The 71,366-nt window shown below is 34.7% G+C and overlaps 6 protein-coding genes across 11 annotated transcripts; 3 read left to right on the forward strand and 3 right to left on the reverse strand.

Annotated features, from left to right (window-relative positions):
- Positions 1-3,044: 3,044 nt before the first annotated feature.
- LOC132617321 (DNA repair protein recA homolog 1, chloroplastic) lies at positions 3,045-8,784 on the forward strand. Of its 3 annotated transcripts, none has more exons than XM_060332300.1 (13): positions 3,047-3,355; positions 4,170-4,261; positions 4,590-4,665; positions 5,020-5,082; positions 5,400-5,529; positions 5,655-5,740; positions 5,830-5,955; positions 6,139-6,243; positions 6,334-6,390; positions 6,734-6,796; positions 6,872-6,948; positions 7,674-7,746; positions 8,129-8,784. In XM_060332300.1, exons 1-13 carry the CDS (start codon positions 3,164-3,166, stop codon positions 8,234-8,236), a joined length of 1,248 nt encoding a protein of 415 aa, XP_060188283.1. In that variant the 5' UTR covers positions 3,047-3,163; the 3' UTR covers positions 8,237-8,784. The 3 variants fall into 3 exon arrangements, with proteins under 3 accessions (XP_060188285.1, XP_060188283.1, XP_060188284.1); XM_060332301.1 differs by lacking the exon at positions 3,047-3,355 and adding an exon at positions 3,855-4,091; XM_060332302.1 differs by lacking the exon at positions 7,674-7,746 and having other exon boundaries at positions 3,045-3,355.
- Positions 8,785-9,116: 332 nt separating this feature from the next.
- Positions 9,117-11,379, reverse strand: LOC132617322 (photosystem II 10 kDa polypeptide, chloroplastic). The gene is made up of 5 exons (XM_060332303.1): positions 11,165-11,379; positions 9,877-9,935; positions 9,668-9,723; positions 9,531-9,583; positions 9,117-9,366 (listed from the first exon to the last, which is right to left on the reverse strand). The coding sequence occupies exons 1-5, from the start codon at positions 11,319-11,321 to the stop codon at positions 9,272-9,274; spliced, it is 420 nt and encodes a 139-aa protein (XP_060188286.1). The 5' UTR covers positions 11,322-11,379; the 3' UTR covers positions 9,117-9,271.
- A 1,077-nt stretch (positions 11,380-12,456) lies between these two features.
- On the reverse strand, positions 12,457-31,646 carry LOC132617320 (uncharacterized). Of its 4 annotated transcripts, none has more exons than XM_060332298.1 (11): positions 31,524-31,646; positions 27,333-27,499; positions 25,444-25,969; positions 24,990-25,137; positions 23,298-23,408; positions 20,415-21,447; positions 19,368-19,580; positions 18,552-18,621; positions 14,723-14,904; positions 14,331-14,397; positions 12,457-12,853 (listed from the first exon to the last, which is right to left on the reverse strand). In XM_060332298.1, the coding sequence occupies exons 2-11, from the start codon at positions 27,468-27,470 to the stop codon at positions 12,705-12,707; spliced, it is 2,637 nt and encodes an 878-aa protein (XP_060188281.1). In that variant the 5' UTR covers positions 27,471-27,499; positions 31,524-31,646; the 3' UTR covers positions 12,457-12,704. The 4 variants fall into 4 exon arrangements, with proteins under 4 accessions (XP_060188281.1, XP_060188280.1, XP_060188279.1 ...); XM_060332297.1 differs by lacking the exon at positions 31,524-31,646 and adding an exon at positions 29,593-29,747; XM_060332296.1 differs by lacking the exon at positions 31,524-31,646 and adding an exon at positions 29,550-29,659.
- Positions 31,647-45,061: 13,415 nt separating this feature from the next.
- Positions 45,062-51,854, forward strand: LOC132620455 (uncharacterized). The gene is made up of 9 exons (XM_060335132.1): positions 45,062-46,210; positions 46,984-47,113; positions 47,695-48,194; positions 48,525-48,605; positions 48,725-48,823; positions 49,124-49,237; positions 49,323-49,406; positions 50,202-50,273; positions 51,041-51,854. The coding sequence occupies exons 1-9, from the start codon at positions 45,890-45,892 to the stop codon at positions 51,305-51,307; spliced, it is 1,668 nt and encodes a 555-aa protein (XP_060191115.1). The 5' UTR covers positions 45,062-45,889; the 3' UTR covers positions 51,308-51,854.
- A 121-nt stretch (positions 51,855-51,975) lies between these two features.
- Positions 51,976-55,281, reverse strand: LOC132620457 (uncharacterized). Its single transcript, XM_060335134.1, has 3 exons — positions 54,542-55,281; positions 52,973-53,218; positions 51,976-52,422 (listed from the first exon to the last, which is right to left on the reverse strand). Exons 1-3 carry the CDS (start codon positions 55,190-55,192, stop codon positions 52,288-52,290), a joined length of 1,032 nt encoding a protein of 343 aa, XP_060191117.1. The 5' UTR covers positions 55,193-55,281; the 3' UTR covers positions 51,976-52,287.
- A 6,581-nt stretch (positions 55,282-61,862) lies between these two features.
- On the forward strand, positions 61,863-66,889 carry LOC132620456 (probable protein phosphatase 2C 6). The gene is made up of 5 exons (XM_060335133.1): positions 61,863-62,539; positions 63,600-63,977; positions 65,438-65,555; positions 65,673-65,896; positions 66,036-66,889. Exons 1-5 carry the CDS (start codon positions 62,270-62,272, stop codon positions 66,585-66,587), a joined length of 1,542 nt encoding a protein of 513 aa, XP_060191116.1. The 5' UTR covers positions 61,863-62,269; the 3' UTR covers positions 66,588-66,889.
- Positions 66,890-71,366: the final 4,477 nt, after the last annotated feature.

Genomic DNA, 71,366 nt, shown 5'->3' on the forward strand with positions numbered 1-71,366 from the left:
TTCACAAAAATATAATTATGATTAATTAATATAACTATCACTTTCATCTCATAGCTAATTGATAGGTAATTAAGAAGACGATCAAGAAAATAAAACACTCAAATCCTTCTTAGCTCATCCCTAAGATTCGGTGACTTAATTCTTTCTTTAATTCCCTGTTTGCATCCAGTTTTCACACGAAAACTTACGTACATATATCTCATGTTCACACATAAGTTACTATTGTAAGTGATATAAATTAAGGAAATATCATATTAATCGGCGGTGTTAATAAAAAATATACGTTAAATGTATTTTTGATTTTATGTAAACACCAAATCTGAGTAATTTTTTTCTCGTTTCAACACTCTACGTACAACCTACAGGGACACGTAGCAATGAAATTGGTGGCATAAAGCCAAATTAATTATATTAAAAGACTTCTTAAACTTATTTCATAAAATCCATATCGTAGTTGATAGAAAAGATTCAAAGAACCCGATTTCTGATCGATGGATCAATCAATTCAGCGAAACTGAATTGAAATTAAAATGTGAAATTATGAGAAACGTGAATAAAAAAGAATATATGTTAATTATACTTACCTCCGTCCTTATTTATGTGATACTTTTTGGTTTTCGAGAGTCAATTTGAATAAATTTTAAAGCTAAATTGAATTAGATTAACTCAATATTTTAAAATTACGATTTATATATTTAAAAAATATATGAAAAAGTACTATGAGCTGCAACTTTTCTCATATTAATTTGGTAAATAAATACATCTTAAAATATTAATCAAAATTCATATAGTTTGAATCTCGGAAAGTAAAAAGTACCGCGTAAAGTAGGACAGAGAAAGTAATAATATAATATACTTCAGTATTTTTGCAGCCTTTAATATTTGGGGTGTAAGACAATAGCTTGGTAATCTTACCCTTTAGCCGCCCCTGTACTACCTTTTACTAATATATTTATACATTTTCCGATCAAATTACAGACATATTCAATTGTAGAAAACCAAATTAGTCAGAGCGGTTCTTTCGCTTTCACTTGCACACGAGCTTCAAGTCTTCAACAAATGATAGTTTTCATTTTTATTTTATTTTCATTAGTCACTTATGGATTCATAGAATAAACCCAACCAAGCAATTGCAACATTATTATTATTATTATTATTATTATTATTATTATTATTATTATTATAATATTAGAGAATAATACAATCAACTGTTATTATCATAACAATAATATATGAAATCATAGTACGGATGAAAATGATAGAAAAATGTCATCGGATTAATTAGGTTGGCTTATGGAGCCAAAAGTCCAAATAAGAATCTGAGTTTTTATTATTTTTTCTTTTGGGATGTTATTAATATAATGCCCAGATGAAAGGAACTTTTGACCAAACTCCCATAATAATCGGATGAAAACAACATTTTTTCTTGATATCCTGGTAAGCAACATGCTAATGTTTCAAACTTTTATGACTCTCCTTTAATTTCTCTGAAACCTTCTCAAATTCAACTATTTCTTGTACGACATTTTCTTCCTAAGCAGCTGAGAATATGTTATATGAAGTGATGCTATGGTATTGATATTTGGCATTTTTAGGTAATTCCAACATACTCCTTTGAAAATGTGATTTAGGACAAAAACATCAAGGCATGATGGACGACTCCCTCGTTTGGACATAATAATTATTTCATCATTTCAGTTTGAGTTATTTTTTGCAAATCAGTGTTTGTTTATTATAATTTGGTCAAGTTTTCAACTTTAACGTGAGAATATGTTTTAGAAGTTAATACTTTTACTATACGCCATATGCTTTCTCAGAGTGGCTTAACCTATTAGAGATTTATACGTTTTAGAAAATAAAGAGAACTCCTAATATTTTGTCTTCGTATTTGTATAATATTTGACGTAGGATGAGTTTAAATGGAATAACAAAATCGGTGAATATTGATATAGCCAACTCCAACTTATTTAAGACAAAGCTACAATTATTGTTACATATTTCAATTTTTATTTGAAATAGAAAATTTGAAGTGGGAATACTGGTTTGAGGAGTATTTCAAATGAAATAATAATTTTCACTCATAAATTCAACTTTTTTCAAAGAGAAATTCATCTCCAAATACTTCTATACTCTTTTTTTAGCTTTAACTTCAAATACTCATTTTTTTTCCACTTCAACCAAATAATGTCCAAAGGCCTTAGGATGGGCTTAGCCCAATACATTTCCAATAGAAGAAATTGTACGGTTTGTCTTTCAAATGGGCTGGTCTTTAATTTTCATTTTTTTGTCCGGAGTGCCCTTCAAATGCACTGGTCTTTAATTTTTGTCTCTCAAATTGTTGGTCTTTAATTTATTCCCTTTGCCTAAAACTCCTAGGTTTCAGGTTCGAACTCCTGCTCAATTCAAAATTTAAAAAAAAAAAAAAAACCGAGGTAGAACTCGGATTCCCAAAGCAGAGTTTTGCCTGCGAGACTCTGTCTGAAGGCAGAATTTTGCCTTCAAAACTCTGCCTTAAGGTAGAATCTCGCAGGAAAAAAGGGAGATTTTGAAACTATACCTTAAGCAGGCAAAATCCTGCCTGCAGGCTTAACTTTGGCCCGAATAGGCCTAAGTTTGCTATAAAACTCTGTCTTGTGATTTTTTTTTTTACTAAGCCAGGGTTCTAATCCCAAACCTTATGGTATTAGGCGAACACAAAAACTAAAGACCACCAATTTGAGGGACAAAAATTAAAGACCACCCCAAAATAAGGGCATTCCTGCGAATTGTCCTTTAATTTTTAACCTTCAAAATTGAACTTATTCTTAGTGGGGCATAAGCGCGAGGCATAATTTGTCATGATACGAAATGTTGTTTGCCTTCAGGGACAAATATTAAAGACGATCAAAATAGCGAACAAAAAAATGCAAATGACCCTATGTATTGGGCTTGAAAGCTTACTTGAAAATTCATAAATTTGGGCCTTCAATAGGCCCACATTTATGATTTGGGCTTCAAAACAGAAAAAATATCTAACAACGTAGCTTATGGAGCAATGAAGCTCCAGCGACACCATAGCCTTTGCTGCTAATAACTTCCTTCTTCAACAATGATGTTTAAAAAAAGAACTGAGCTTTAAATAAACTTTAGAGAAAAAAAAAAAAAAAAAAAACAACTTTTATAAATGGAGTTAACTTTGCCAGTAAAAGCTCAGGTATTAGGCTCCAAAATTGGTTACAAATCCCCAAGCTACTTAACTTCAGTAAAAATATGTCGACCTCAATTATCAGTATATGGAGTTAGGGTTCGTTCAGAATTTGAACACAAAGTCAATGGAACTTTTTCTCCTGATTCTGACGCTCGCTTTCTCGACCGTGTAACACTCTTTCTCTTCGATTTTTTGTTGTTGTTGTTATTGTCTTTTATATATGCATTTTCTACTTTACCTATCTGTATTTGCCTCTCTTTCTATATTTAGCAAGTTTATAACCAAAAGACAAAGTGCATTTTAGTACATTTTTATACATGTATTTAATTTAGGACCACAAAGATTCAAATGTATTTCTTTTAGTTCTTGAACTCCGTGCCTAGTCAAACTAAGACACATACAACTCCGTGATTTTTTGGTCGGATAATTCTGAAATAAAGGGAGAGAAGTCATTTTGGCAACTTCCAAAAACAATCCCTGTCCCGTTGCTGTTCACTTTTATGAAAATGAAAATTAGGGAAAGATGGATAATTGTTTTTTGATTTCTATGGAAGCTGGTTAAAAATCATTAATTCTATTTTTTGCATTTCCATGTGACTGACTTTACTAACTCCTTATAATGCTTCAGCAAAAGGCATTGGAAGCTTTGCATATATATATATATATATATACACATGTGTGGGCATTTATTTAGTTTCTTCGAATATTTATGTCTTGTACATATGTATATCTTTTTATGTATTTTCTATTTGCTGTAAGTGTTGACTGGTAATCCTGAAAGAAAGGGAAAGAATCATTTTGGCAATTTCCTAAAACAATCCCTTTCTATTGGCTCTTCACTGTAATGAAAAATGAAAACTTTTGGGAAAAGATAGATAATTGCTTATTCCTAAATTGGAAACTGGTGAGAAGTTATTATTTCTATATGTTCTTCAGTGAAAGATATCCATGTGACTGATTTTAATAATTCCTTCTGCATCAGCAAAAGGCATTGGATGCTGCAATGAATGATATAAACAGCTCGTTTGGCAAAGGAAGCGTTACTAGATTGGGTAGTGCTGGTGGAGCTCTGGTGTATGTAACTTTTCCTCATTGCCTTAACCTGAACAGGATAAAACATATAAGCTTCCTGCACAACACACACATACACAAAAAAATATTGAAATGTATCAAGGGAAAGAAGATACAAAGAAAAGGAAAAAGGAGAATTTGCTCAAAAGTTTTGATCCTTGTTAGACCACAGTGTTTTACGTAAGCTTGATGCATAAAGTTGAAAAGAGTAAAAGATGACTTTTTGGATTTTATAGTTTGTCTTGGAAAAAGTAGTCATAGGCAGCTTTAATAGTCTCTCTGTAGAGAAATATTTGTCTTACAGTGTCTATATATCTGCGTCTTTCTGCAGTGAAACTTTTCCAAGTGGCGTTTTGACGCTAGACTTTGCTTTAGGTGGTGGCCTTCCCAAAGGGAGAATTGTTGAGGTTTTAAATTTTATACTTTTCATCTGTATTTTCAATATGCATTAATTATTACTGTACTGGTTATTAGCCATCTATTTGGTTAAGATTAATTGATCTATCTAGTTTTCTAAAGCCTGGCTGCTTAAGTAGTAATTTTGATTACACCTTGGTGGAGTAATACTACATGAAGATACATAGAACAGTTAAAGTGATCTGTTAATAGAGTGATTTTGGTAGAAAACTATTTCATCAATTGGGTATTAGATTCTGATGTTATCTACATCCTGAATTCCTCAACTGATATTAGCTTGTGGAATATTGACAAGATTGCTGCAATATGTTATCTGATTGCTTTTCTCACATTTTTCTTTACAGATATATGGGCCCGAAAGTAGTGGAAAGACTACCTTAGCTCTCCATGCTATTGCAGAAGTACAGGTGCAGTATGTGTTTGGTTTATTCTACTTATAAACTTAGAGCTTCTATAGGGTTATGGGCATGCACTTGGAAAGGGGGGAGCAATTGATAATTTGGATGAAAATTGAAGTCATATGCTTCTATCTACAGATGAATTGAAAAGAAAATATTGGACATTTTGGTTGGGTTGGAAGCAAGCTTAGAGTCCTTCTAGCATCCCATTGGACATCTTTATTGTTGTGGCCAATCCACTGAAATCACTTATCTTAGGCTTTTTACTGGAAAATATTCTCGTGTAAAATGAGACAGATTATAAGTTGTTAAATCTCATTATGCAGAAGCTAGGAGGCAATGCAATGCTTGTTGATGCTGAGCATGCGTTTGATCCTGCATACTCCAAAGCACTTGGAGTAGATGTAGAGAATTTGATTGTCTGCCAGCCTGATAATGGAGAGATGGCTCTAGAAAGTAATACCTTTCCCTTGTTTACACCATTAGAAACAATTTTGCGTTTTTTGCACTAGCAACCTTTTTAATGATCGTGGTGGTCTTACCAGAGTTTGTACTGTTATCCAAAATTTTGGTTGTCTCAGTCGCAGACCGAATGTGTAGATCGGGTGCTGTAGATCTCATTTGTATTGATTCAGTCTCAGCCCTTACCCCACGAGCTGAAATTGAGGTAAGCCAACATTTTAATTTTCTGAATGTTTAGAAAGCTTTAGATTCTTCCCACCACTTCCTGATTTCATGGTATGTTATTTTGTGCAGGGAGAAATCGGGATGCAGCAAATGGGTTTACAAGCACGCCTGATGAGTCAAGCTTTACGTAAAATGTCGGGCAATGCTTCCAAAGCTGGATGTACTCTTATATTCCTCAATCAGATAAGATACAAGGTATTCTTGACTTAGAAATTGCAGCATGCTCTTTCTAAGTACCGAAGATGATGGATAATCTTGTCAAAGGAAATTGGTCATTCTAGCTTCCATAAGTTTGATTAACTTCATATACTAGCATAATTCTCATCATCACTTGTGGAGTCACTTGCTGAATGAAAATTATTCATATCATGGAATCAGATTGGTGTTTATTATGGAAATCCTGAGGTCACAAGTGGAGGGATTGCCTTAAAGTTTTTCGCCTCAGTTCGACTTGAGATCCGTTCTACAGGGAAGATAAAATCTGTGAGTTCAGAACTGCTCAGTTTCCTGATAGATTTTTTATTTTTACTCATTTATTTTTCTAGATGAAAAACCTGTTACGCATTCTTTCAGGCAAAAGGAGATGAGGAAGTGGGCCTTAAGGTCCGGGTAAGAGTTCAAAAGAGTAAGGTAAAATGGCTTCACATCATAATTATTCAATGTGGTGGCATCAGTATTATGTTTGTGGAAGTGTCAGTGCTTAAACTATAAAGCTGACATTTGCATAATAAAGGCTATCATTGTTATTGGATTTCCTGCACTGGAAGCATGGTGATTCCACTGTATGATTATTGTAAATTGGTGGATATTGTCGAAGATTTTAGGTAGCTACTTAGTAGTACACCTTTGCAGAAATCTCTTTTAGCAAATACAATAACATGAAAGAAACTATATATCTGATCTCTTACTGTTTGCATCTTCTTGCTGATTATGGTGCCAATATGCTAGTTGGTCTTACTCTTTTCCTTCTTAGGTTTCTAGGCCATACAAGCAAGCAGAATTTGAAATTATCTTTGGAGAAGGAGTGAGCAAGCTGGTTTGTGTGGCATTATTATCTTTCTTTTCCTTTGTATTTGGCTCAGATTTCGTTCCTGAAATTGACTTTTTGCAGGGTTGTGTATTAGATTGTGCTGAGCTGATTGACGTAGTGTCTAAGAAGGGGTCATGGTATAACTATGGAGAGCATAGGTTAGTGCATTTAGCAGTTTTTTGCTGAAATATAGGCACTCCCAAGAAGCTTACAAAACTGTTAATTTATGGAACTCCATATCTCGACAGAGATATTTGCATATTTTTGTCATGACCACTCAAGAGTCTGGAAAATTTCTATACGCCATACTAGAAGTGTCAAAGCTTACACTCAAATGAAAAGAAAACGCTTAAGTCAATTTATATTGCTCATACCTCATATGGTTGCTGAAGGATTATGTAGTGATAAGAGTAAGCAAGAAATTGACTTTCAATGTGATTCAAAACTGTCTGAGTAACTGATTATTGGTGCAGAAGCTAAGATTAATCAAAGATTTGTCTTATTACATCAGTGAGCCGAGTCTTGCAATTGGTTCATTACAAATATTATGTGCCTCAGCACTGTTTCTTGATGTTTTACTTTATTACTCCCTCCGGTTCAAAAAGTGTCCACTTAGCCATTTGCATGCCCCTTAAGAAAATACTAACTCCTAGGCAAAAATAAGTAATTTGACTAAAATGTCCCTAATTAAATAGGTGTTGGGATTTGGTCACTTTACACTTACTAAGGGCAAGTCTGGAAAAGTAAGGTTAATTCTTTCTTGATGTGGTAAGTGGACACTCTTTTTGAACCAAAAAATAAAGGCTAAGTGGACACTCTTTTTGAACCGGAGGGAGTAATAATCTTATGTGAGTCATCACTGATTCTTGATGCTTTAATGAAGGCTGGGACAGGGACGAGAGAAAGCATTGCAGTATTTGAGAGAAAATCCTGTTCTCTCTGAAGAAATAGAGAAGGTATCATACTCTCTTTTTTAGGTGAATTCAGAAGAGTTTGACTTGTCATATTGTGTAAGATACAAGTTCAACATCTGAACATAACCTAGGAGGTACTAAGCGAAGACATATCCTGATAATAAAAGAGAATCAGTAAACCGAATGTTATCCGTAGGTTATTTGCATATTAGTTGTGTTCATTAGCTGATCTGTTCTGGTATCTTGAGCTTGTTGGTTATTGTTTTAGATGGAAACTATGCCATTTATGTGGTCATAGTACCCCTTCAGGAAGATATATGTTTATATATGGTAGTTATTAGCTTAACATAACGGGAGGTTACTTGTACATTGTTAATCGATATTATGGATGCAGAGAAATGACATTATCTATCTGCCTGTGCAGATGGTTCGATCATCGGTGTTAGAGGAAACGGGGTTTGTAGGCTCTTCTTCATTGAGGCACCAACTGCCACAGCTTCTAGAGGAAGATGCACTTCAAGAGATGCAATAACATGAATCAGGGTTCTGCTTCGACTGATTATGACAACAGAACATTTCACAACCAACATTGACATCATCTGATTCTACATAAGAAATGAACAAAATTGAAAGACTCGCTGCCAGAATTGCTTTGTATGAGACCATTTCTGTATTCTGTAGATTGTCCAAGAAAGATGTATATTCTTGTATGCTAATACATCTTGGCGGTTACTGGGAGATAGATATGTTCTTTGATGGACTGGTTGGCTGTTGGGAGAACAAGAACATTTGTTTTTGGACGTCTTAATTTTCTAGGCGAGTAGGTGTTAGCTGAGCCAAAAACAGAAGAAATAGAGTTAAGGTAGTGAAAAGGAGTATGTAGTTAGCTCTTTGCTGCATATTTTGTTCTTGTTTTGGTTGTACTGTTAGCCCACTTTTATGATCTTGCTCTCTTGTGTGTAGATTAGCTTCAAGAGCATCAAACCATTTCGTTGGACTTTAGGTAAACGATTTTTGAACACTTCAGAATGTGCCAGTGGCAAATGAAGATTTTTGATTGTATCATAGAATTTCTTGACACATTGCATTGGAACTTGGGAAGTAACATCTTACTGTTGCATTGCTATTATTATCCTAGTAAAGGGTAGCGAATGTATGCAAGGACGGATCTAGAGTGTCGTCCAAGGGTTCGTGTGAACTCAATAGCTTTTGTCCAAACCATTTATATTTATTAAGAAATCTGCTAAATATCTAACTATGAACTCAATTATTATTGTATGTTAATTTGAGATCGTTGTAGAAATTCTTAAACTTCAGTCTTGGATTAGTCTATGATTGAATGGTGTAAGTCATTAGTTCATGGAAGGCAGTAAATCTCGACTAAACGTAAAAGATTAAGATTTACAAGAACCTTAAATAAACAACATTATGTGTAATATTATCCACAGTAAAATCACAGCAATTACAGATTAATCAGGATGCCAGGAAATATTTTGAAGTATTCTTGAACAGATACATCTTGCGAGCTGGAATACAACTTAAAACAGTACAGTACATGGATAACAATCTACTGTGCCAAAGCACTTGTGTTGAAAACAAGGAGAGCACCTCCTGCAAGAATGCCAACCAAGGTAACTGCCCATATGGCTAAGCCAGTGGTACCTGCAATATTTAGCGGAATCAAGATTTAGAGTCAGCAACTCAGAATGAGTATGATCTTATTGTATATATAACTTTTCTTGATATATATACAAAGTTCAAGTTGAAAACAAGGGGTTCAGTTAAATTCTTGGAATCTGCCATAATCAATTTGGAAAGTGTCATACCTCCAACATAGACATCACCACTTGGAGCCCATTCATCTGTGTTGTAGATGGGACTGCGTTTTAAAATCACACATAGTATTAGATTAATTGTTTCATTTTCTATTAGTGGGAATTAATTAAAGAAGTTTATCACTAACCTGTATCCATCAACATTAGCACCATATTTGTCAACGAATTGGTAAACACCCTTTCCCTGAACATAGGCATAGATTTTAAAATTTGGGATAAAATTTACATACTTAGAAACTATGAAAAGAAATTGTTATAAATTAAAATTTCTTTTATTTTGAAATATTATATCACTAATGATATTATATCAAGGGTAGACGTATCAGTAGAAATAAACCTTGGGCTTCCTGCCTGAGGCATCAAGGCCATCTCTCAAGTTCATGCTTCCAGCAATTCCTAATGACAAAGCCAAATGTTAATTACCACTTTATATTTTATAATCAGCAGATATAATTTATTTTGCATTCCGATAATTATCTCTGGCTTTTTTTTAACTACAAATATATAGACATAGTCACATAGCAATCAAAAGGAAAAGAGTACTCCTCAGAAACTTGAGAAAGAGAAGAAACAACATATATATGGGAGAATATATATATAAAATATACAACCAACACACAATTTAGAAAGTGAAAATGAAATACTTCGCGGATATTAATGAAATACTCCTGTGTAATTTTATCTTTTCCTTATACTTTATTGATATTCATAACCTTGTGTTAGCAAATCGTCTCATATTAGCCCTCGACCCTTAACAGAGCCCCAACCCTACAGTGTATTAAAAGGGTAATTGTAGTTGGGTAAAATTGGACCTTTTGACACTACACCAAAAGAGGCTTTTTAGTGGCAATATATTTTTCTTTTAGCGGCAATAGTTATTGCCACAAAAACATTTACCAGCAATTGGTTAATGTCATTAGATCCAAGGTCGGTAAAGCCTTTAGCGGCATTTATTGTTAGGGCTAAAGTTTAGTATTACCAGTAATAATTGATTCTAGAATATAATTTATTGCTACAAATTAATTGCCATCAAAAGCATATTTTGTTGTTGTGTAATTACCCAAGTATTTTGACAAGTGGAGTCCTTCCCGGTCAATGTTGGAGCTCTATTAAGATCAAGGTCAAATACGACACAAATTACTAACAACAAGGGTATGAATCCCCCAAAGTACAACGAATGATAAGATTAAGATACTTCATATAATACATGGGCAAATTATAACCTTTTCCCAGAGTTTGACGAGTACATAATTCGATAACATAAAAATTTTTATACTCTTACAAGGTCACTTAAAAGCTAATCACAAGTAATTTTAATAACAAACGTGGATTGATAACCTGCAAAACATGATAAATGACCTATTGCAACAGATAAAACTACACTAATAATGTAAATTTCTTAACATTATTTGCGTATATATATTAGACTCAGAGTTAAATAGGTGATAAACTATATATATGTCGTCAGACCCTCCGAAAATATTCTCGCATTTGTGTCGGATCCTGCCAAAAATCTTAGCGTTTGGATGATCCGACACACACTCGGCGATAATTTTAAAGAGTCCGAGCATCATAAGTGCCAAGAATAATAGAATAGCTAAAGGAAGACAAGTGTATAGATATACCATAAGGCTTGTCAGTCTTAATCTTCTTGCCACCACTGGCCTGAACTTTGAAGGAAGAAGAAGACCTTGCAAGTGATGGCAAGCCTTTCACTGCTGTTTTCTCCACAGTGAAAGCTGAGGGCTTTAGGCTCAATGAGCTCATTACTGTACTTGCCATTTTCTCCTTTACTTTACTTTTTACTTCTTCTGCTCTCACTTGTATGTATGAATTTTTTGACTTGCATGGTCCCTTGAAGTAGTAATAATATTAGTGATGACTTGCAAGTTGTGATTTACAAGCTTACACGTGGCACTCCTTTTGTGGATTGCTTCTAGATAATAATATTACCAACATTATCAATACAACCCTCCTTTACATATTATTTTCCTTTGCCTGATCTTAATTTGTACACTTGGAGTTTATTCATTGGTTTCCTTTGATTGTTAGAGGGCCCAAGAGATTGACTTGTTTCTTTACATTTTTTTTTTTCCTTTCTATTTACTCAGTCCACTCGAGCAAAGGAAGAAAAGGACAAAATCCTGATTGTTTCCCCTACGTCCAGTCATAGTATGTGTATTGTGTTCAAGCCATATGAACTGAAAGTTACATGTTTTATCACAATTAATAATTTTTGGTTCGTTAGGGACCAGAATAAACTGCAGTCACAATATTTTCATTTTTTTCTCAGATAATAATAGAGTTAGTAATTTGTGAGAGATCACATAAGGAGATTAATTCATTCTCACAACCAATTTGAGACTTAACACTTTCTCACACACAGAGTACTACAAAATGTATTATAGGGACCCAACATTGAAAAACGCAACAGCACAGATTTAATGGATTTAACTGTAATACCATGTGAGGATATTTATCCCTTGAGTCTACCTTAGACTCAAAAGTAAAAGACCACAACTCATTTCCTCAATCAATATGAAACTTAACAACTTTAAACTATATGATAAGTTAATGTTCACCGTCTATAGCATCTCAACTAGCTAGTTAATGAGTTCACCACTCTCACGAGAAAGACAAATCAAATTCCTCCTTATGTCTCTACTTTGGTGTTTAACAGTCTTTACTTTCCGATAAAGTTTATATGATTGGGCTAATATTGGCAGCTTACAGTTTTTTTTTAAACAGGTAACAACTTTGTATTATAGACCAGTACTTAGGTAGTACTGAAAACCCCCTTATTGGCAGCATATAGTTTGCAAACTCCATGTTCGATTCAAATATCTAGGTTAAGCTAGGGCAATATTGGCAGCACATAATTCAATAGACATCAGCATTCAATAGGTATTGGCCTAAGTTGAGGTGTTCAAATGAAAACTAAAGCCAACTTCAAGGGGTCGTCTGTGAATTTGGCCTTAATAAATGTTCAAAGCACCAATATGTGATGCAAACAACTGAAATTCTAAGAAATTTCAGCTCAAAGGCACATATAAATTGCTTCTGGACAACAATGAAATCAATACAGTACTATGGAATTAATAGTATGGTCACCATTAATAGGATTTGAAAATGTTGGGTGTTCATGTTTCCTTGCTATCATGCAATCTAATGGGTGTTGTCCGCTTTTGGCTGTAGATTGGTAATCATCTGAAATGCAGCCGACTCGCGTGCTTCAGAGGTGCTGGGCTGCAGATCACTCTCACAAGAGCAAAGAAATTTAGGCCCCCTTACAGTAACTATAGCATTAAATCCACCTATGAGAAAGTGAACACAAAAGATTAGTTGAATCTGGAATGTTAAGGAATGAATACCATTAAATGTCATAAAAGTAGATTCTATAAGGTTTTAGCAGCCAAAATTGGAAATTTCGGGTTTCCTTTTTGTCACGGGAAACTGTGTTTCAGACAACAAATAGGTATTACTAGCTTGTCCAACAGATGAAACCCCCCTTAAATGCAGTATGTTCAGTAGCACAGCATTGATGGAAAAATAGAACAAAATATTAGGAAGTTCACAGAACCAACAACAACATACCCGGTGTAGTCCCACAAGTGGGGTCTGGGGAGGGTAGGATGTATGTAGACCTTACCTCTACCTTTTCGGGGTAGAGAGGCTGTTTCCGATAGACCCTCGGCTCAAAAGAAACGGAGTCAATGCAGGAAGTTCACAGAACAAAATGAAGAAATTATCATGGGAAGGAAATGTCCAAAGTGGGTTTCATGTTAAAAGATGCTGTTCTTTTGGGGTCAATGAACAATAAAAAGCCAAAAGATTAATCAAAGAAAAAAACTAATATTCTAACAAAGTTGTCTTACCAAATCCAAAAAGGACTCTTTTTTACTATATTTTAACAAAGTTGTCTAACCTATTCCAAATTGACCTGACTTATTAAGTATTTGTACTAAAATGCCTAAATGGGGAATCACATCGTATTTCAAAATCATAACGTGATGTGAAGCAAAGGTCTGGGTAGGTAAGGGCTGTACATGAAAGAATCATCACATGATATGGTTGAAGATGAGGCTTATGTTGTCAAACCGCTCATTGGATGCGGTTGAAAAGAATCTTTGGATGACATAAGGAAACCCAAGACAAGGTCAGCAGAGTAGAAAAGTATGAGTGATGTGCCAAAGTTGCAGGGAAAGTGCCAGTGAGAAAGTCTGAGAGCAAGTATGCATAAACATCCACCAGTACAAGCACGTAAGCCTGGGAGACGAATAAAGTGAGAAAAGTATACACCTATTTACTCCTAGTCTCGTAACAGAATAAACTGATTTGTAACTGCTTGTGCAAATAAAAAATGGTGTGATCTTGTCATTTTTTATGGGAGATAAGTCAGCATCAGGGTCCAACAGGCCAAAAGGAAAATTAAGTTCACGTCTTTTTGTATTCTTTTAAAGGAACATTTACTGCCATCTCTTTATTTCAAGAAACATTTTCTCTCTACGATCAGCAACCAGATGTTCTCAACTGTCGGTCACGGCCCAAGCCCAAAGGCTTTTATGCTTCACGGTTTTTCCTCTTGAGTTTTAACCCAAAAGGTACCTCAACAGTTGAAACTCACCCTTAGCCTTATATGACCCCTAACTTTCCCCTCCAATTCCAATGGATACGTTGCCTAATGCAAATTCACAGTCGAACCCGCTTTCAAGTCCAACCGCCAACAATCCATGGTCAGTCACACCATCTTTATTAGAAAAGAAAAAGTCGCATCAATGTAAAATGTCGTACCATCTGTTGCTGACTGACTATATGATGGAACCATCCAGTTATTCACACAACAAATTTGATACAAGTCCTGCCAAAAGAAAAACCATTGCATTTAGTGGGGGGAAATGACAATAAGGTTTTAAATGCTTCATAAGATGCTGATCAGAAAATGGAAATATGTGAGCGATCATAAAAGAGAACACAGAATATGCTGATAATATTGATAAACACAAGCATTTCCTAAGGATCGACCAACACATTAAGGGGCACAGGGACAAATTATCAGACATGATGCTTGACCAAGAGCACAAGACATCAATAATCTGTATGAAAAGGATCAAGTTATAAAGCATGGAACAAGCACTAATAAAAGAGGAGATAAAATTGAAGAAAGTTCTGATGCCAACACATGCCTGGCATGCACGTCTTGGAGTGCGTACAGCTTTGGACAATTTCCTTTCACTCATAGATTGAAGCAAGCCAAGCTCTTCGTCAGGTTGATGGCCTTCTTGGATAGCAGCTCTATCCTTCAAGCGCATTTCTTCAGAGAAGTCCAATACTGTATCTAGTTTTAGAGGCAAATTGTCTTTGCCACCTACAAGGCATTAAAATAACATGAGAACATTGACCTGCAGAAATTTAGATCAAGTTCATGTCTTCATGATCTAGCGGTTTTGAGTAGTTCACAACTCCAAGAAACTACCAAAACTTGACTAGCAATCAAAACCTCCACAAGGAAACTTGGCCACAAAAGCCTGATAAATAGTTCACAACTATGCTGTCCCCCTTACCTCTCCAACACAGGAAAGAAGAAAAAAAAAAAAAAAAAATGAAACTATTTTAGTCAAAGCTGTAGCGTCCCTGAAAATTTTGGTTTGAGTTTAACACTTTAAGCGGGCTAACGAAAATAGGAAATATTTTATTGTACCAACAACGATGACGGTTTAAGAAAAATATCTTCGGACATGTTAATACTTATATATATGATTAGGAGGTATATGGACAAAGTATAAATTATTAATCATATTCAAATAGGTGATAAAGTTATAAAAAGCAAGGCAAAGAAAGGGGGAATTGGTGCAACACACCAGAGAGTATTAAAAAGGACCAAAATGTTTCAGTGATGCATATAACATTTTAAACCGTTTGGGTCACGAATTGCAGACAACAGATTTTTACCCATTAGGCGGGGTCCCGGCCAAAGGAAAAGAATGAAAACCAGTTCACAATTTGTAAAGGCAACGAATGGAGCTAAGTGTGGTTTTTTCAAGAGCTCTCGGCCAACCTCCTTCTCTAACGGCTTCAGGTAAATTTCTATCAATAACTTGTGTTAGTTGGGATTAGTAAATGCCCATATTAACACCATTACACCTTTGAATTGGGTAGGTTTCAACAAGAACTCTACGGATCTTTAAAAATTCCCAAAAGTTGAATTTTGGGGTTTCTTCAAGAAGGTAGTTTCTACACTTGTACTCCCTGTTTCAATTTGTTTGTCTGACTTTCCGTTTTAGTCCGTTTAAAAAAGAATGCATCTTTCCCTTTTTGGCAACTCTTTAATTCCAACTTTCCAAATGACATGTTTATAACTACATGATTAAAGGGTATTTTGGTACATTCTACATATCTTTAATTTAAGAACACAAGATTCAAAAATCTTCTTTTACTTTCTTAAACTCCATGCAAGTCAAAACCAGGCACACAAATTGAAACGAAGGGAGTAAATGATATATATATGAGTTATTTATGAGTATTTGTGGTTGTGAAAGGTATTATTCGAGTTGATTTGTTGTTGGAGTGACCATAAATGTGTAAGCCTCGCTTGTTATTAATGGTGTTGGTCGTTTGGTGGAGGAGAAGATGGAATAGTGATGTTGAGACTTGAATGTTGAATTTTAACAACTCAAATGAAGATAGCTACACCATTATTACAACAACAACAACATACCCAGTGTAATTCCAATAGTGGGGTCTGGGGAGGGTAGAGTGTATGCAGACCTTACCCCTACCTTGGGAGGTAGGGAGGATATTTCCTAAAGACCCTCGGCTCGAGAAAAAGCATGACAACCATTATTGAGGTCCTTAAAGTTATTGAGAATGATATCACCAACATGGGTTAATTTAGGAAACCTTGAGAATTTAATCTAAGTGTCGGACACTTCGTAGACTAAACTTATATTGTGGGGATACTTTATTAATAATAAATATGAGTTCTTCTATGTAGATTGAAGTTGTAGATATCATTGGGACGACCAACTAGACTTTAGCTAAATTAAAGCGACTTTGGGGTATGTCGAGCTTCTAGCTTCTTGTGTGTTTACAAAGCTAACTCATGACGTCTAATAATAACTTAAATGAGATTCCATGCACGTGCGGGACAAGCGTACATGGTTTACTCTTTGGAAATGTTGGTATGACCAAGTGTTGAATCTTATACCGAGTGTCTATGATTATTGGGCAAATTCTACATCGATTCTACACTACTCACAATTTGTTGGTTATAAACTTATCATATGCTTCGAATAATAGTATTATACCTCTTTCCCCTTGCTTTTCATTTAAAGTAACGAGATGAGTTAAACGAATTAAAGAAAGAGGAGTTCGGCTAACATGCCATGAGTTGAGATAAATTACGTTGAGAAAATTATACGATGCCTATCCAGTCAGGAGAGTAGATTGAAATTTTTGGATCTTTGATGCATTACAAAGAAATGCGATTTGGCTACAAGCCATGGTTTTACAAAATGAGATAAATATATATATTTTTTTGTCAATCCAGTTGGGAGAGTAGATTGGACTTCTTGGATCCTTAATGCATTACATGTAGCCTATCTGCCGGGGAGAGTATGTCAGACTTCGACGATGGTATCCCGATGAATTACATATAGCCTGTCTGGTGAGAGAGTACGTCAGACTTCGAGGATGGTACACCGATGCATTTCTTCACCTGTTTGTGAGACTCTTGAGATACAAATATTGAATTTACGAACTATAATGACGTGTGACACACTTTAATGATCATAATAATGTCATAATAGATTTATGCTCATTTTGGGCATTTGGGATAAATTTAAATGCTTCCATTTAATTTTTTAATAAAATTAATCGCTTATTTATATTATCTTTCATGTGCTCATTATTTTCTTTACATATATATAGTTGTATAACTCTTGCCCCAGCACGAGTGGCGGCTATGCCACATATCTGAGTACTCCAATACTCGGGCATCCTTTGATTAAACGGTGTCAGATTTAGTAGACGATCAGGTGCAGGGCGGTCAACATATGGGCTAGAGTTCCTACAACTTTCTACTTGTGGTGAGCCCACCTTTGCATGGGATCACTCTATTTCAGTTGTATACTTTTGTTTAATATGGGATGGCCCCATAACTTTATTATTTTATTTGTAGCGTCATAGACGCTCCATAGAGGATTTATATTATTTTGGGCAATGGGTACTCATATGGCATCGCAAATGACATTTCTACTTATGTCTAGTTTATGGTTGATGTACTTTGATCATCAAGGGAGTTACTTTATTTCTCTCATTTTGTTATTAAGTTAATAAATTGAGTTACGTGAATATGAGTTGGGTATTTATTATGTTATAATGCTCGGTGCAAGTTGGTAGGCACTAGGTGCCGGCCAAGTCTCCATTTGAGGCGTGACAAAAGCACCATGTCGTCTTTTGTCCATGCGTAACAGTTACAGTATGAACTCTATTATATGTCCATACAACTGGCAATACACTTACGATGTAAGATATAATATTGGTATCTTTCTAGTTGTTGTGGGTGCAGCTTTTATGCACAACTGTATCTGATTGCTTAAGAAAGAAAGAAAACAAACGATTGTAATTGCTGTAGTTTTGACTTCATTCCCAAGCATGTATTAAAGAAGCGATGCGGGTAGGTTGCCAACCATCATGAAAAAAGTCTAACTATGATGAATCTCCTGAAGGTTTCGTTTCCGACCTGCCCACTACACACTCACCATGTCAGCTTGGAACAAAATGGGTCTATAAGGAGATAAGAGGCAACAAATTTTGGGATAGAAACTTAGTTCATTCACATTCCATTTCTTAAAAAAAAAAAAAAAAAAACCAAACAAGAGAGGGAGGAAAAATAAACAACAAACAGAAGATAATAATTTTGAACCACAGTACCAAGCCATGTAAATAGAGTAAAGCTAGCACAAAGAAACTGAAACAAAATGAAGCTACTAAAGCCTGAGATAGAAATCATACCTTCAAAGATTCTTTGAATACTTTTATCACATAATGCCATTTCATCTCCTATTTTAAGTTGTTGATGATACTGCAAAGAAATGAATGCAAATGGATATTAGTGAGAACCAAATAATGTGTAAGCTCCGCTAATCAGATTAAAAAGTTACTCCACGGAATCTCTATTATGGAAATAAGAAAACAAATAGTAAAATAATTCAAAAAGAATAATAGACAGAGAAAGGAAAACCCCACAAGACTTTTGGCCCATTAAGAGTACATAGTTAAGGACCAGAACAAATTACCGACTATATTTTGAAGGTTGAAATTCTTGATACATTGACACAAGTTTTAACTGGTCAGATAAAATATACATCACAATTCATAGTCTTCGTCTTACAACAGTCCAACTTGAGGAATTAATGGGTGAACTTAGTTTCTCAATTGGATTAAATGGAAGTCAGATGAAAAACAATTAAGATAGACTAAAATATACTTAAGAAGATCGAAGGGATAAGGAAAAATAAATGTGGCCATATAAGCAATAATAAATTGAATTATCAACTCGTTAGCATAGATCTGGAAAAAGGCACAAGTATATCGCTAAGAGCAGCAATTGGATTTTAGTTCGGAATCCATTGCTCTGTTGTCTATAAGACCTGACACAAAAAAAGGACATCTCCAAACTTCCTGAACACTGACTTTCAGCTTTAAATAGATCAAGGAATAACTGCAACATTCATATAAAATAAACAAATGACAAGGCTCTTGACCACATACTCTTTTTGAGAACGGCTTGACCACATATACTCTAGGTGATACCAAACATTAAATTACCAGTTTCTCTCGTTTATGAAGAAGAATGTCAAGGGAAATTTGTGTCAAAGCCTTCTCTTTTGAAGCCAAAACAGTTGGTAAATCGCCTATATCCATAGATTCATGCTTGTGAGGAACAAGTGCAGTATGTGCCACAGAAATCCCATTTTGATTGGGTGAGGTAGCGGAAAGGCCACGCTCCTTATCAGCCTTCCCCTCATCAGTTCTTGGTGCCTGCAAATAAGGCTTGGTATCAAATATGACAATAAAATGAAGAATGAAAGACCCCTCTTCCCATCTCCAGGAAAAAATAATGACATCTATCAACTTAAGTTGGCACCCAAGGGTGTCGCCTAGCGGTCAATGAAGTGGGCGGAGAACCGTGAGGTTTCAGGTCAAAATGGCAAAAAAACACTAAGTGATTTCTTCTCATCTGCCCAAGCCTTGGTAGGCAGAGTTACCCAGTACTTGTGCTAGTGGGAGATAACAAGTACCCAGTGGAATAGTCAGGTGTGCGCAAGCTGGCCCAGAAACCACTGTCATCCAAAAGAAAAGGGCAGCAGTTGTATGTCCTTCCCGAAGAATAAAACTATAACCTCCACCACAGATTCCCCTCCAATTTAGTCCACCCAATTCTTTTGACTTCTTTTTTCCAAAAAGGCAAAGTTTGTTATTTGGTAAGGGTAAGGTCTGGGTACACTCTACCCTCCCCAGACCCCACCTGCTGGGATTATACTGGGTATGTTGTTGTTGTACTACTAATACTATCACTAAGAAATGCAGCTGAATGTACTACAGATTTATAAAGGAATGGATTAATGTCTGCTGTGGGACCCGCAAAGAATACACAACTGTAAAAACTTTAGCAAAAGAAGAAAAGAGGTGTATTATAATAAAATTCTGCAACATCTACATGAAATTTCCTTTGCTTAAAATATGATCGCTAACTCATCCCCAGTGGAAAATTTCATGAATGCTCTTGAAAAGAGAAAGGGAGGATTAATAAGAACAAATAAGAGTCAGCATCATAAATCCAAGACTTTTACTATATTAACTGAAATTGTCTACCTTGCAAATTACGCCACTTCCAATGATTTCTCCACCACTCTCCCTCATCCTCTTGTTCTGGTGCTGATAAACTTCTGTGGTAAGCTTACAATCCTTACTGTTATTTCCATTTTTGGAGAAGGGAATACATGCATCAATATCCATCCTCTGAGGCCTGGTAGGAGAACTAGAATAACCATCATTCATTTGCACCTCCAAAGGTTTACGACGAGCACCAGCTAACTCTTTATCATTAAAATCATTGATTTCACAGCTTTTAGTGGATTTCACCAGCTCCTCAGCTTTCTCTTCTAGTGTCCTTGGGCGGTTGATGTTAGCACACGGTTCTTTCGCAGTTGAATCTTCATTGTCTCGGATATTTTCATGGTGTACCTTGTTACTTGTTTCATTTAAACATTCCAAGTTGACACCAGTTAGCTTATCACCACTGAAATCTACAATTTCTTTATTTCTAGTTGAACCATCTCTTCCAGCTTCTTCACTTTTCCTTATCCTATGGGAGCCATCTACTGCAGTTGCTTCTTGACCAACTGCAGGATGACTAACTTTTTCAAGGGGACCATCACCGTCTTTTGCCTCTGAAATTTCTAGGTTTATACAGTCTGACTTGGTTCCAACTAAGCTTTCATTAGGTGTCTTTGTTTCCATCTTTTCTATCTTTTCCCCTATGCTCTGCCATCCTTTACTAGCACTTGCCTCTTTGGCTTCACCACTAAAACTCCCATAGGCACTCACTCTTTCATGGTGCACATCATTTTCCTTCACAAAATCTTTCTGGTACCCTGTATTCTTTGCACAACTGTTATTGGCAACAACCTCTGCACTAAAAGAGTCTGCAGGGTTGGCATTTCTGTCATTATTGTCATTGACCAAAATACTGCAAGCACTGTGTGAACCTTTAGCACTCATGATGCTTACGTTGCCCACGTTTTGATCAAACAATGAGATTCTGCTCTCAGAAACTTCTTTTTCACAATTGTCCGCTATATCCTCACGGCTTCTGGTATTTGAGCCCTCCACACGAGAAACTTCTCTGCATCATTTTGGTAGCTTGTCAATAAAGTGCTAACCTCATACAGAATATAAGTGTGAAAGACATGTTAGATCTGGGTTATTTGCTATCTTGTTTATAACAAACAAATGTAGCATATTAGTACATGTGATTTAACATAATTCAATCAACTCCCTTGACATTCACAACACGACTCAAGAGAATCTGCATTTTAGAACTAGCTTGTAAATTACTAAAATTGGAGAATGTGTTACCTGTTAAGAGAATTGGAATATAAATAAACTTATGTGTGTAACGTATATAAAGGCATGAGAATGATTACTGCAAATATTTTGTAGGGAATGGGGTTTAGGTTCTCAACAAAATGGGTTTATATCGAATAAACTTCTGAAATAAAACTCAAATACAGTTTACAGATATTCAAAGTGCACCAACAAAACTCGGAAATGAAGCTAACATATTCCAAAAGTAACAAAACTGACACGGATTAAATCTCAGGAGCTTTGATTTATACCTATCAAAATATTAATCCGGAAAAAAGGAGAAGGCATAAAAACAGTACCCCTTTTGCAGAAGGGTGAAAGCATGGCAGAACTAGCTGCCTAGTACTTGCAAGAAAAGGTCAAGCTCATAAAGAAGTCTAGATACCTTCCATACAGCTAGCCACGTAACATAAGCAAATACATGACAAGACCAAGGCTTTCACTTATTGCTACTTCAAGAACCACCACCCGATTTATTTTCTTTGTCACAAATAAATTAAAGGGAAAGAAACTTAAGAGAACTTGAACAGATGACCAACATAATACCCTAAATTCCAGTCCCATAACCTCTTATAACACAAACCAACAGTTGGAACACACAAGAACCTGCAGTACAGTAAAATATACATATGCATACATCTTACCTGGCTCCCAACTTTCTCCCTATCCCTCGCACTACTCCCCCACTTTAGCTCAAGGGACGTATATATTTTGATCAGGTCAATTAACATACATATATTATATACAGTGTAGGCTCCGATCAGACATAGAGCTGAAGAGGACTAAATCTTTCGCTATAACACATCATTCAACTGAAAATAGCTCAATCTTACAAGTTAGTACCAAGTTACCTAAATAAATCACTTGTTTCTGATTCCCATAATCAATATAGTTCTCTACATCCCCCGGGGCTTTCATCTAGTGGTAACATTGCAGCTTGCGATGTGTGGATTAGGCGCATAACATGGGTTCAAATGCTGCCGCATACGGTATTTAAGTGGAGAAGGGTAGAACGGGGCTATATCTGCCGAGTTTCAAACCAAGTGCCACTAGCCGGGGTTTTCTCGGTTATCAGAAGAAAAAATATCTTTAAATAAAGGTAGGATTAATTTATTTCGTATGATGTTCGTTTAGCTCTCCCTTATTCAGGACTAATTTCCTTATCCTTTCCTTACTTTACTAGTCTTGTTCAATTGCATGTTAGGCCTAAAGGAATCAAGCAAAATTACAAAATATAAGTTATGCATATGTTGGCCTTCGTCAATTTGATCGCACAAAGTTGCTAAGTAGGCATGTAGACTGCTGCAAGACCGACTAGGCCCAAGCATCAAGGTTCAATTTCAGTGGACATGTAACAACTTGAAGAACCAAAACCTAAAATATGAAGAGTACCATAAAGGTTGATTCAGTAGTATCTAAAGGTACTCAAGCTTCAGAAGGAATTTATGATGTGGCTGAAAGTCTTTTATTTATAAGGAACTAAATAAATATGGCTGAGACAGACAGAGACATTAAGTTATAACCCAATTAAGTCAGGCACCAAATGACTATAAAGCAAGATATACTGAAAGCTCACCACAAACAAAGGCCAAATGAAAATGAAGATACCTCGGAAAAAAGGCTGACATGATACTGGCATAGGGAAGCAGATGAAAGTGCTCAACTACTTCTGTAGTGGACCAACCACCAGAACTCCTTTTCACCAGTGGGCCCTGTAAACTACAGAGATAAAACAGTTATCACTTTACTTTTTCTAGTAGCAACAGTACCAGAATATACGAATCAATGCTATTCAAAAATTATATAAGCAATTATGCCTTTTGACTTTACGTAGTTGATAAGTATGGGATCACAGATGGGGGTTGGAGAATTAGAGATATCGACTTGCTTTTTGGGTGTGGTTTGTGGAGGGATATCATGAAGGGATGGGATTATTCCGCGGAAAATATATCATTCAAGGTAGGAGAAGAGAGTAGAGTATACTTTTGAGGACATAATTGGTGTGGGAATATTTTCTTGAAGGATGAATTCCACAGTGGTATAGAATATCTTCCCAAAGAGACTTGACAATTCAACAAATTAGGGGGACACAAGGTGGAGAGACTTTTTGGTATTTGACCTTTAGAAGAGATTTTCAAGATTGGGAAGTGAGTGAGTTTATAGATTGATAGACTTACTTCATAGGCAAGTCAATCCGACGGTTAATCCCGATTTGTGGTGGTGGGGCTTGGGAAACAATGGAGTGTTCTCTGTGAAGTCTTTTTATGAGAAACTTTTGGTTAGTTGATTTCACATGTAATGCAATATGGGTTCCAAGTGTGCCGAGAAAGGTTTTTTTTTTTTTTCACTTGACTAGCCTCTAGAGGGGTGATTTTGACAGCGGCAAATCTTAAAAGGCGGAAGGTTGTCTGCGTCAGTTGGTTTTACATGTGCAAGGAGACATGTGAGGATGTCGATCACCTTCTTCTACATTGTGGGCTTAGTATGAGATTATGGTGGGATATGTTCAGGTAGTTTCACACACATTAGGTAATGCCAAGAACTGTGAAAGATTTGATGTTCAGTTGGAAGAGGCGGAGGAGGAGAAGACGAAGGGCTTGGAACGTGGTACCACTTGCGTTCATGTGGGTAGTGTGGAGAGAGAGAAATAGGAGAGCTTTTGAAGGAGTAGAGTCGAGTTCCTCTCAGTTGAGGAGAGGCCTCCATTCTCTTAGTTACTTTTGGTGTAAACAGAAAGTTCCTAGTTGTATAGAGGATTGGGGGGAGTTTGTAGAGAATCATATTTTGTAAATTCTTGATCTTTTGGTATACCCTTTGTATACAGCCGTTGTGGCAATGATTATGAATGAAAATATTTTTACCTGATCAAAAAAAATTAGGGTTTGTTCTTTGACTGTAAGTTCATCAATGTTAGACTCATAAAAACACAAAATGAAATTACAATCTTCAAACTCGAGATAGTGCCATAAACCTACTTTGAGTTGCTCTTCAGCTAACAAGAGTGTACACAAATGAATCATTCTACTGATTCACATGATTCTATCAAAGAAAGTAAATCTTGATGAACTTGGGGAACCATCACATCATTTCTTCACAAGAAAGTAGCAGTATCATCTTATAGTACCAGTTTCAAAAAAAAAAAAAATGTAGCAGTATCATCAAACAAATGAGCTATTCTAAGACTGGAGATACAAGAGTTCTTGTCGAAAAAATCCCATCTTTACAATACCATTGATAAAAAATTGGAAAAAAAAAAACAATTATTCTCTAAGACAAAGCAGTTAAATGGCAAGAACTAACCTCTTGAGAGTCTCCTTGACAGGATTTTGATTGTCCTGATTGGTTGATTGGGTACATTGCATGATGTAAAAGCAAGACGCTGTCTTCTCTTTAGTTAGTGAATACACCACATGCTCCTCCAAAACCATAAGGTCAGACCGAGAAATACCTGTTCCATGTCAAGCAAAGTATCAGACATGACACAACGCTCCCTAAATCAGGACAAACCTGTAACTCAAGCAGTTCATTTTTATAAAACGGAACAGAAAGATCGCACTGCCTAGGTCAATGCTCTGTCGACCAATTCTTTCTCTGCTCAGGCATGAGAAAACTCTACTGAAGAGACTTGTCCAAGCAAAGGCATTCTAAGAACTTACGAAATCAACTTTTGATTGTCTGGTTAACCTAGAACAGTCGAGGACAATACTTTTGCCAATCTAGAAATATATTACAAATAATTATGAAATTCACGTACCTGTCGCATCCTTGACAGCTATAAATGCAAGCTGCTGAAAGCCAGAGTCATCGTCTTTTTGCTCTACTGTCACTGGTCTTATGTTGGTTCGCTTCTTTTTGTGTAGATGTTTTGTCTCCACCTCACCTTCTATTTCAGCAGTGGGAAGGTCAAGGCATTTTTCGAGGAGAGACCAGACCCCTTCAGTAACAGAACCAAAAAGCAGCCAACAATTTTCTTTCTTAGAGTCTAGTAGTAGGACAGATACTTTTGCAATTAGCCATTTGTTCATAGACGGAACATCTTTTGATGCATCCAAAGCCCAAGATATGTTGCAAGCATCTTGGATTGCTTTTTCAGTCACCGAGAGATCATTGTCCATGTCCTTGGAGCCAGTTGTATTGGATTGATTCGTAAACTTCATATATGACACCAACACTGGCCTCAGAGCCATGGCCAACTTGCAAAATGACTCAAAATCTAAAAATTGTGCCTGTGGATTTTGCTTCCTCTGGTAGTAGTTGTAAAGCAACACAACAGCATGCAACTGAAGAAGGAAAAGAATTCAAAAGTCAACTGAAAATCTTATTGGACAACTTACATTTTATATAAAGTTGCCAAAGCTGATCCATTACTCCAATATAAAAAAAAAAAAAATATATATATATATATATAGAGAGAGAGAGAGAGAGAAGTCAGGTGGACTATGCCAAGGACTACAGGAGGGCTACTAGAATGTTGGAACAGTACTGGAGGATTTGCTAGACAGAAAAAGTGGTGGCAAATAGTGCGTACGTGTGTGGTGGCTGTGTAGGAGAGAAACTGAAGAGGCTTTGAAGATAACTACAACCCAATACAGAAGATCAAGATGAATTGTTTGTTTTTGTTTCACTTCTGGTGGCGTAAAGAAGAATTACTGAATGATGCTAAATGCTTGAAAGGTACTATAGGATCCTTGTAAGGAGGAGTTTTTTTCTTTTTTGAAATTGTACATATGGTTTCTGCACAATCTTTGAGCTGATGATCAATTATATTATTACCTTTCTCAAAAAACTTACATTCTGTACATATACAAAAACAGTGGAGAGGATAAAAGCCACATGAAGCAGCAAACTGATTAACGAACAGCAATAACAACTATGCCTCAATCTTAAACCAGTTGTGTCCAAACTGATAATAAAAAATCTTAAATACTGCCTCAAATTTGATACAGGAAGAAATTATAGGTAGCAAAGGGATACCAACAAAAGATTCGAGATCATCAGTAGGCTATACGCATTTGTAATGCTGCTGGACATCAAGTGAACAAGGAAATCAACCTAAATAAATTTGCTAACCGGTTTACTGTAGAAACAATTCAACCTCTGTCTCTTTCTTTTATATATTCCCCCTTTTCTGCTATCTATCACAAATTAGTATCCTTCAACATTTAAAGAGTAGGACATGGAACATCAGTACCTTCATCTAAAACAAGAGATATATAGTTTATTACTTATTTCCATTCTCTGCTTACGGTTTCTTTCAGGTGTGTGTTGGTGACAGTGAAAGACATTCAAGGCATACAAATTAATCTTCTCCATTCCAAGAATGTTTCTAAATTGCCTTCAACTGAACTAACTTTATAACAGGTTGATGAGAACTGAGAAACAAGATGGAAGTCCAATCTCGTTATTCAAACACACTGTTACTGTAACATAGCCTCAAAAGTCTTAAATAAAAGGTACGTTAAAAAGGAATACTAAGTTATTTTTATGTTATCATTGTCAAAAAAAAAAATGATATCACGCATGCTTCCTTTTTCAAATGTCAACGGTCAAAAATCATGCGAAAAAGAATACCATGCAATGAGTATACAAGGTAAAGAGAGAACCCGCATCCTTAGGAAAGGGTGAGAGGAAACCAAAGAAGACCTGTTTGGCTACAGATTGCTGCTGAGAAAGAGAGGGAGCTTCCTTAACGGCGGATGTTCTCAAAGGCAACAGAGGACCAACTAAGTTTTCCAGCAATGTATTCACCACTTCCTCTGTAGAAATCAACTCTGATGCCATTCTTATCCTTTGCTCAGCAAGAAAACAAGCTAATAAAAATAAAGAACCAAAATCAGATAGTCCGATGTGAGTTGCTTCGTGGTTTTACTATTCTACAGTTGTAAAAAGGAATGTCAAAACAGAGATTTCCACACAAAATGCAGAATCATGTAGGAGGGATAGAAAGATCAGCGAAAGTAAATACGCAAACACTACAACAAGCCCAGTTCCAATCAAATACAGCGTAAAATATTACACTAATTAGCTAGAGGGAAGTCTCTACAAAAGAGCAGCTTGTTGGGACCACCAAAACGCTAGCGCAATCATTACAATACACCCATTGCCGATCAACTAGATATAAAATATTACTCTCTCCGTTTCAATTTGTTTGTCTTAGTTACTATTTGGACAGTGAAAGGATCTTTTCTCTGAACATACAACAACAACATACCCAGTGAAATCCCATAAAGTGGGGTCTGGGGAGGTTAGAGTATACGCAAACCTTACCCCTACCTTGGGAGGTAGAGAATTGTTAACTATTGTGACTTATAGTATTTTTTATGTGGTTTCTAAATATGTAAATTTTATTTCAAAAACATTGAATATTATATGTCCGAATTCACACCGACACCGAACATTAGTTAGTTTGACCCTCGTACTCCAAATCAAGCCAAACAAATTGAAACAGGGGGGAGTATAGCAATTAGCTAGAGGAAAGGCTCTTTAAGCAGCAGCTTGTTAGGACCACCAGAACACTAAAGTCATGAACTTCTCCCCTTAAACCTATATGGGCAGGTTCAATGTGGCCCTTTTTGGGAGGATTTTGGGTACAAAATAACTTTCTCCTTCTCGCTAAAGAGCGAACAGGACAGAGCGCTTCAGGATTTTATAATTCTGAATCTACTTAATGAAAAAACTACAAATACAAAATAAAAGCAAATAAAACTAGTAGCGGTATAAAAGTAGAAAATGAAACACTAGAGTCATGAACTTTTCCCCTTTAACCTATATGAGCGGGTTCCATGTGGCCCTTTTTGGGAGGACTCTGGGTACAATATAACTCTCTTTCTCGCTAAAGAGCAAGGAGGACAAAGTGCTTCAGGGTTATACAATTCTGTATCTACTAACAAAAATCCAGAAAAACAAAGTTCTCCACACAAATGCCACAATACCACTAGATAATCATGCAACCAAAGCAAATAAAACTAAAACGAGAATAAAAATAGAAAACGAAACACTACAAATAACCATTCCCATACAAAATTCAAGGTACAAAAACCTCTCGCTGAAGAGAAGAACAACAATAAACACCATTCTCCACACAAATGTCACAGACCCAGCAAAGAATCATGCAACAAATGCAAATAAAACTAGTACTAACAAAAAGTAGAAAATGAAACACTAGAAATATCCATTTCCATACAAAATTCAAGGTACAAACAGGGACGGAGCTAGGTGGTGGATAGGGGTTCATCCGAACCCTTCCGGCGAAAAATTACACTGTATATACAAGGTTAAAATAATTTATATGTAAATATAATAGATTTTAAACCTCTTGGCTTCTTCGTTTATTAACTCTTTTATATTCTTTAACCCCTTAGTGAAAATCATAACTCCGCCACTGGGTACAAACACCTTTCACTGAAGAGAGTAACAACAATCAACAAAATTCTCCACATAAATGTAACAGACCCAGTAAAGAATCATGCAACAAAAGCAAATAAAACTAGAAACAAAAAGTAGAAAAATGAAACACTTATAAGAATCCATCTCCATACAAAATTCAAAGGTACACAAACCAACCTTTCGTTGAAGAGAGGAACAGCAATAAACAAAATTCTCCACATAAATGGCACAAACTCAGTAAAGAATCATGCAACAAAAACAAATGATACTAGTACTAACGAAAAGTAGAAAATGAAACACTTACAAGAATCCATCTCCATACAAAATTCAAAGGTACACAAACCAACCTTTCGTTGAAGAGAGGAACAGCAATAAACAAAATTCTCCACATAAATGTCACAAACTCAGTAAAGAATCATGCAACAAAAACAAATAAAACAAGTACTAACGAAAAGTAGAAAATGAAACACTTACAAGAATCCATTTCCATACAAAATTCAAAGGTACAGAAACCAACCTTTAGACTGAAAAGAAGAACAACAATTGCAGAGGAAAACTAGAGAGAATTTATAAGTGAAGTGATGAAATGAAACCCTTGTGTTTGCTTATACTATACAAGTACAGAATTGTCAGATATTACACAAAGTTGGTAGTGCATGTAAAACATTTATTTTAAGACAGCAGTCAACAGCTGTGATAAGGTCAAATGAAGAAAGAAATAAATTGTCCCTTAACTATGCAGTTAACAGTTTTAGCCCTTTAAATTTACCGTAAGTTGATAAAATTGATCCCTTAACTATGAGAGTAGGTTAAACATAGTCTCTTAAGTATGCATTTAATAGTTTGGTCCTTTAAATTAGTCAAATGTTAACACTTTTAGTCTCCAACAAAATATTCATCGAACTATTTAACGAGAAATGGAAAAGGGAAATTAACGAAAATTCACATTTAGAGGTACACATTGCAAAAAAAAAAAGCCAAATATATCGAGAAAAAACCCTTTTAAAAAAAGTTCCATTTTTGCCCGAAAATAACCAACAAACGTCCGTCAGTTTTAATAAATTAAAAAAATTAAAAATTTAGAAAAATAATTGTCTTTCTGATAGTGTCCCTCAATTTTATTCGTCGATTTTCATCCATCGAGGGACATTTTTCAATTTTAAATTTAAATATTTTTTTTATGAAAATCAACTGAAGTCCGTCGGTTATTTCGGCCAAAAATGAGCAGAAACTATTTTTTTTTTAAATCATTATAATGGAAATATTATAAAAATTGAGTCTAGTATATTTTACCCATTTTTTGCGCGGATTACCCTTCTTTTGGTGTGGTCTTTAAATTTTGTCCCTCATACTTGTGGTCTTTAAATTTTGCCCCTCATATTTGTGGTCTTTAAGTTTTGCCCTTCGCTTGAAAAGGTGGGCGAATACTTAGAGGTTCTGGGTTCGAACCCCGCTCAAGCATAAATAAAAATATAATTTCGCAAGACAAGGCTAGAGGACGTGTATGCCGGATCCGGCATACACTCCTCAAGGAAAAACTAAAGTTATGCCTCCGGCATAACCAAAAGTCTGCCTCATAAGGCAGAACTTTTCCTTAAGGCATTGTTTAGTTATGTCTTATGGGTCAGACTTTTAATTAAGGCTTAACCAAAAGTATGCCCCATAAGGCGGAACTTTTCCTTAAGGCATAGACTTTGCCTTATAAGGCAGACTTTAGTTATACCTTAAGAAAAAGTTCCGCCTTAAAGTTCTGCCTTATGGGATATACTTTTAGTTATGTCTTATAGGCACACTTTTAGTTAAGGCATAACTAAAAGTATGTCTCATAAGGCGAAAATTTTCCTTAAGGCATAACTAAAAGTTTGCCTTGAAAAGTAAAATAAAATAAAATATATGTCTCAAGGCAAAGTCTGCCCCCTCCGGCAGACTTTTAGTTAAGCATAACTAAAATTCTGCCAGAGGGGGCAAAGCGAAATTCAAACTCTGCCTTGCGATTTTTTTAAAAAATTTTGACTGAGCGAGGATTCGAACCCGGAACTCATGAGTTTTAGGCGAAAAGCAAAACTTAAAAATAAGCAATTTGAGGGGCAAAATTTAAAGACCACCCCAAAAGAAGAATTGCCCCATTTTACCTAGCCAATGGATCCGCTAACGAAAACCCACGAAAAACAAAGCTCTCCACACAAATGTCACAGACCTAGTAAAAAATCATGGGACAAAAACAATAAATCAAGTACTAGTATAAACATAAAAAAATGAAACACCAGACATATATATCCATTGCCATGCAAATTCAAGGTACAAAAACCTTTCACTGAAGAGAGTAACAACAATCAACAAAATCCTACATCCAAATGTAACAGACCCATTGAAGAATCATGCAACAAAAGCAAATAAAACTAGTATTAACAAAAAGTGGAAAATGAAACACTTAGAAAAATCCATTACCATATAAAATTCAAAGGTACATAAACCAACATTTAGACTGAAAAGAGGAACAACAATTGGAGAGGGAAACTATAGAGAATGTGCGTGACTTTAGTATAAGTGAAGTGATGAAATGAAACTCTTATGTTTGCTTAAACAGTTACAGAATTGTCAGATTTTGTGAATCCTGTGTGTGTAATCAAAGTTGGCATTGCATGTAAACCATTTAATGTAATTTAAGACAGCAGTCAACATAAGTAGAGTTTTTTTAACAAAAATCATCCCTCTTTTTTCATCCCAACTTCCACTTCATCCTTATAATATTTCACTTAACCAAAAACATCCTCTATGTTTCCCAAAGTTAACCAAAAACATCCCTCTATTAATATTTCCATTATAGGTGTCAAATATGGCCTAGCTTTTGGTGGCCCGCCCAAAATGTTATGGGCTTTGCTCAAAATAATTTTGTATTGGGCTGATTTAGTCCAACCCAACATAAATTATTTTAAAGTAAATAATCTCCAATTCAATCCAAATCTAGCCCGTTTTTAAGATTTACTTTACTTTGTGTGTATTGCTTGATATTTACTTTATTTTTTGTATGTATTCACTTTTCTTGTATCACGTATCTTATAAGTTTTGGGTGTATTTGATACGAAGGAAAATGTTTTTCTCGAAGCACCAAAAATGTATTTCTAGAAAATTGACCCTTAAAAAAAATTGGATATAGTTGGCCGGATTATGACCCAGCCGAATTTTAGCCCGTTTCGGTCCAACTCATTATTGCCCAAATAACTTTTGGGTCAATCTAAGCCCAACCAATTTATTAACTTAGTCATAGGAATAATTACTTGACATAGTTACTTCTAAGAGGTAACTATTGATAATAACTAACTTTCAATTTATTTATATTTAGTAGCTACAGTGATTTTGTAAATTACCATTCGCAGCTATATCAAAATACATCAAGCTTTTGTGGTTGTAGTGGTTATTAGGTGTGGCTTTGCCCTTGCCCGCCCAGGTTCGAACTCAACCAACCACGTTACTTTTCCAAATACATTCAGATACAAGACAAGAAGCGCAAATACATATGAGATACAAGACATATGAGATACATTCAAATACACGTGACATCAGCTACAACATGTACACTCAAATACAGCGAAAATGTACACTCAAATACAATGAAAATGTACACTCAAATATAGCGAAAACACTGTCAAATACACGCGAATACACAAAAGGTAGCTACGAATGGTAATTTCAAAAAGATAGCTACGAGTGGTAAGAAGGGACAATAAGCTAGTTATTTATCTAAGTTTATCATCATTTTAACTTGCTCAATCTCAGCCAAATCCGCCCATTTGACACCATTAATTTCCATCCATATTTAACGGATTCTTTATGGATTGAAATCAATTCAAAAAATCACATTCAGCAAAACAAAAAAAATGTGCAGGAAAAAGAAATGAGAAATTTTGATTGATCAGTAATAATTTGAAAATTTGAAACAGGAAAAGGATAGAGAAATAGAAAAATTAGAGAAAGAACTTATTTTTATGATTTTGCAAGAAAGAGATCGGAAAAAATTAAAGACCCCAAAAGATGCAACATTCTTTTGTTAATAATGGAGAGCTCATTGAAGTTGAAGGTTCTCCCTTCTAAGAAAAAAAAATCACGTGAGAATGAAAAAAATGTTAAATTTGGATGGAAATATTAACAAAGGGATGTTTTTAACTAATTTTGTGAAACTTAAAAGATGTTTTCGGTTAATTGAAACACTACAAGGATGTAGTGGAAGTTGAGGGGAAACAAAAGGGATGATTTTGATTAAAAACTCATAGTAGTAAAAGGGTCAAATGCGTTTTTTTTTTTCTTCTTTTTTCAAACTGCTATACTATTTTCTTTTTAAATATTCTTTAAAAAAGGAAACATACAAAATATTGTAAAGGGGTTTAAAATGAAATTAAGAGCAAGCTCATTTGTCTAGGTGGTGAATTTAAATTCCATCAATAGGTGGTATTCCTGACTCTTTTCCTCCTCTTTCCCCTAATATAATAAAAATAAAAATAAAAGTGTGAAAATTACTTGAAAAGTTTGTACTAGTTAAAAGAAAGAATTGTTCTACTCTTTGTGAGAACCTCACCGTAGAATCTTGTGATCCCGACAAAATTAACATGTAAAACTTGTTTCACATTAGTATGCACGTCTGTTTTATTTAAGTTTTAAGTTCAATTTCATGTATCACCTTGATTGGGAGGTACGCCAATCATCTTGAATATTTTATATATACATTGTCTAGTTGTTCAGGTGTATGGCAGTCGTCGTGGCCTTGATGATTGAAAAAAGAAAATGTGATTTCATAGAAATGTTGAAATGACAACATTTTTGCATAATGGCTTATCACTCTTGCCTCGTTGTGAGGTGGTTTGTCTATGATGCTTTGAGTATATATCCATTATATGACAGAGTTGGGGTTGTTCGAATGATAAGCACCATTCTCCTCCAATCTGGGAGAGGAGTAAAAAAAATCGTTAGACTCATACTTTATTTTTATTATGCCACTTGACTTATGCAAGTGTAGAGGTTGGGGATGTGGGATCTAGGAACTCTATTTCTTCCATCCATTTGATAAGCCTCATTTTATGTTCGGTGGAGATTGAATACACTTCTTCATATTGCTAAGTGGAAGTATGTTCCGAGCCTTATTATTTCATCCAAATAGTCACAGAAGATCTATAGATATATTGCTTAAGTTTTATTTTGGCACGAGCATTTTCATGATATAATTGTCTGAACTGAAAGATGTACATTTTGACATACTTGTCTTTAGGCTCATATCCAACTCATCTGCTTTTTCAACGCGGGTGAGGATAAAGAAAAAATGGAGTTGTAGTTTTAGATTGGAGGGTATCTTGGTTAGAAAAGATTCACCAAAAGAAAGGAAGGGGAAAAAGTTAAAAAGAAAAATATATATAGATATGAGGGGCAATAATTAAAGACTCGTCCATTTTAAGGCTAATTTATGCAAAAAAATTCTAAAATATGAGTTAAATGGGTTGATTTTATAAATATGGACTAAAATTGTCATGTCTAGTATGCTGAATTGCTACATACATTTTATCAAGTTTGACTATTATTAAAGTTTTCATCTCTGCTCATACATATGCTACATCTTTTGATCAGCTGCTCAATATTGAACTCCATAATATTAAAAAAAAAAAAAAAACATAAAAAAGCTGTAAAGGTGTTTAGAAATACTTTAAAAAACTATACAGCTAAAGAAATAATTGTTTTGTAATAAGAGTGGACTAATAATTGTTCGACTCTTTGTTTCCATCACTAAATAAAGTTTATTTATAAATATAATTTTTAGTATTCGATAATTATGTTATTACGGTTCGCTCGATGTGAATTTATGAAATTGAGTGCCGGTCATGCTGTCACGACCCAGCTAGGGGCCGCGACGGGTACCCAGGGCTAACCACCGAACACCGCTCGTTCTACTACTCATCATGCTCATTAACTACTCTTTTATCGATTTTTTATGCTCAAGTCATAAGAAAGTCGTGTTTCATTTGTAAACATAAATAGTTTCATATACATAAGCCCATTAGGCTATCAAAATAATATATACAAATATACCATAGTGACCTTGTCAGACCACATAACCCACACTGTGTATCTACGAGCCTCTATTGGAGTACAAAACACATAGACGGGACAGGACCCCGTCAAGCCCATAGACGGGACAGGACCCCGTCAAGCTCAACATATACAAATATACACAAAAGAATAATCAAGCACCTCCGAAACAAAGGAGTGCTTTCAATCAACTAGCAGCTCCTGCGAGTCTGGCTCAAGCTCGCCTCCCTGTCTACTTGTGGGCATGAACACAGCGTCCAAAGAAAACGGACGTCAATACGAACATTGTACTGAGTATGTAAGGCAAGAGTGAAATAAATATAATAGAAGGATCATGAGTCATAAGAGAAGGATATAACCTGCATAAGTGTCATAGGCAATTACATTCCTTACATATATCATATTTTACATACTCGTGTTACATATGTCATCACATCTAATACATCATCACATCGTAATCCTCATCGTTAACCCGCGTCCGGGTAACTAACATATGCCGCCTTAGCGGTGATCATGCCCGGCCGTCTAGGCACGGTGGAACCACATGCAGCCCGCCTTAGTGGTGACATGCCCGGCCGTCTAGGCACGGTGGAACCACATGCAGCCCGCCTTAGCGGTGGCATGCCTGGCCATTCTGGCGCGGTGGAATCTTATCATTACATAATCAATCCTAACCCATCACTATTGCACATTTCATGAACGTATCATAATCTTATCATAGCTTGGCATTTTCATACATAACATAGGCATATTATAAGCTAGCATTATTGATCATCTTATAAACATGTCATGACTTAGCATCATTTCACATGTAGCGTTAGGAGAATGCATTACACTTTGAAGGCAACTATAGCTATGTCGGGGTGACGTAAGGTCGTAAACCCCCGATTATATTATGAACATTTATAAGTATCCTGCCTCACCTCGAAGGAAATAGTGCATACGGTGAGTGTTGACAATAATGACATCATTAGCGTTGTATCATGAACCATCGGATCTCTATACTCTAGCTCATCATCATCATTATCATGCTCGAATGTAGTTTAGTAAATTTAAGGACTCATAAGTTCCATCATATAGGAGGATCATGGAAAGCTTGAAAGATTCATGCCTTTGAAGGAAGGGATAAGTCTTACATACCTTTGACGTTTAACTAATCTATCGCTTGCTTGTTCTTCTTTAATGCCCACGCTCTACCTTCAAGAGAATTCATATCGTCATTAGCTAAGCAATTATAAGAACGGGCTTTCTAAAGCTAGGGAAAATTGGGTAGCATTTCCTTTGTTCATACTACTTTTCCCATGTTATATTTCAACTTCCAAACGTTCACAACAACACTCACAATATTGAAGTCAACAATCATCATTTATATACATTTGGCATAATCCACCATTTCTCTCCAATTCTTTCACATTTATGGTTGTAGCTCATTATCGCGTTTCCTCATATAAAATACTTGTTTCATGGTCTAAACATCATTTATAACGCATCCATAATCACAACATACCAACATTCATAATCCAATCCAACTATTGTTCAACAATGACACTATTCACTCATTTATGACCCATTTCTATGTCTTTCTACAATTCGAGTATCTTAGCTTTCCAATACCTTAAACAATATGGTATAGTCATGAAACTTACCTTAGGTGATGGTTGAACGAGTCTTGAGTGGAGTTTCTCCTCTAGCACCAAAACCCTACTTCACCTCCCTTAGATTTTCTTGATTTGGATGAACTTTAGTGTGATTCTTACACTTGATTTCGTGGGTTTCATGTAGTTGTACTAATTTCCTTTGAATTCTTGAAGTTGAAGAGTAGAGAGGGTTCTAGATGTTTCTTGAAGTGTGGAGTGAGAATGGAATGAAAATGAAATGAAAAAGGGTCTTTATACTTAAACTTGAAATTTGGCCCGACCATGTTATACGGACCAACATACGGTCCGTACTATTTATACGGCCGTATGTTTGGTCCAGAATGTCATCCTCCTCTTGGCCAATTATACGGTCCAACATACGACCAATATAATTTATACGGACCATATGTTTGGCCGTATAATGCCAACTGAAGCGATTTCGTTTTTGTCGGCTCGTTTGATCTCCGATCCTTATGGAACCTTCTTAACACCTGTTTAGCACCTCAATACCAATATAAGGGACGTTATCACACGTCTCCAAGACATAATTATGCTATCATTAACTCGTCGCTCGAAATTCTTATCCGACACACAATATGTGACTCGCTTCCCTTAACATCTTTCTTTCCTTACCTTATATGCTTTTGAATTCTCGTTTAGGGTCATCAAATACTATTTCTTACTCATCAAAATATCGTATACGTCATACTCTTCGTTGGCCTATTCGCTGTATACTAACGGGGAATTTCCAAGGTGTAACACACGCCACCTATTACCTGCCTAAATTGGGGATAACTACTTCCTCATGTCCAGGATTGATAGAAACTTTAACTACACTCGTAGACCTAGACCGCCGGAGATAAAGAATGTCATGAAAAATATGAGGATTAAAAAATATGCGGTTTATATATAATTAACTATTGAGATTTGAAAGTGTCTTGCAAAGACTTGAATAAAATGACTTGTCAAGTTATTTAATCTATATCTATATCTATATATATAATATAAAGCTAGACATAGACAAGGTGATGTGGCACCTCTCTTTAGCCACCATTCACAATTATCTTTTTTCTCAATTTTTTGACATTTTTTTTACTTTTCCCTGCTAAAAAAAAAATATTCATGTAATTACATTAATATTAATGTTTACCTACAGTTAGGTCAGTCCACGAATTGTTGTTATACCCTTTCACATTCAATTGTGTTGTTCTGAGAATGACCGTTACTGTATTTCATTTTAATATGCGTTATTTATGATGCTATTTACAAACCTATTTGCTATTTACGGAGAACACCATTTGTGGACGCCATGCACTTTTCTACATGTAACTCTCCTCTCTATTTGACAAGTTGACTTTTCTGGAGGAAGGTGTTGCCTTCCTTTTTGTCTATATGGTTATGACGCTTGTAAGTAAAACTTCTTTCTAGGATTAGGTATGAAGTGTGTTTCGGTAAACTTCTAGAGGTTTTTTATTTACCTGTCAGCTTTGGATTATGTTCACTAATTATATTATCCTCTCACTATCTTTAACTTTTATTTTTCACTCATGATTCATGTAGATGTTGAAAAGCTCCTTGACTAATTAAGGTAAATATTACTCCTTGTATCCCAAATTATGAGGTAGTACTATTCATTTTTCGAGATTCAAATTATGTAAAGTTTGATCAACATTTCAACATGTATTTTTTCATCATATTGACATGAGAATAATTACAATTTATTATATTTTCATATAGTTTTTGAATATACAAATTTTAATTCTAAAATGTTTACTTGATTTAATTCAAGTTAGCTTTAAAAGATTAGCCAAATTGCCTTTTTGGGAGCTAAAAGTGCCTCATAAGTTCTAAGGAAGTAGATAGTAGATTCATTCGATATGAATAATCGAGCCAATGTAATCCATGAGAGATAGTAGTGTACGTTATGAATGTGCAACTGGAAATGGTTGATGCGTCAACTTCATTACAAAAGTTATTTCTCTCTGGAGAGGCTAATTGTGTGAACTTTAGTGAAGTAGGCAATGTAATATCTGATATGCAATTTCAACCTTATATTTGACCATCTTATTTTGAGTTTCATGCTGATAAGGTTCATACTACTAGGAAGAGAAAAAAATTTCGGATAAAGATATTGTGAAATGAGAAAAAGAAATCTTATGGTAAACACAAAGACACTAAAGGAAATGTAGTGAAAGGCGTTAACTGGCGTAAAAAATTAAAATGCTAAGCGGTGGGTTAACTCGTGTGTTTGCAGAGAATTCTTTTGTTAAGTAAAAATTGAAGGAAATGGGAATAGAGAAAATGATAACAAGAAAGTGGAATGGAGAAGTGCCTTCATATGAAATGAATACATCTGTTCATATATGAGCGGTATAATATGCATATTTTTCAAATATTGCTTTAAAGGCTGATCAAGAGGAGAAAAAGAGATTTTAATTTGGTGAAAGGATGTGACGGTTTAGGGGTAGACAGTGAAGAAAAGGAGTAAAAATAAAAATAGGAAAGAGAAAGAGAGAGAAAATAGAATGTTGTTTTTTCTTTCACCCAACCTGTTGGAATTTTGAGTTTGCATCTTCTTCTATTTCTTTCTCCCTCCTCTCCTTTTTCCCTCTTTTTTTTTGTTTTTTTTTTTGTTTTGTCTTATAGAACAGTTGGAAAGCTTTAACAAATATGTAATAACTTAATGCTAATTGAAAGTCCTATCTACGTACATCACTTGAGTTTGAAATTTTTGTCACATTAATTTTTTCTAATTTTAATTCAATTATTGCATATATGAGGTGTTAAGGTCATTTTATTTAATTATGTTTGGATGTTTCCACTATTTTTAATAATGGGAAGTTTGCAAGAACCTACTTTTTATTATTTTCAATATTGAATAATTAAAAGAGATTTTTTTATAAACTTCATGAATTCTTTTATGACCGTGCGAAAGCGCGGCCATATTCACTAGTGTTATACTAAGAAATGGTAATATATGTGATGTGTAGAGAAAGAATACCCTCGTTCTAATCTATAAGAACACATGAGATGTCAAAGTTGTGTGGACTATCGCGGAATTAAACTCACTAGTCATGTGATGAAATCTTAGAAAAAAGTAATATAATAGAGCTTAAATTAGGAACACGACAAAAATTAATAGCGAATCAGTTCGGATTTATGTTTGGTATATCTACAACACAAGTTATATTTATTCCTTGCTTAGAAGATTGATGTAAATTTATTGCGAATAAAAGAAAATCTAGACATGATTTTTATTGACCTAGAGAAAGCATATGATAAAGTACCGAGAAAGGTCATTTGGTGGGTGATGGAGGAAAAAAGAAATTCATATTTTGATATATAGATGTCTGTGAGCATGTGTGAATGATTTGTCAATAGCGTGAGAACAATAATACCAGATACAAATGAGTTTTCATAATAGTGAGTTTACACAAGGGATCAACAATGAGCCCTTGTTTACTCTAATTATGGATGAGTTAACCAACACAATTCAAGGTAAGATCCTACGGTATGTGTTATTTGTTGACGATATCTGTGTTAATTGACGAAACTAGTGAGGGGTGTCAGTCAAAAGTTTGAATGTGGAGAAGCACTTTAGAAAGTAAAGATTTTAGGATAAGTAAAAGTAAGGCTAAGTATACGCACTACAAGTTATGTCAACATGAGAAGAACGAATTTGAGGTAAGACTAGACGAGATTGCGATATCTAAATGCAAGCAATTCAGATATTTATGCATGTGGTTCTAGGAGAATATTAATAGATGAAGATGTTACTCACAATATTAAAATTAGATGGTTGAGATTGAGAAGTGTTATGTTGGGGTGTTATGTGATAGAAGAATGCTTATAAAAGTGAAAGGTAAATTATACCGAACAAATAAGATTAAGAGTATTATATGGTCGTGAATGTTTGGCAGCTAAATTGCAACATATCCAAAAGATGAGTGTTGTTGAGATGCGAATTCTAAGATGGGCGTGTGTGATCATGTAAGATTAAAAATGATCACGTTCGCCAGGAAATGCAAGTGGCACATTGAGGATAAAATGAGACAAGGTATCTTGAGATGATTTGTGAATATCTTGCGGCAATCTCCAATGCGCCGAATACAATGTGAAATCATCGTTAGTGAGGATGTTAAAATGGGACAAGACCTAAAATCACATGAAATGATATTGTCTCGAAAGATCTACAATTTATTTGAATTCATAGAACAATGAACGAAACGGATCTAAATAGGTGATATCAATTAGGCATTTTTGTGCTAGTGAGATCAGTATGTGCGAGCCCAATTTTTTTTTTCCTAGCTCTTTACAAGCCTAATAAAGAATAACTCATTATAAAGTGGAAAAAAATAACTCTTTTTAATCCGTGAGAGTTTTTTTTTTTTGTTTTGAGATACCCTTTATTATTCCTAACAAGGGGAGTACAACTTTATTGAAGCATTGAAGGACAACATTGCAATGTGATAATGCCGTGGAGTACGTATTTGCTTATATTGATTGTAGAGTAGCTTTGTATGGTGTGTGTATTTAATGTTGCAACTAACCGTTTAGGTTGAATACATTCTGCAAATAAATTTTAGCTGGGTTTCTTATTGAGGATGCTCTTAAAGATAATGTCAGATTTTGCTTTCATATAGGTATATATTAATGTCATGGATAAGCAAAAGGAATCTGCCCATGTAAATGCAGTCTCAAGGATAATGAAAAGTATTACTACTAGGGTGTGTTCGGTATGAAAGTAACATGTTTTTCTGGAAAATAAGTGAATTTCTACTTATTTTTTCATATTTGTTTGGGTAGCGAAAAATAAGTGCATTTCTTACTTATTTTCTTATGTTCGTTTGGTTAGTAGAAAACATTTTCAGGAAAATACTCACCCAAGCACCACAACTCCACCCCCACCCCTATTTTTTTTCTGAATTTTCTAAACCACCACATCCCCCCTCCCCCCTGGTGTGGACCCATACCACACCACCCCCCACCCTCAATTGTTTTGGAGGGGGTGGTGGGGTGTCGGGAAAGGGGGGGTGGGGTGGGGAAAAAACCAAAAAAAAAAATTCAAAACTTTTTTTTCAAAACAAAATTATTTTTTTTGGGGTGGGGGTGGGGGGTGAGGCAGGGAAAAAATTCAAAACTTTTTTTTCAAAGCAAAATTAATTTTTTTTTGGGAGGTGCTTGGGGTGGTGCAAAAAAAAAATAATTCAAAACTTTTTTTTCAAAACAAAATTAATTAAGGTGGGGTGATTTTTTTTTTCAAAACAAAATTAATTTTTTTTGGGAGGGGGTTGGGGTGGGGCAGGGGTGGGTGGGGTGAGGATGGGGTGGGGGTGGGTGAGGGTGGGGGCGGGGGTGGGGTTTGATTGCCGGTGGGCATGGGGTGGGGTGGTGCAAAAAACAAAAAAAAAATTCAAAACTTTTTTTTTCAAAACAAAATTAATTTTTTTTTGCCAGGGGGTGGGGCAGGAATGGGTGGAGTGGGGTAGGTGTGGGGGTGGGGGAAGGGGTGGGGTGGTGGGAGTGGTTGGGGGGTGGGTTGGGTGGTCGTTGGAATGCACTTATAGACATGTTTTCCTACTTTTATTGGGGAAGTCATTTTCCCTATTTTTGAGGAACTTGTTTTTCTAAAGAAAATATTTTCTAAAATTTTTGACCAAACGAACATAAGAAAATTGGAAAACATTTTCCGGAAAATGTTTTCCTTCCTACCGAACACACCCTACGTAGCACTTTATTATTTGACGAATTTCCTCACGATTTAAAGGACCACTGACTCGAGAAATATTTTGGCTTCTTGAACTATTACTAGTGTTAGTGAAATAATAAGCAATCTGAAGTCCAATGTACCTAAGCTAGGTCATAAATTTTTGTTCACTCACTTAGCTTATTTGCAAGAATACTAGGAGTATGATGGAAACGTCTAAACCCATGAAGCAATAAGGAATCATGCATTCCTCTCAGATCGGACTCTCTTGTGTTCAGGATCCGATCAAATTTGTCGTCGACTATTTACGAAACAAGGAGTTAAGCAAGAGTTGAAAGATTATTGATAAAAATATAAATATCTACTGATCAACAATGCAGAGATAGCAAATTAAGTATGAATAGTTCCATGTCTTTAGCTATAAGAAGTATTTGGCTAAGCTTATAAACTGATCAAATTAGTTTATAATCACTTTTTGATATCTACACATGTGGTAATTAATAAAAGTTCTTCAAATATAAGTCAAAATTGCCCAAAAGTCATAAGTTGGTTACCCCGACTTGTGATTTTACAGCTTATAAGCATTTTTATGTTGACCAAACTTTTTAATAATTTTATTTCTATCATCTTTTATAATCTCCAAATTACTCTTTCTAAAACGCATCGGATCTTTCAGAAACAACCTCTCTTCCTTCTCGAGGTAGATGTAAGATTTGCGTACACTTTACCCTCCTCAGACCCCATATGTGAGATTACACTGGGTATGTTGTCGTTGTACTCTTTCTAAAACATGGTTTTTAGTCATCTCTCTATTATATTCTTGTCATTTCTCATGTAAATACTTAATTTTTTTTTTTTGTAATTAACTTTAAGGATATTTCAGTCATTTTAACGGAAAAAATATTTATCAACATCATTCTATCAAATACACTAACTGCTTATTATCAATTTCAATATCTCTATCCACACACTTAACTGCTTGTTTATAACTGCTTACTTATATAAAAAAATTAGATTCGACACCTAAAAATGTTTCTCAACAAAATCAAAAGGCTCTATATATACAATTAGATCTTTGACTACGAATAGATTAATCATAATTAAAGACTTGAAGCATCTAGCTTAGTTTGACATTTCGAAATGTCACTGAAGAAATCATGACATAGCAACTATAAAGAAAATGGGGACAAACACGAAGAAGTAATGCCAGCTGCATATGTAGTACACACTAATGAAGAAGACAAATAATCATAACCTGCTGAGCTTTGTTTGCTTGCATAATAATTGTCCTAGTGAAGGAATCTAGTAATTTCTTATCCATCACTGTATAATTTATTGACCCTAATGCCTCTTTGTTTGTTCTGAATGTTACCAAAACTTTACCAAATCTTATTACATTACACCACAATAGAACTGAAGCAGATTAAATAAACATCAAGAATTTATGATTGGTTTTCTAACATTTGTCCAGAAGCATGGAGTAGAAATAAATATTCGACCTTTATATAGTATAATTAGGAGTTGTTTGGTTTAAATTAAGATTATCATATGATTATAACTAAGATTATAATGTTAGTTTTCTTTATGAGATAGGCATAAATTTTATTCACGAGTTTGAATAATTAATAAATCTTCAATTAAACACAAAATAAATTTAGTCCTAAATTTTATATCGAAATAATTCACGCAGGGATCATTTGGTAGCTGGTTTGGAGGTGAGATATAAAGGTTTTAAATCCTGCATAAATAATACCACATTTGGTAGTTGATCAGAGTAAGTTATTCATGAATAAATTAATACGATGATTGGTTTGCAATTTAGAAATCCGCAAAATTAATACATTTATAAGTTACGAGGATTTAGATATGAATTATTTTTTATAGGATGAAAGATGGAATAATTAATACATAAATACTAAAACTTATATAACTAATTTCTGCATAAAATAATACATAAAATCCCTCAAAACTGATTCTTATATTACTAACATAACTCTAACCAATACCAAACAACCTCTTAATCCCTTAAGCCAAACAGCCCCAAAGTCATTACCTTCTAGTGTCACATTGTGACTGGATAAAGTAAGTAAAGCAAAATAAAATAAAAAGAAGAAGACTACAAAACAGTGGAAATGGGGTCCAATCTTCATGATTATTTATATCCACTGTTACTTGGTAGCCTAAATTTACAAGTAAATGCCATGTATATCCTTAATAAACTTCATTTCTCTCTTTCGCACACTCTTAAAAAACAATTACTTGTCAATCTCAGATTCAAGCCTCGAATTTAAACAATAAAAATAAAAAATATTTTTTTCTTAAATGAATACAAATTTGAATTAATGAAAACACCAATGACCATACCAGATGCCAAATGGGAAACAAAAAGTTAAGAGTTCATTTTGACTAAACACCTTAAAAACCAGAAATTGTGACTGGATAAAGGGAAAAAGCAAATAAAATAAAATGAAAAAAAGAAAAAGAAAAGATAAACAGTGGAAATAGGGTCCCATTTTCATGAAAATGATTATTATCCTATGTTATATTTGTTAAGCTTAAACTAAACTTTACACTATCTCTCTCACACACAATCTAAAACAAAAATTCAACACATTCTCTCTATCATCATCACTCTTGTCTCTCTCTTTCTCTCTCACACATACACACACTGTCTCTCTCTCTCTTTGGGTTTCTTTTCTTTTTCAAAAAACTTTTTAACCTTATGTTTGTTTTAGCACCTTTTTCACAAGGATTCCCTGAAAAAGCCTAGGGTTTCTTCACAAAAAATAAGAAAAAAAAAATCACACTTTGTTAGTCAAAAGTTGAAGAAGAACAATCAAGATTCATGTACAATACATTTTGGTGGTTGTGTCTTAACTGATATAAACTTGGGTGGTTATTTTCTTGGCTTCAGAGAGACTTAAGTCATTGTAAACTAGTTAAAGATGGAAACTTTATGATTGTTCAAGTCAAAAAAGTGTGAAACTTGTGCCTATATTTAATGGGGGTTGCTTTTTTGGAAACGTACATGTGAAGCAAATTAGTGTTTTTTTTGTTTGTTTTTGTCTTTTTGGTTTTTTCATCTCATCTATCAACTGCCACTGTCCATCTAATACTACCCTTTTACTGTGTGAAGATGGAATCTTTTGGATCTTGTCTTTACTTGTTTTTGCTACATGGGTGTTTGGATTTGATAAATTTATGATCTGGGGTTGTTTTATATGGCTTAAATGAGGGCTCTTTAAGTGAGATTAGCAGATAATATGACTGTTATTCTTGCTATGATGATTTCACAAGTTTGGTCATATGAGTTGTTCTCATATCAGAATGATGGGTACCAATAATTTGAGGTTTTGGGTATTGTAGTTTTTTAGTTAGTTGTGTATATTAGTTTAGTAATGGAGGACATTGGGTTATTTTCTCAAGCTTGGATGTGGTTGCAATCAAAGAAAGATTGTTACTTTGTTGTAAGGACAGCTGCTGGCTGTTTTAGGGACAAAATTGGGATTTTTAATGAGAGGATTTGGCCAATTGTTTGCTGTGGATGTGCAAAACTGGGAAAGTTTCTATTTATCTTGTTTAGATACTGGAAGGATTGTTTAGTAAGGGGATGTCGATCGTTCGTTGGGCTTGGATCCGCCGCGTTGCTCCTTATTATGTGGAGCTGTTTTCTAAGTTTAACATCAATGTCATGTCTGGTTTATGTGCTCCTTAGTATGGTATGGTTCTATTCCCATTTCTGTTTTAATTTCCTATCTGATTTGTGTGAGTTAGCAAGATCTGCTTCCTCTTCATTAATTGGCGCTTGATCCTGGATTATTGCATATGCATTGTACTGGTAAACCATGTAATGACATACCAAATTGGGCATATAATCACAAGTATCTTTAGCAGGAGATGCTGTGAGCAAGTACTACAGTTTTTGGTTCTTGTAATGATCTTTCGTAGTTTTCATTAAAAAACAAATAAGTTCATTTTGTCGTATTGTCACATAGCAATTATATGTTGCTTGGCGATGTTCAAGATTATTATGTTGGGGTTTTACCTACTTAGATATCCAACTCATTGAAGGTTTATTAGACATAAAACAAAGTACTACCACTCTTTTCCCTGTGTTTAGGCCATATGAATGTCCATGCGGATATCTGAAGTACATGTTGAAATTCAAAGTTTTCCGAATTCTTAGGGATCTATAATTTGTAGCTCAATTAGAGTGCTTGAACTTCAAGTTCATCTCTAGTTATTGAATGAGAAAGGAATGACAGAGATGGTTACTGTAAAGTCTCTTCTAGCTTCTTGTTAGTCTTGTGCCACTAGGCCTCAGGCTTTCCCCTTTAGTGAAGAAATACAGTATGCTATTCTACTTGTTTCATTTCCCTTTTCAGATGGTCTCTTGAGACTAGACTGTCCAGTGCTCTTTTGCAGAATCACTTTCTTTTCAAATTTTCAATAGTGAGGTGCTGATGATATTTTATGTTGATTTGCCTTTCAGGGTGCTGCAGGGGCTGCCGTTCAGTATTTGGGTTGCACTCCTGGGCTTTTCATTGTTGGGCTCTTTGGTATTTTAGTTTTGTGGATGTATGCCAACTTTTGGATTACTGGTGTATTGTTTATAGTTGGAGGTAGGTTTGTTCCATCTCATACGACTAGTTCAACCAAATTGCCTAACTTCTTGTGCATGTATTCTTTTCATTCATAGATGAAACCTTTCCTATTTAGTAAAAAGTGGACGAGTGACTAGATAGCTTGACACCATTATAAGGGTGACAGTATTGCTAACTTGGATCTCTTCATTACCCGAGATCATATTAAGTCTTATATGCAACCAAAAGTAAATATAGCATTATATTATTGTTCTACAACATTCCCCATGAGGACGAAAACTTGGCAAGACATTTGTTTATTTTAAGCTTGGGTTAGGCTAGACATTGCATGAAACTCGTGCATAATTTTGAACTGAATTGATGTTGTTAGTTTGAAATTTCCCTGTTCTGGAAACACGTGTAACTTTAAAAGTTTAAATCAGGACAGAGAGATGATATTATGGAGTTGATCCTACTTGTTTTTGAACTTCTTTTTAACACCTTTATGGTATTACTTCTATCTGCTAAATTTCTTAAGTTTACTTTTCCAGTTCAATATTTTTATGTATGTATATTCAGTAGTTATGCAACCTTTGATTCTCGTCTTTGTGGCTTTGTAGGTTATCTATTTTCCTTAAACCATGCAAGACTTGTGGTATTAATGGCTACCATATATGCTATGTATTGTGTTAAAGTTCGAGTTGGATGGCTCGGAGTTTGTCTCTCAATAAATCTTGCGTTCCTCTCAAATGACTTGGTGAACTACTTACTCCAGTGGTGTGACAATTTGAGTGAAACCACACATGTTGAAGATTATAAAGAGTCTGAACCGTTTACTGAGGATGACTTCTCCACCGATTATGAGTCATCAGTTCCGGTGGATGAACCTGAAAAGGTTGAAAAGGTTCATGCTTGCAAAACATTCAGCAACACTGCTTCTACTTCATCAGTTGTAATCCAACAGAAAGAACCCCCAGCTAGGTCAGTAGTTAGAGAAGATGCATATTCAATTATTGAGATGAAGCGAATACTAGATAGTGCAGATCATTATGAAGCACTAGGGGTTGCTCGACACAAGAAAATTGACGTTGTACTGTTGAAAAAAGAATATCGGAAAAAGGTGTGCTACTTGTCTTCATGCCTATGTATTATCTTTCTGTTTGTTCCTTCACATCTAAATCTTAGCTGCCTCTACGTTCTTTTTGATCTCTTTACATGTCAGATTTATACAACTAGCTTGGGGGTTCTGGAAATAGTGTATACGAAGAGATAAACTGAAAGATTTTAAACTTTTTGATTAGTTTGATGGATTTGAGTTCGGCATTAATATGCCCATGACATTTCTTTGGCGCAAAATAACAAAATTTCATGTTTGATCCAATGATATTATTTACCTTCTGTCAAGAAGAAGTTCAGATTGATGTTAATTTCATATACATGTAATGTGCAGGCAATGCTTGTGCACCCAGACAAAAACATGGGAAGTTCACTTGCCAGTGAATCATTTAAGAAACTTCAATGTGCATATGAGGTGATTATTATGTTAAAGTTAATTTATCTGTAATTGTTATTATCATACTATTGTTGCTTCCTATTTGTTGAGATGCAAACAGACCGCTATGGTATTCTGATACTTTCATTTGTTTTCAGGTTCTTTCTGATGCTGTCAAGAAGCGAGACTATGATGAGCAACTCAGAAAGGAAGAATCTAAGAGTGTATTGCAAAGATCACCTAGCACTTCTAACCCGGTAATCTACATTCAGAAGAAAGAAATTTTATTGGAATAAGAAGTTTTATGGTACGAGTCTAAGACTGATAGACGATACTTGGATGTTTAAAAAAGAGCCTGTTCAGCTTTATAATCGTTACTAAGGGAACTCGTGCAAGTAGTTGTTGAATATTTTTTTTAAAAAGTAAAGGAGGCCTTTCTTGCAAGCCACCAGTTCCATGTCACATTCCTTTGAGGTCATAAATAAGCTGGCAAAGTTTCTCTTCTGATCCTTCAAGAAGACTTAATATTTACAAATGACTTATCTGGTATGTTGCAGGAATCTTCCAATTACTGTTCAGAAGAGTCGAGGCGTATCCACTGTACAAAATGTGGCAACTCGCACATTTGGATCTGCACCAATAGGACAAAGGTCAAGGCAAGATGGTGTCAGGTTGGGCAATCATTAAATTGTCTGTTATGGTTGCGGTTCCTCTCTTTCACTTGTTCAAATTTTAATGAATGCTATTGGTATGTAGGATTGTTGTCAGTATCACCAAGCCAAAGATGGGGATGGATGGGTAGAGTACAAAGGATCATTGGTTTTCAATCGACCACAAAAGGTATCTAAATTTCACAGTAATTTATATTCTCTTGAAAGTATCATGCAAAGTAATACTCTATTTGGTTCATTTTCTAGTTCAATAGATAAAAGTGTCATTTAAGAAGAAATTATCATTTCCTGGAAACCTTGGAATTACAGTTTCTTTCTTTTTTATTTTTTTTAATTATGATTTTTAAATCAAGATGAAAATGAGCCCTGCATCATTGGCCCATGACGGATTGGTCATGGAAAAGGGGGCACGTTATACTTGATCAATAGTTCAATACTGTCTAGTTCGATTTTCAATAGATATTGTAAGGAGCAATTTATCAAAAAAATGATTAGACCATTCAAAATTCTTGGGAACTCATGTACTTAATTGTCACCTTGACTTTATTACAAAGTTGCAAATTGTTAATGGTGCAAAGAAGCAAGTCCATCTTTCTCTCTAGAATTTTCCTCTGGTTTGGTCATATCTTCACATATTTTATGTGATCAAGCTATGGTATATAGGGTGGTTTTCCACTTGGCCTTTTTAATTGTTAATTGATGTGTTTTTGTGCTTAGACGATACAATCAAATTATTATCACACTGGCCAATTTAGTGTGCCAGTAGTAGTGAAAGACCAACTCCAAAGAATTAAAGGCGTCTAGCAGCATGTAAATAGTGGTTGCTCTTCCTTTCATCTGTAATTTTGTTGATCATCGCAACAATTTCCAGTCATGCTATTATCTTTGCACATGTTCCTTCTCTCTATGTTTATCCATAAGATGCTCGCTCTTCTTAAAGCTTCTTAATTTACTTGTCATGCAGGCGGAGATACCTCGTGCTTTCGTATGTGCTGAGGGCAAGATATTTGATGTGTCAGAATGGGCCATATGTCAGGTTAGTGTTCTCTGTCATTACCCTTGTATCAAACCATGATAAAGTGTACCCTCATCTTTAATATGCTTCAATTGGTTCTTTTTTCTTTTTACATCACTGCAGACATGACTTCTTTACTCTAAACATCTTTGTCATCGTTTTCTATGTACGTTGATAAATCACTTTTTTGTTTGATAAATCAACCTATTGTAAACATGTGATGACCAATGACTAAATGCTGATTGGTGGATGCTTTGATGAGTTAAGTGACAGAAGCTGGTGGATAAGAGATTGATTGTTCAACCTATTGACAAAAAATATATCGATTATGCAATGGGCATTTATGTTTGACTTTCATGTTGTGGTTTCTGTGCACCTTATTTCGCAAGGACTTTTAGTCACTGCCCCTGTGTAAGTAGTTGAGTAATCCCAGGATGAAAGCTGTTACTCCCTCCGTTTCAATTGTTTGTCTTCCTTTCCTTTTTAATTTTAAAAAGAACTTCTCATCATCTTTAAAAAAAAAAAAGAGAATGTCTTTTTCCTAGTTTGACAACTCTTTAATTTCAACATCCCACCTGGCATGTTTAAGACCATAAGATTAAAGGGCATTTTGATACACTGCATATATCTTTAGTCTAAAAGCACTAGATTTAGAAGCCTTTTTACTTTCTTAAACTGTGTGCCAAGTCAAACTAAAACGAACAAATTGAAACGGAGGGAGTATTACAAAAAAGACAGGAAGATGACTTTACTACTAGTATTTGTGTTTAACAATCTGCTCTGTGCAGGGTATGGCATGTAGACCCAATACCCATAGGCCAAGTTTCCATGTAAACATGGTTGGATTAGAGAAATCAACCCAGAGATCCAATTCAAGTAGGTATCCGTGGGATTTCGATGCTGAGATGACAGATGAAGATGAAGAATTCGAGCTGTGGCTCCAGCAAGCATTAGCATCTGGACTTTTTTGTGAGACGCCAAAGCGAAGAAAGACTTGGAGTCCTTTCAAGTTGAATCAGATGAAAGGAAAGAAGCAATGGAGAAGGTCTTCATGAGTTACATGCATCAAAATTGGCTACAATGGTCGGATGCCATTTTTGTGATGATTCAACACCCACTGCTAAAATCAGGACAAAACGAAAAATGAGGATAAAAAGACATGATGCCATATGTTAAGTTTTCATATGCATCAACACGAAGATGACCGAGCTTCTCATCAAGGAAGAAGCCATCTATTGGCTTGGCTAAACAAGTATAAATGTGCTGGTTAGCAGATCCATCTGTATATACCATCTTAATTATCTGGCAGCATTTATCTATTGCAACACTCAGTTTTGAGCTAGATCCTTTGGGTTTAGGAGGAACAAAACTGAGTAAATCTTTGTACATCTAATGATCCTGCCTGGACTTGTACTATTTGAGGCACAATAAATTTCAGAGTAGTTGTACTCTCTGTGCAATTGGACATTTCATACTATTGATCCCACTGCATTATCCACTTATTTAACCGCGAGATCTACATTTTGTTTTCCCTCTGATACATTTATGGTAAGTTGATAGATTTGGATCTGCCAGGTGCAAATGTAATCCAACTTTTAGATCCTTGTTTGAGCAAATACGCATTAACCATTCTTGTTTTTTTTCTTTGAGGGGTAGGGTGGGGGATGATAATTAAGATTTAAGTTAGCTCATGATCATGTTCTAACCAAAATGAAACATTAGATCATGTTAAATCTGATCCTAATTTCAATAAATTGCAGAGGGAGTTTAATAAATTTTTCTGTTTCAGTATTAAAGCTTTGCACCAGCCTTTGTGACATTGTTCAAACTATATTCTAGTACTGAAGTGTGCTGAGTACCTAAAAGAGTAGTTAAAAGATTCTTTGCACAAGATCAGAGAGAATATATCATTCTGTAAAATCCAAAGAGCAAATATGAATTGTTCAAGCCCCAAGAGAACAGAATCTGTAATCCCCAAACCCCTGGCTCTTCCACATCCCTTCCCTCGTATAATTTCTTTGGCTACTGTTACAGATTATCTTCCTCTAAATCCTGTTATAAATCTCTTGATGCCAGCAAAATCTGGTACCATCTTCACTTTAGAGAAGCTACCTTGCTTCTTATTCTCAATGTAGTGGACTAGGAATTTGCTCTGTTCATCACCATTTGTCTGCAGCAACATGATGAAGGACATGTTAGTAAGCAAATACATAAACAGGGGGGTATTTTTGCAATGTAAGTACCAAAAAAACATGCTCAATATCATGGTTACTCATATATCACCTTGTAACAACTAACAAGAGGCCATCTGCTTCAGAGTAAAAAGTTCTCAATCAGAAACTTTCACTTTTTATATCATATTCTGTTTAATATACCTCCTTTTTTTAAATGTTTCTTTTACAGTCGATAAGCAATGAGCATTCCTTTTTGGAGAAAGAACATAGCATTCTGTACTCTATTAATATTTGGAGATACTCTTACAAACCTGTACTATCTTTTAGTCCAGATTATACGTTCTTGCAATATTTAAGTGACTTAAACCCTTGCATAACTAGTGGAGAATCCTAGAAAGGCATTATGATTGAGAAATTCATCTTCATCTTGTAAGATTAGTCATTGTGAGTCAATAAGGTGCCATAGCTTGCCATTATGGTATGACAAGTTAAACGGGAAAGAGAAATAATCAGTCCAGAAGCTTGATCAAGAACATGGATAGTTACCTCAAATGAAAAGAAACCGCCAGGTTTCAACATCGAAACAGCTCCATCACAGAGATGGATGAGGTCATTCATACCACTTGCTCCACCGTCTAACGCCAGTCTAGGTTCATGTCTACCAACTTCAGCTTGTAGTCCACCAATATCTTTGCTTGGAATATATGGTGGATTACTGACCAGCCCCACAAATTCTCCTTCATTATCTCTCAAAGGCTCAAACCAAGATCCTTGCTTTACCAACACTTTATCCTGGCATACACATACAAGACAATGCTCAATTCAAAATGTGCATATCCCTAAAAAATCTAATCAGTGATAGATTTCACTAATTCTATAAGTATGTATGGGAATCTGATTTCTGATAGAGAAAGCCCAATACCATTTTTCTCCAGCCACAGAGATTTAAGAATCACAACAGCTTTCCCTAAACTTACCAATTTTACAACTATATCAGCTAGCTTTAAAGATCAATCAGCATGGAGATTCAACTAAGAAAATACAGTAATATAGGAAGAAAGTCTCAAAGAGGAATCATCCACCAAAGGGGTCGTTTGGTTGATGGTTAGGAAGTGCATCATTCATGTATTAAAACCAACATAGCTAGTGCCATCTTTGGTAGCATTTTAGTTGTTATGTACAAAATACTAACCTCCAAATCATACTTCTGAACATTATAAGATGCAACTGCAGCAGCAACAGGACTCAAATCAGTAGCAATAACTCTACCGTCACTACCCAAAAATCCTTGCAATCCCAATAGCTAGTGCACCACTTCCAGTCCCAAAATCAGCCCACAAACCTTCCCTTAACCCCTCATTATCCTTAATAACATCATCCACTAAGTCCACAATTAGCTCAGTCTCAACTCTCACGCCTTGGTATCAAAACCCCTTCTTCAACACTCAAAATCAAATCCCTCCAATGCTCACAACCAACCACATACTGAAACGGCCTTCTTTTTTCTACCCTTTGTTTCCATAACATCTATAGTTCTTCCAAAGATGTCCTGATTGAAACTGCGATATTATCATTGTAATTCCTTCTCCTTCACTTCAACATTGAAATATTACTTCAATTTCCTAATACCCCTTTTCAATCACTTCAAACGCTACTTCTCTTCAAATATGAACAAATTCATGTCCAAACTTCTACTTAAGAGTAAAACTTCTGCTAAACTAACAAATTCTACAACTATATCAGTTAGCTTAAAGATCAACCAGCTTGAGCAATTCAATTATGAAAATGCCGTAATAGATGAAGTAAAATCTCAAAAAGGAACCATACACTAAGAGGTCGTTTGATTGCTGGTTAGGAAGTGAATTATTCATGTATTAAATTCAACATAACTAGTACCATGCTTGGTAGCATCTTAGTTGTTTTGTACAAAATTCAGTACACCAAGCACAGTAAAATCCGGCATAACTAATGCATTTATAAGTTATGAGAGAATCTAAGTATTATTTTATACAGGGTATAAGATAGAATAACACTGCATTATTAATACCTGCATAACTCTAACTAGCAACCAAACGACCCCTAAGAGCAACAAGCAAAATTGCACAAAATACTAACCTCCAAATCATACCTCTGCACATTATAAGATGCAACGGCAGTAGCAACATGACTCAAATCAGTAGCAATAACTCTACCTTCACAGCCCAAAATCCTTGCAATCCCAATAGCAAGTGCACCACTTCCAGTCCCCAAATCACCCCACAAACCTTCCCTTAACACCTCATTATCCTTAACAACATCATTAACCAAATCCACAATTAGCTCAGTTTCAGGTCTTGGAATCAAAACCCCTTCTTGAACACTCAAAACCAAATCCCTCCAATGCTCACAACCAACCACATACTGAAAAGGCCTTCTTTTTTCTACCCTTTGTTTCCATAAATCATAAAGTTCATCCAAACACACCCTTAGTGAAACTGTGTTATGGGATTCTTGTAATAGTGATTTGGGTGTTTCAATTGCATCTTCAATGAGCCAATTTAGTTCTCTGAGTAATAAGTCAGAGTGGGGTCCATTGTCTAGTTTCAAGAAAGTGGAACCCACTGAAGAAGCTAAGGTTTTAGCCCAAAGGTGCCATTTTTTGAGGTCTTTTAAGGTTGTTTTGTAATTGGATGGCTTTAGAAATAGGGGTGTTTGAGGTTTCACTGAGGTTGTTGGATATGATGAAACAGCACAACATGAAATGGGTCGAATAAAGCTCAACCTCATTTCTTCAGACTCTCTCGCAAAACTCAACCTTCTTGCGGAAACTCTCTCTTGAAAAGGTGACACTGTTTGGATGGTTGTTACATATTATTCAAAACGTGTTTGTATAATATTGTATTGTATTATTTTAATGAATATAATGTTTGGATGAATTATATTATTTCCCGTCGTTATGTCGTGTCACTTATCAACAATTTGAAGGATAACCTATCATAAAAATAAAATAAGATTATCATATAATAAGTAAAATAAAATGAGAAAAAGAATGTAAGGTAACATTGTAATCACACCAAATCAGTCGTTACATAAAATGAGACTTTTTCGTTGTTATATGATGATGAATTTAACAATATCATACAATAAATTTAATAAGTAACAGTAAAAAATATTAAATTAAACCAACAACACAATCAATACAATAAGTAATAACCATCCAAACAAAGCTGTTAATGTCTATTAAAAGTTTCACCAATTCATTAATTATAATCTCATAGTGTTAATTCACATCATTGCAATTTTGAAGAAACCCCTCCTTCCTCTGAGTTGCACTTGTTTAATTTGTTTTTTAAAATTTTATTTAAATTTATCACTAAAAAGAGCAACGATGCATAAAATAATTTATCAATAAAAAGAATAACGGTACGAAAAACAGTTTATCGCTGAACTCACAACACTAAACTTATTATATCACGTGTGTCAATAATTATGCATTTTTTTAAACAATAATAATATTTACGTCTCAATCTCAATTAAGTTAAAGTGGTTATATAAATCTTTACCGATAATGTCGCTTTATTTGAGCTTATTTGGTATCAATTAAATAAATACTAGACAAAATTTATAAATGACAATGCCGCTTCATTTAAGCTTATGTCGTGAAAATATTTGACCTTCACTTGCAAAGTAGTTGACTATTTCATTAAAATTAAAAAGGTGATAATTTTGTTTCGTTCTCAAGAACAACATAGAACTATATTGACCACATTTGAACTTTTTTTCTATTTCTCATTATGCATTTAGTATTCGTTTTTAAACTCAGTTAATTTAAATTCATACCGAAAAGTCTCACTTTGAGGTGTTCAAAACAATTTTATTTCAAGAACTCGAACTCTAAAAGTACTTATCATCCCACGACTTTTAGTGGTGACTCAATTTGAGCTTGATCCGTCTAGATGAGATAAGAGACTTTCAACATGGGCCTTTAATGCTTTCATCATCTATCCTTTCCACATTAAATACTCAACTGAAATGGATAAACTTCGCAGCTAAATTAGGTGTAGTCACTGCCTGACTGCCTCAACCAGTATATGTAGCTATCTGTACCTGGATTGGCTATCAATCTAATTTATGAATCAAAAAATTGCGCAGATTGCCCTTCTTTTGAGGTGATCTTTAAATATTGCCCTCATATTTGTGGTCTTTAAGTTTTGTCCTTCATTTAGAAAATGGCCTTATCTATGAGGTTCTGAGTTCGAATCCCCGCTCAGGCATAAATTAAAAAAAAAAAAAACAATCGCAAGGCAAGACTTGGGTCGCGTGTATGCCGGACCCGGCATACACTTGTTAAGGAATAACTAAAGTTATGCGGGACCCGGCATACTTATGTCTTATGGGCAAACTTTTAGTTAAGCCTTAACTAAAAGTCTACCCATAAGGCAGAACTTTTCCTTAAACATAGTTTAGTTATGCCTTATGGGACAGACTTTTAGTTAAGGCATAACTAAAAGTATGCCCCATAAGGCATAACTTTTCCTTAAGACATAGACTTTTAGTTAAGGCATACCTAAAAGTATGCTCTTAAGGCGGAACTTTTCCTTAAGGCATAAACTTTGTCTTATAAGGCGAAACTTATAGTTATGTCGTGTCCGGCATAACTTTAGTTATTCCTTAAGAAGTGTATGTCAGGTCCGGCATACATGCGACTCAAGCCATGCTTTGCGATTTTTTTTTTAATTTATGCCTGAGCGGGGGTTCGAACCCAGAACCTCATAATTTCTACGCGAAGCTCAAGATTACAACGCGAATGGAAAAAATTAAAAACCAACATTTTGAGGGGCAAAAACTAAAACCATCGAAGGGCAATCCTGCGAATTTTGTTAGTGGGCCGATTGGTAGTCGGTTTAAAAACATTTTTTTGCATGGATTGCCCTTCGTTTGGGGTGGTCTTTAAATTTTGCCCCTCAAATTTGTGGTCTTTAAATTTTGCCTTTCATATTTGTAGTCTTTAAATTTTGCCCTTTGCTTGGAAAGATAAGCGAATACATGAAGTTCTGGGTTCGAACCCCCGCTCAGGCATAAAATAAAAAAATAATTTCGCAAGGCAGGACTGGGGGAGTGTATGCCGGATCCAGCATACAATCTTTAAGAAAAAGTTAAAGTTATGCCGGATCCGGCATAACTAAAAGTCTGCCCCTCAAGGCAAAGTCTGCCCCCTCCGGCAGACTTTTAGTTAAACATAACTAAAAATCTGCCGGAGGGGGCATACAAAATTTAAACTTTGCCTTGTAAGGCAAACTTTTAGTTATGCCTTAAGGAAAACTTACGCCTTATGGGGCATACTTTTAGTTATGTTTTATGGGCACACTTTTATTTAAGGCATTACTAAAGGTTTACCTTGAAAAGTTAAAAAAAAATACATATATATGCTTCAAGGCAAAGTTTACCCATAAGGCATAAGTATGCCCCTATCGGCATAAGTTTGGTAATTCCTGAACAAGTTTATGCCGATGGGGGCATACTTTTAATGGGCAAACTTCAAAATTTAAACTTTGCCTTATAAGGCAAACTTTTAGTTATGCCTTAAGGAAAACTTACGCCTTATGGGGCATACTTTTAGTTATGTTTTATGCGCACACTTTTAGTTAAGGCATTACTAAAGGTTTACATTGAAAAGTTAAAAAAAAAATACATATATATGCTTCAAGGCAAAGTTTGCCCATAAGGCATAAGTATGCCCCCATCGGCATAAGTTTGGTAATTCCTGAACAAGTTTATGCCGATGGGGGCATACTTTTAATGGGCAAACTTTTATGCCGGATCCGGCATAAACTTGTGAAAGAATTATCAAAGTTATGCCGGAACCGGCATACTTATGCCAAGTCTGCCCATAAGGCATAAGTATGCCGGGTCCGGCATAACTTTGCTAATTCCTTCACAAGTGTATGCCGATGGGGGCATAGCGAAATTTAAACTCTGCCTTGCGAATTTTTTTTAAAATTTTGACTGTGTGGGGGTTCGAACCTGAAACCCATAAAATTTAGCGAAGGGCAAAATTTAAAGATTTCAAATATGAGGGGCAAAATTTAAAGACCACCCCAAAAGAAGGCAATTCTGCGAATTGCCCGTTTAAATATGACATTTGACATGATGACAATACTAAAGAAAAGGGGCACGAAGAGACTAGCTGTTTTGAGTGACAATTAAATGCATCCACCAATTGGATTTCTGTCATAAAAGAAACCATGGGTTAGTCACTACTTTAGCTTTAAGCACCGTCCAAAGTTGTACTACATTTATTTCGACACATTTTTGGTTAGTTCGATACTACTTACTAGAGAATATACTAGCGCTTTTTGGTTAATGGTAAATTATGATTTTCCTTATAATATTTGATTATGAACATTTAACTGTCAATTATTTCAAATGTATATCTTTAATCCCTTTGCTTATGGTTATTCACAAATTCTCAAAATCATTAATTTTGGCCCGTCATTTAATTGCATACGTGTTATGTTGAGCTTGTGTTTTTACTCCATATTGAAGCTAATATACTTCTAAAAATAGTTCAAAATTTGAATATAACATATTTCCTACATACAAGAACAAAAAACACACATTTTAATTAATTAAAGCTTAAATATGTTGAGTCATATATTACAAGGATCAAAATAAAATTTATTAATAATTGAGGGACCAAAAGCACTATTATCCCAAAATACTAAATCATATATTTATAGGTAAAAATATTTATGAGTATCATATTTAAAGGGCACAAGAGAATTGTAGAGCATTGGATTCTCTCTTTGTTCAAGATGGGACTTTTAAAAGATTCTATTTGTCAATGTCAAGGCTCTTAGTTGGAGAGGATTTATAATTTTAGCTTTACGCTTTTACGTATAGTTCACCTACTTTATACATTATTCCATCTGCTACAAATTAAAAAGTCAAATCTATTAGCTCTATTGTTATGTTAAAAAGATAACAAATTCTTCAAAAAGCTAGTTGAAAAGTTTAATAAGCCAAATGGATATAAATCCCATCCATTTCGCTAATAAAAGAGCGCGCACACACAAAAAAACGGTTTTTGCAAAGCAACCGTGTAGTTTATGGTCCAAATTAAAATCTAAGAACCCAAATACTTAACGGAAAAGCAAATCAATAACAAAGTTATATTTAAAAATCAAAGGCTTTCTAGGCCAACTAATGCGACATAGTTTGCGTAACAATGTTCCAGCCTGTTTCCTGCTAGTCTGCAAGTTGTATTTAACATAAATAATTCGTGAAGGTACCGTATCAAATTATATCCTTCGTTAGTTTCAAGTCTTCTAAAGAATTGAAATGGCACACGTGTTAGAAGGGTGATTGTGTGTTTACGGTTCGATTTGGATCGGTTTTTGATCAAAATCAAACCAAACTTAGTCGATTTTCTAAATATTAAAATTAAATCAAATATAATATATATTTATCGGTTTGATTGTTATCGATTTTGGTTCGGTTTATTCAGTTTTTAACAATACATAAATATATACTATTTCCTTCTTTTTTCCTACTATATATTTCTTTACATTAAACAAAGTGACAAAATGTTTATTAGGTAAATGTAACATCGTTTTTTTAAAACATACCAACTCAAAACTAGTCAAATATATTTAACTATGCGGTGTTTTATGATATATTCTATCTACGTTAGAATACTCAAAAACTAAAGATTCTTGAAATTTTATCTTTCTAAGGCACAAGAAATATTGGCTAATCCTTATGGACGAAAAAGATGTGATTAAACTTTGTGAATTTCATGGTAATTTCGATCTAACTTAATATATTATTTATATATATAATCATAAAAAATATGTCTATAATTTATCGGTTGGGTTGGGTTCGATTTTTTCTTCGGTTTTATTTTAATAAAACCAAAACCAAACCAAATATTATCAGTTTTTGAAAGTTTAAAATCAAACCAAACCAAACCCAAAAGAGTGTTGGTTTATTTAATCGATTTAGTTTGAATTTCGGTTTGGATCGATTTTTAACCAAAGCCTGAGCAGCCCTAGTTGTGGCCTTGTGAGCAGGCTTTTTTTTTTTTTTTTTTTTTTTTTTTTTTAAGTTTCCAATTTGAGAATATCAATTCCCAAGATACACATAAACCAAAAAGATAGAGACCTTAAATTTTCTAAGAGGACAGAAAAAAAAAAAACCGGAGAAAATGATCGACTATGTCTATTTAAAATAAAATAAAAAATGATCATACAAAATTTTTCTGCACTTTATTTTCAGATCTTCTGTATTACTTTGCAGTGACCTGATATAAAAAGATTTACTATATCACTAAAATTATATCGCAGTATATGGATTATAAAACCAAATCTCTCGACAAAGCATGCCATTTTAAAAATAAAATTTGGTCAAGGTGATGGTTGAACTTGAACCTCCAAATATGAGCCAGATGCTTCTCATGGAGTAATAAATTGGAGGATGCCCCACACATATTGTTGACTTCAATATTGGTTTCCCATGCCCGTGTTCACTTAATTATTCGTGGCTTAATTTATCAGCTTCCCTTTACTGTTGTTAACTAGTTGATTGAGATTGCATTAAAATCTCATTCTAATCAATTAATATAATAGACGTTTGTAACTAAGTTGATAGACTAACAAAATTAAAAAGGAGAACTCACCTTAGGAGTTCTCCAAAATGTCCGTTGGAGATCAAGCTTGACATCTACTCCCTTCGTCCGATAATAAATGTCATCTTAGCAAAAAATATGCATATTAAAAAATCAAATGCAATGTGAAATTTATTAAAATGCCCCTATATAACAAAAATAAGATATTCTTTCCTCTTGATTAGAGCATTCACAAGTAGTAATCCTTTTGACATTGGGAATCCAACAATATCAAGTTACTATGGAGCTTTTCCAATCATATTTTAGATGTTATTGTAACTTGTCATTTTTTTTTCAAGGATAGAGTTGAAAAAAACTAGTCAATTTATGTTTTGGTTTCCTAAGGTGACATTTATTATGAGATATTTTTTTTTGGCTAAGATGACATTTATTATGAGACGGAAGGAGTATTTCATGCATTGAAAAATCAACCCGTTTTGTATTGCGATTCAACTTTTGTTACAAGCAAGTTTAATCTTTTCTTTTTAGCTCTTTGCTAGTCAACTAGAAGAATAATTATTCATAAACTAAAAGAAGGATTTTTTCCTAATCAATGGAGGACCTTTTGAGATACTCACTAGTTTCTTTGATGGCTAATAAGGTTTTGAGGAAGTAAATATATCACGTTAAAAGATGGTTCTATGCAATTTGTCAAAGCAAGTGGGAAGGTTTGTAATTTATCAAAGTAAGTGGGTGACTTTTGGTAAACATGACGTTATTGACCACAAGAGACATGGCGTGGGACAATAGTCAACTTGCATTTGCATTCAATTCAAATAAACCAGTCACGGCACACGACCAACATTAATTAATTAATTGCACTAATTTTTTTAATACAAAATAAAAATAAATACAAACTACTCATCCTCACCTGATTATTACTAACAATCTATTTTTTCTTTCTATCTCAATTTCTCTCTCACTTTGTGCAATTATTTTTTGCTTCTGATTTCTTGGATCCATCTATTTATGTCTTTCAGTTTCATTTAATCTGCTTTTTTAAGTACTGGTGGTTAGTTCATTTGTTAGTTATTTTGTGAATCGGAGCGAGAAGGAGCTGAATCTCAGTGAATTGTGGCAGCAAACAAAATTTATAACTGTTTGAGAAGTTTGTTTTACTGTATTGTGAATATCTCAGGTGGATCGTGTAGACTAGGTGTTTGATAAAAGTCCCCAAAGAGAGAAAATCACAAGGGGGAATGGGAATTTGTTACTCTTCAAGTAAAAGCAAGAGTGGTGATGATGGGTTATGGGATGGTAAAAATGAAAGTAATTCCAAGTTGAAAAAGAATAGTTACAGTGGTGATTTCAGTACATTTTTTAGTAAGTTAAGTGGTGGAGGAGGTGAAGAACAAGGACTGCATAATATTCCTGGAAGGCGTTTTGGGAATGGTGCCACGTCACTTGCTTGCTTATATACTCAGCAAGGGAAAAAAGGAACTAATCAAGATGCTATGATCGTTTGGGAGGTCCTCAATTCTCTGTTTCTTGAATTAATTTGTGTTTTTATGCTTTTTGGTTGTCTTTCTATGTCATGAGTAACCAAATCTTTCATCTTTTTGTGCATATGTGAGCTCAGATATATAAAAATTGAACCTTTATCTATCAGATGCAAGCTTACAGTTCTAAGGGTGTGTTTGGTATGAAGGAAAATGTTTTCTTGGAAAACAAGTGGGTTTCTTACTTATTTTCTAGTGTTTGGTAAGTAAGCGAAAAAATAGCATCCCAAAAGCGTTTATATGTGATCTAGCAAACCACTATGGGGGTGGCATGGGGTGGGATAGGGTGGGGAGTGGAGGTTCGGAGGTGGCAGGGGTTGGGATAGTAAAGGGTTGGGGGTGTTGGGTGGGTAGGAGACAATAAACTTGGAATGTCACATATAAAACTTGTTTTCCTACTTCCATTAGGGAAGTCGTTTGGAACTTGTTTTCTTAGAAATTTTTTTCCCCAAATTTTCCAAACACACCCTAAAAACTAAATCTCTGTCAAATACCAGTCCGCAGGCCGCTACTGAAAAAATGGATTTAGCTATGAAGTTCGTAGCCATGGATTTTGTTGTTTAGCTACAAATTTTGTCCATTTCGAATTCCTTTTTTTTTTTAGTAGTGAATGAGGAGGGTTGTGGTAGGTTGATGGTTGGTGTAAGTTTAATTATGATAAATTATCTGAATATATATTGACGCGTATTTATGCATAGAGTCATACCTATGATCCTCTCATCCATCAGTTGTGGTAGATGTCCTATCAAAACAACTTATGTATTGTTGATCTAACATGAAATGCAACTTTGCTCGTTAAAACTCTACTGTGGAAGACCATTCCCTACTTCTTTCTGATGATTTGACTCTTGTTTGTGACACTTCTTTCACCCACTTAACTATTCATTTTTGCATCAAATTTTTTGAGTATTAAGAAAGTGTAGTTCTGTATGTTGCATTTCATTAACTCCATTACTTGTCAAACAAAGAAATAAATTTTTTCTTATCTATTGGGTCAGTTTATGACTTGGTTGGAATGTTTCTACAATAGAATTTTTGTTCGCGGAGCGATACAATGTTCTGTGGAGTATTTGATGGACACGGTCCCTATGGACATATGGTGGCAAGGAAAGTTCGAGATACTCTACCACTTCTGCTGCGCTCAGAGTGGGAAGTTAATTCAAGTGGTGATCAAAGTAATACTTCTGAGAATGGAAATACTAATGGAGGTTCACATCTTGATGATGTCTTGGATGATGATTTGATTGAAGCTATGGAAGCTGAGAGCAACGAAAAGTTCCCAGAAATACATCTCTCCCTTAAAAGGTCGATGTTAAAAGCTTTCCGGTCGATGGATAAAGAACTCAAGTTGCACCCAACTATTGATTGTTTCTGTAGTGGGTCAACTGCTGTTTCCTTGGTGATGCAGGTACTACTTATATTGTCGGTTTTTCTGTTGGCTATAACTTCCTACGGAATTGAAGCATTCTTAATTACTGACTTTGTTGCAGACTGGAAAAAGAGAGGGTCCTTGTATGATTTTTACTTATCCAAAAGAAAAACTTTTATCATTTTTCTCAACATCTAAGTGCGTTTCTTTAATTTACTATGTTCTGCCAAAAGAAGAAAATTATAAGTAGTTATTTGCAGTAGGATCTTCAGTATTCTGAAGTAAGCCAAAGTTTGCTCTATGGGCCGTTCTTTCGGTACTAAAACTATTATAGAAGCCCCGTCAAACCATTAATGTCACTTCCTCCACTTTTTTGTTTCCTCACATGGAAATTATTTTTCCCATAATGTAGAACAGTATCAAATTATTTCTTTTTATAAAAAGAACAATGGACAATTCATCCAAAGTTCTCAGAGGGGTATCTTGCCCGTGAGTAGGAGCAGAGACATTACAATTAGGGGTAGAGTGGTAAGGATGATCTCCGGAAGCACTTTCACTATTTCCGAAGTCATGTTCTCGGACTTACCTCTCAAAAAAGTCATGTTTTGAGGCCAATATTTTGAAAATCCGTACATCTATACTGTGATTTCTTCATGTTCAGTTAAACTTGTTGAAAAATATGATTGTGACCTTTGAAATTCAATTGCACGTGTCACATGCTGTTGGATATACACGAGTTAACTTTTTCCTTATTCTTATGTCTCTTGAATGTTTTAGTTCCTGATACATTGAGAATTTTGCATTTGTTATGATTTCTCAGTCTGTCAACTCTTTTGACCAGGCATATGGAATTTGATTGATGAATACTTGTTGTAAAATATGAATCAAGAATACAGAATATTGAGGCTTGAAACATGTTGAGAGCACTTTCCTAAAAGCGATATTTGCTCCCTATCCTTCACGAGATTGCTATGAGATTAATGCAAATAGTTTTAATGGATATGAACAACCTTTGAATTTCTACAATAAACAAATAATGGAGAAATTCTTCTAAGGAAAGCAAGAACTATTAATTCGATACATTTGTGTAGAAGTGTAGGGCAAGAAAGAGAGTTTGAAGAATGATAATGAATGGAGACTTTCTGCAAATAGGAAAAGTAATGTTGGAAGTAAATCAAAAGACGAGAACACTCTCTTGTTATATAGAAAAAAGTGGTTGGAGACGAGAGGGTTGTTGAAGCTAGTTTCTATAATATTGAAAGGATATGTCTTTTTATTTAAAACACACTTGTTTAAAACATTTCTTTGATAATACTTAAACAATTTTCTAATACTTCTCACTTGGTTTGTACATGATGTTGAAACATGCTAGTTGCAGAAAACTATTAAGCTTGAGTGGGAGGGAACGTGATTCTGCCACATATTTGGTTATTCTAGCTCTTTTCTAATTGCTTAGCATCTTAAAAGCATTTTAACTGATCTTTCTTGTGATGTCTCAGGGCCAGGATATAATAATTGGTAATGTTGGTGACTCAAGAGCAGTATTGGCAACTAGAGATAAAGACAACTCTTTAGTGCCTCTACAGTTGACCGTAGATTTGAAGCCTAATCTTCCAAGTCTCTCTCTCTCTCTCCCTCCTTGATTCAATTGATACTACCTGAAGCTGAAATTTAGTTGTCTTTTTCCTCGAAGAAAATGCTTAAATTTCTTTGTTCAATTGTTTTGTTTTGTAGGAGAAGCTGCTAGAATACACAAATACAAAGGCAGGGTGTTTGCATTGCAAGATGAGCCAGAGGTTGCACGCGTATGGTTGCCAAATAGTGACTCTCCTGGCTTGGCAATGGCCAGGGCATTTGGTGATTTTTGTCTGAAGGATTTTGGTTTAATTTCTGTCCCTGATGTGTATTACCACCGCATTACAGATAGGGACCAGTTTGTTGTTCTAGCTACTGATGGGGTACTTCTTTCACCTCACATTATTTCCTTATAACAAGAAAATCTTATCTCATCTCGTGGAAACACACTGAATTTCACCTTCAGTTTCCATTTGTTAACACTTGGCTTCGTCTCACGATGTAATTTCTTGTGCTATGCAGATTTGGGATGTCCTTTCTAATAAGGAAGCTGTGGATATTGTGGCCTCAGCCCCAAGTCGCGCTACAGCTGCCCGAGCTCTTGTTGACTGCGCGACAAGAGCTTGGAGGCTGAAATACCCCACATCAAAGACTGATGACTGTGCTGTTGTATGCCTTTTCCTGGACCGTGTACCTGCACCTGATGCCGTAGTGACAGCATCTCAGCACGATTTGACAAAGGCCCCTCAAGTGGAAATGAAGACAATTATTACAAATGGCAAACTCGAAAGTGCAGATATCAATACTGTTTCAGCTTCTCATATCGCTGTTCTTGAACCTTCAGGTGCTACAAGAGATGCCAGTGAGATAGTTCGTGTTGACGAGTCCATTGAACAACAGCTTGCTGATAAGGGTCTTGGACATTCTCAGCGAAGCCTAGCCGAGTGCCTTTCTACTGCACAAGATGAGGAATGGTCAGCCCTTGAGGGAGTTACCAGGGTTAATAGCCTTCTTAGTCTTCCTAGATTCTTGTCTGGTGAGAAAAGGTCAGCCAGTCGGAGAAAGTGGTTGTAAGGCATCAAGGCATGACCTCGAGGCTAATGTAATTGATTTGTATTAGTGTCTCCTGCATATATGATGCTGTTCTTCTCAAAGATTTTGTAAATCAAAACCTGATAAGGAGTAGCATTATAGCTTGCAGCTAAATAGCCTAAAGAATTGCCCAGAATGTAAAACAGCTTATGTGCTTGATGACTATCCAAATTGGCAATGCTTTTTTGGTAGGATATTTATAATTGATGATCACATCTGAGTATGACACATTTTTGTGCTGTATAATGTTTTGCTTTTGTGTTCAAGATGGTTTCTCTGGCGCCTCTAGGTGTATGGTTCTTTTGTTTTTCGGATTCCGCTGAACAATGAAGACTTGTGTTTTAACGTTCATGTAGTCTCCTTTGATTTACTTGTAATAAATTTGAATTTTGGTATGTTTCAATTCAAGGAAAAATAGAATCACTAAGCCAAGTAAAAGAGGGTCATTTACTAAATAGTTGGCCCAAAAAGGGGCGACCTGCAATTCTTTTTTTGTAAAACTTACACAAATAACTACCTTTTAACAACTTCTAATAAGTTATAGCTATAAGTTGAAGATTTACAATTCGTAGCTGCTTTTGGCTGTATTTCAGTTGTATCTCGTGTTTTTGAAATACAATGAAATATAGCGAAATACAGTGTGGCTGTTGAATTAAAAAAAGGCTATATTTGTGGCAATAAAAATCTTTTTCAAATATATATGGTAATTTGGATTAATGGTTCCATGATTCACGCAAACCTCATGAGGTTCCATTACAGCTAACATCTCTCTATCAAAATCAGTCCATTCAATTTTTTTTTGCTGATTTTGTTGTATTTCGCGTTTTTAAAATACAAGAAAACACAAAATTTGGCAGAGTAAAAATAGGCTGTATTTATGGAACATATTCTCTTCTTTCATTTTAAATGGTAAATCAAATTAAATCAACTATGTATCATGCAAACGGCTCAAGTTCCATAACAACCCATGTTTCTCTCTCGAAATTACTTTATTCCAAACTTTTAGAAATACTTCCAAATATCGAAAAATATACACTGGCATACAATGAAATATGGTTGATTGTTTAAGAAATATAAAATTGTAGTATGCGTATGTACAATGGAATGCAATGAAATGTATCAGAAACTGTTTCGTAAATTAGAAATACATTGAAATATAGTGAAATATACTGAAACAGTACACTGAAATATATAGAAATATACTGAAACAGTACATTGAAATCTAACGAAATATACTGAAAATATACAGAAATATACTAAAACACCACAACCACAAACCTTGCAGAACCACCACAACAACTGGAAAAACCCTTCTCCTTTCTCCGCCGCCTTTTTTCCGATCCACCATCCTGCTTTTCGAGATCTGAGAAAACACAAACATAGTTCTACACAGAAAATCGTCCAATGTTGGTTTTCTTCAGATCTAATGGGTGATTAATGGGTAATCAAATGCCCCTCAATTACTTCAACTGGGGGTTTTAAGTTCAAATGATTCTATGAGTACCGTATTTTCTTTCAAAGGAGCAATTTCACAAACACCTGGTGTGCGTTTCTTGGAAAAATGGGGAAATCAAACAGTATTGAAAGTGGGTTTTTTTCGGATCTAATGGGTAATGAAAATGACCCACAATTATCTCCAGCTTAATCCAACTGGGGGTTTTAAGTTCAAATGATTCTATGAGTATTGTGTTTTCTTTCAAAGGGACAGTTACACAAACAGTTGGTGTGCGTTTTTGGGGAAAATGTGGGAGATCGGACAGTATTGGAAAAGGGGTATTTTGTTGTAGAGATCTAATGATATGGTGGATGATTATTTAGAGAGTTAAAGAAGAAGAAGAGACCATTGTAATGGGGTAAAGAGGAAGAAGAAGAAGATGATGATGATGTCGTGTGGTTAGTTGTGAGGAGAGATTATTTTTTTTAGGGTTTGGAGAAAATGATAAATATTAAATGTGTAGTGATAGAGAATAGAGAGGTACATGTATTTCAAAAATTACTGGATCAGTTATGAAATGTAATTTTAGAAAAATAAAGCTACAAAAATTAAATAATAAATAAGTCTTAGAGGTAGTTATGACAAGTAAATTTTACTCTTTTTTTACTGGATTACAGTAACAAACAAATGTTCTCTTACATTTAAACCATCCATTATGACCAAAGGAAAGTCACACAAATATAACTTTTTGAAATGGTAATTAAAAAGATTACAACTATTTTCTAAAAATTACATAAATACTGTTATGAATAGTTATCTATATATTGTGGATGTTTATCTTTAGGTGAAAAAGTAGGGTTAGTGACTTTGGGATCAAACCAGTTTTCCCCTATAAATACAGAGATTCTCCTTCATTGTAAAGACATCCCTAACAAGAGAACTAAAGAATTCTCCTCTCTTCTCTCTTTCTCTACAAATATTCTTGCTTTAATTTATTGTTTTATAATACGTTATCAGCACGAGACTTTGCCATCTTTGATAAATAAGGTATATTATGAAAAGATCGAAGGTACGTTTGCTTTAAAGCCACCTTAACTGTGGTATCATATTTATATCTCTATCTCGTGTATAGTTACAGATAAATATGTAAAGTTTACATGATATTGTATTCTAAGATTTACGTGGCCCTGAAAATAATCTAGTCAAAATCATGAATTGCAAAACTGGATTTTAATATATGAAATTTATGTATGAGTGGGATGAATCAATTAATCCATGCATAGCTTGATTCTCTTTTGTTAAGTGCTTATCTGATTTTTAAACTACTGTAAATGACTATTTCAAGCTTTTTGAGGTGAAACCCTTTTATAAAGTAAGAAGTATTGCATCTTGAGATAAAGATATGGTTAGCACCAACATTATGCGGCCATCTCTATATGTTTCTAATTAATTTTCAGATGTCTTTTATGCTATGGAATTTATGTCCTCAAATATTATTTCATCACATATCATGAAGCGTATTAGATCTGTCATGTGTTCCCCATATCACTGCGATTCATTCGAAAAATTATAAAGTGGATAATAATCGGTTCACTTAATCTCCAACAGAGTTTACAAGAATATACAATCACCAGAAGTGATAATATTTCCCATGCCTTGTTGAGGTTAAATTCATTTGCGCCTATAATCACCAGAAGTGATTATTATCATAGGCATATTGTGATTACAATTGAAGATATGTTAGAGAAAAATACTCTATGTTATATGGATACCTTGATTTGCTCCTGAAGTAGCAACATCTTAAAAGAGGTATTAAGCTACCATAATTTGATATGCTCAGAACACGTAGAGATGATTTTGTTCTATTCCTGAAGAATGAGAACTTTTGATAAATGTTACAAATATATATCCATTCCTTGAAGTGAATGTGACAGTATGCAATAAAGCTTATAGAGACGGACGCATGTTTAATTGTGAAGTTATCATGACTCTTGTCGGTTTATGAACTTTGATTAATTGTTCTCCTTGCATGTTAAGATTTATGGGTAAAATTATGATTTTAACCGATGATATGACTATGTAGTTGGAAAAAATATTTTTATTTGCTATCACGGTAACTACAAGTTTGGATTTCAAAACAAAATATTAAATGGGACAAATGGAATAGTTCGTTACTTTATTTGTTGGGAGTATTGTTTGATAACATAGCAGAAAAAAAAAAAGCAACAGTAATGATATTTTGAAGTTCAAGTTATGTATCTCAATTTGTTAAAACTAAGTATGGATTGTAAGGGAGTATTTCTAGATGACAAACTTCACTAGAGAATCTATTTTGGAGTCGACATATTTTATGACATATTGATCTTACTTTATGAAGTGTAATTATTACCTTAACTTGATAATTACAATTTTTTTTGTCATAATTGTTATACCCTATTTTAACTGAAGTCAAAATAGTTTACAACATCTGGGTAATTTCGGGGTTATTTAAAGTTAGGAGTCGCCACCTAATTATTTACGGTGAATTAGGGCACCTAAAGTTAATTAAAGTAATAATCTAAAGTTGATTTTATTTTAAAGTTTACGAAACCAAATGATTCTAGGTAAGGGTTCAACTAATCTAGAGGGAAGGTATTAGGCATCCTCTAAATTCCATTAATAATGGTTAACCGACCGGACTAAAATTTAATTAGGCTAAAAACGTAAATGTATCGTTTTATAGCATTAAATAAATAATTTATAAGTATTACCAAAGTTACAGATAAATATATAATAATGCTATTTAAAATAGGACTTGGAGAAAATATAATAGTCTTCATATAAATAATAGCTTTTAGGAAGAGATTTGGCAAATTTGAATTTTAGATAAAATTACATTATATGAATAATGGCGATGTAGAAAAATCCAGACTTATTTTATAAATAGGATGCAAAAGGAGGTGAGTTTTCTTTTTTATTAACTTTATTTAACTACTAGATGGCCTATGCCCGTGCTGCGCACGGGCCCAACACTTCGAATTATAGTGTATCTATGTATATGTAGTTGTGTTTAAATAATATATATATATATACTATGTTCAAAATACGATTAATATAACATTGTAGTTTGTGCTCCGTATCTAAAACTTTATTTTATTCGTGTTTGCTACGAAAATTTATTAATACTTTTTAAAAGAGAAGACTTGTTTAAAAGAAAACTATTTTCCTCTCTTTGAGATAAAATAATAGCAATATTTAAGCATCAGTTGATATTTTCAATTTTAATTCGATTAATTTAAAAGTGTAAAATGCTTATTATTTTTTATCAAATTTTTATTTGGATAATT

This window comes from Lycium barbarum, chromosome 11 (genome assembly GCF_019175385.1).
Source record: "Lycium barbarum isolate Lr01 chromosome 11, ASM1917538v2, whole genome shotgun sequence".
NCBI lineage: Eukaryota > Viridiplantae > Streptophyta > Magnoliopsida > Solanales > Solanaceae > Lycium > Lycium barbarum.

Coding starts and splice junctions, on each gene's coding strand:
- LOC132617321 (XM_060332300.1), top strand. CDS start 3,164: ATGGAGTTAACTTTGCCAGTAAAAGCTCAGGTATTAGGCTCCAAAATT. Junction 3,356..4,169: donor ACGCTCGCTTTCTCGACCGT/GTAACACTCTTT, acceptor CTTCTGCATCAG/CAAAAGGCATTGGATGCTGC. Junction 5,530..5,654: donor TGGAGAGATGGCTCTAGAAA/GTAATACCTTTC, acceptor TGGTTGTCTCAG/TCGCAGACCGAATGTGTAGA.
- LOC132617322 (XM_060332303.1), bottom strand. CDS start 11,321: ATGGCAAGTACAGTAATGAGCTCATTGAGCCTAAAGCCCTCAGCTTTC. Junction 9,936..11,164: donor TAAGACTGACAAGCCTTATG/GTATATCTATAC, acceptor CTTTGTCATTAG/GAATTGCTGGAAGCATGAAC. Junction 9,584..9,667: donor GCTAATGTTGATGGATACAG/GTTAGTGATAAA, acceptor TTTAAAACGCAG/TCCCATCTACAACACAGATG.
- LOC132617320 (XM_060332296.1), bottom strand. Junction 14,398..14,722: donor CTCCAAGACGTGCATGCCAG/GCATGTGTTGGC, acceptor TTCTTTTGGCAG/GACTTGTATCAAATTTGTTG. Junction 12,854..14,330: donor TAGTCAGTCAGCAACAGATG/GTACGACATTTT, acceptor ACTTTCTCATAG/GTGGATTTAATGCTATAGTT.
- LOC132620455 (XM_060335132.1), top strand. CDS start 45,890: ATGGAGGACATTGGGTTATTTTCTCAAGCTTGGATGTGGTTGCAATCA. Junction 46,211..46,983: donor TTTATGTGCTCCTTAGTATG/GTATGGTTCTAT, acceptor TTTGCCTTTCAG/GGTGCTGCAGGGGCTGCCGT. Junction 48,824..49,123: donor CACCTAGCACTTCTAACCCG/GTAATCTACATT, acceptor GGTATGTTGCAG/GAATCTTCCAATTACTGTTC.
- LOC132620457 (XM_060335134.1), bottom strand. CDS start 55,192: ATGAGGTTGAGCTTTATTCGACCCATTTCATGTTGTGCTGTTTCATCA. Junction 53,219..54,541: donor TGCAGAGGTATGATTTGGAG/GTTAGTATTTTG, acceptor TGTGTATGCCAG/GATAAAGTGTTGGTAAAGCA. Junction 52,423..52,972: donor GCGGTTTCTTTTCATTTGAG/GTAACTATCCAT, acceptor ATGTTGCTGCAG/ACAAATGGTGATGAACAGAG.
- LOC132620456 (XM_060335133.1), top strand. CDS start 62,270: ATGGGAATTTGTTACTCTTCAAGTAAAAGCAAGAGTGGTGATGATGGG. Junction 63,978..65,437: donor CTGTTTCCTTGGTGATGCAG/GTACTACTTATA, acceptor GTGATGTCTCAG/GGCCAGGATATAATAATTGG. Junction 65,897..66,035: donor TTGTTCTAGCTACTGATGGG/GTACTTCTTTCA, acceptor TGTGCTATGCAG/ATTTGGGATGTCCTTTCTAA.